General features: G+C 30.4%; 2 protein-coding genes across 2 annotated transcripts; both read left to right on the forward strand.

The window, feature by feature from the left end:
- Nucleotides 1-17,237: 17,237 nt before the first annotated feature.
- On the forward strand, nt 17,238-27,355 carry LOC130960813 (brefeldin A-inhibited guanine nucleotide-exchange protein 2-like). The gene is made up of 11 exons (XM_057886288.1): nt 17,238-18,744; nt 19,409-19,726; nt 19,956-20,298; nt 20,375-20,797; nt 20,886-21,178; nt 21,581-21,854; nt 23,094-23,599; nt 24,276-24,597; nt 24,714-25,095; nt 25,238-25,920; nt 26,350-27,355. Exons 1-11 carry the CDS (start codon nt 17,537-17,539, stop codon nt 26,959-26,961), a joined length of 5,364 nt encoding a protein of 1,787 aa, XP_057742271.1. The 5' UTR covers nt 17,238-17,536; the 3' UTR covers nt 26,962-27,355.
- A 1,166-nt stretch (nt 27,356-28,521) lies between these two features.
- LOC130961821 (calcium-binding protein CML24-like) lies at nt 28,522-29,287 on the forward strand. The gene has a single exon (XM_057887842.1). It carries the CDS (start codon nt 28,591-28,593, stop codon nt 29,278-29,280), a length of 690 nt encoding a protein of 229 aa, XP_057743825.1. The 5' UTR covers nt 28,522-28,590; the 3' UTR covers nt 29,281-29,287.
- The last annotated feature ends 25,900 nt before the right edge of the window (nt 29,288-55,187 follow it).

The raw sequence follows: 55,187 nt of genomic DNA on the forward strand, positions 1-55,187 counted from the left end.
ATCCCCAGGTTTCTTATCTTACCTTATAGAATGGGCAACCTAAGAAGACTCTGTTTGGGTTGCTACTCATCATCGACATATACATTATCGCATAAACTCCACAGAAGTATCTCGGGGCGACATCGTCCTTCAGGTCTCCGTCGTGCACAACATAAGGATCTGAGCTTGAAGCAGAATTTTTTTCTCTTACTCCCCTGCGGCTTCTTCTCGACGTTGTTGATGCTCCATTAGTAGCCATGGTTGATGCAGGTTGAGCTCCTCACCACTGGCCTCCAGAAAAAAACGCAATCAATTTAAGGATTAGGGATGAAGGTAAAACGACGTAGTTTAGTGGTGCAGGGACTTAATTGTCCAATTTTTGAATGTAGCTTTTCACTCAGCAGTCCAGGTGTCAACTAGTCATGCCACGTCATCCGCACGGGAGCCACATCAGACTTCTCCGACGGGTCTGGCAGAGGCAATTCGACGAAGGGACTCATCCGTCCAAGATTTGTGAAGGTCGAGGATTTAAAAGTATTTTCAAATGCTCAAAAATAAAAATGTCCGCGAGTCAAAAAGTCAGAGACCTATTTATCATTTTCTCTAAATAAATAATGTTATTGTGAAATCAAAAGAGAAACAAGAGATAAGTTATTGGACTTTGCTTCCTTCTCCCCCTATTATTATTTTTTTGTCAACCTACTCTCTATTCTATCCATTAAATTAGCCATTTAAAGATTACAAATTAATTATTTTTATCATTCTATTATTCAATTAATAATTTTCGTCAACAATTAATGATATATAACGTTAACTAATAACATATATAATACTTAGCATGTCTAATTAGACATTGAATATATATATATTATAAAGTCTATCAATTTCGTCTATTTTTTCAATTATGATCATAATCTTAATATAATCTATCGATACTAAATTGATAGATTTTGATAAATATATTTATTCAGTATCTAATTAGATATATTAGGTGTCATATATGATGTGAATTAACATCCTATATCATTAATCATTGATTAAAACTATTAATTAAGTAATTAAAGAATAAAAATAATTAATTTATAATTAAAAAAAAAAACCAATTTAATTGATAAATTTTTCAAAAACAAATTTAAAGAACAAATCACTCTAAATGGTTGTAACGAATTTAAGGCCCAATAATGTCATAAATTGATACCTTATAAAAACCAACTTTTCTAACAAAAATAACCCTATTATATGATTGGTGACAAGACTTATTCGACCTTAGGCTCTGTCCTCATGACAAAATAAAAAAAAAACACACATCAGTGGCACAAATAAAAAAAAGGGATGAAGCCCATTATCTTTCATGCATTTGAGGGGGAAAAAAATTGGTGAAACTTGTGTTACTTAAAATAATTGCTTTTGATTATTGTGTTGCAAATTATGTATTTTTTAAAAGATTTCTAAAATTTTGTTATACATATATATATATATATATATATATATATATATATATATATATGTTTAAATATTAATAAGTAGATCCAATAATTTTTCGAATTATTAGAGTTCCAAATTTTATTTATCTCAACTTATTTTAACATGACAATCAATATGTATTATATTATCTTATTTTTCAAAAAAAATATATTTGGTCTTGTATTTTTATTTGGAGTAGGAGTATGCATGGGTCGGGTGAAAATTGGGTTTGATGTGACTCAGACTCGATCCGAAATATATACCGGGCCTATTTATTAGATTCGAACTCGGCCCTAAACCCAATGAAACCTATACACTTTCGAACCACGATTATACCGGGTAAAAATCGAGTAAAAATCGGGTCATTAACATTACATTACCTTGATACCTTCTTATAAGGTAGCATGTGAAAATATCCAAATTTTCAAGATTCCAACCATTATTTGACATGGTAAAGTTCACTTAGAAAAATATAACAATAACCAACTCTTCTCTAAAATTAAAGCATAACCATAATCAATACTAATATTATCTAATAACACCAAATATTTAAATCAATACAAATAACACAATATTATGCATTACTCTAAAATTTTATGCATTTTAAACATAAAATATTAACTTATAGTCTTATAATAACTAATAATACAAAATATTTAGGTTTACAATACTTAAATTCCAAATAAGAATAGCCATCATTCATCATTAATAACACAAAATATTAATTATGTATGATGATCGGGTCACCGGGTCGAGTTCGGGTGATCCGAGCCATAACCAGACCCGATCCAAAATAATGACCAGGTCTATTTTTGAGACTCTTACTCAACCTTAAATCCGGTGAAATTACACCAAAATAGACCCTAAAATATTTGGGACTGGACCAGGCCTTCGGGTCAGACCGGTCACACACACCCCTAATTTGGACAATGAAATATTTACATTAATCTATATTTATATTTTGTAGGATTGACGAATGAAGTTAAATACTCTAACAAATACAAAATGCATATATAATAATTGATACAATTATCATACCAAGTGTTTGGATTTAATTTTGACTTTTAGAATTATAATTACGAAATGAAAACCAAAGCAATTCCGATGACTTCAAGTATACCTAATATACCTTTAATTCAAACTAATTGCATTGGTTGTTTGATGAATTCGAAATTTCAATTTAATGAGTCTGATAAAAACAACTTTTATGTGCATCTAGAAATGTTATTAATCTAAATTGAATCCGAATGAAAAAAAATATAAAACTACTCACTCAATTTAATAATACAAATGAAAGTTCTAAGTCGCCAATTAAGCTTTAGCTTGATCAATTGAAACAAAGAAAATTTTGGATAAGGCTATAATTAACCAGAAAATGCATCAAATAGTTTAAGCAAAGGAATTGATATTCGAATAACATACATATAAGATTTTAAGTTTAAATTTCGGAAAAATAAAAACAATAAAAGTTTATCGAAGACTTTTAAACATATAAAAAATATTAGTCTTTTAGTATTTTTATTTGTTGATCTTGATCATAAAATATATACACGATTGAATCTAATCATCAAAACAATTAGAACACCAATACAATATTTTTGATATATTTAAAAAATTTTCAAAGTTTATAACAAGTAAAAGGTGTTGTGAAATCAAGATGGATAAATAAAAATATAGCTGAAAAATTATAAAAGAGTGTAAGATCATTTTCAGTAGAAAATTCATCTCAGTTTTTATTTATGGTCTACTTGTTATAAAAAGTAACTCCACATCATAAATAGTAAATAGAAAGTTAAAGAATCTCTCTTCTTCGTTAGAAGGAACTAACTTTAGTTTCTACTGTGATCCCATTTAGTTAATTAATTAAAGTAATTAAAATTAATATAATTAGTATTTTTTTATAATAATATTTTTTAAATTTATAAATTCAAAAATAATTTACTATTAAAAATATTAATATTAAAAAAATCATATATAAAAATAATACACAATATATAATTCGAGATTACACTAATTTATAAAATTACTTAATATAAAGAAATATAGTTAAATTATTTTGTAAGGTATAAAAATTAAATTTATTTTTTTATATAAACAAATTTAATTAATTATAATTTAATATAATAATAAATATAATATTTAATATAATTATTTATATTAATTATTATTTAAATAATTAATATAAATTGTTAAATAAATAAATATATAACTATTTAATATAATTAATTATTAATAAATTAAACATGATTAAGTTATTTAATTTTTTCAATAGATAATTAAATAATTAATATAGTTATTAATAAATTAATTATAATTTAATTATTTAATTAATTATATATGATTTTATATAAATATTTATTTTTATAATAACTTGCCACATGGAAAGTTATTATTGGAGGGAGAAAGTGGTTGTTCGGAGGCACTCATTCGTGTCTCTCTCCTCTTGAATAGTATGTAGGGATTCTTGTTTCTTCTATAATCATCGTTAAGGTATTAATCAAGTTTGTATCAAGATCTTAGTTTAGAGGCATATATAATTCCTTTGAAAAAGAGTGGGCCTGCACTTGAACTCTATGATCTTCTGTTGCGTCGCTAGGACTAGAAATTTTTGTAGAGTTTTACTGTGATGGTGAAGTATTTTTTATTGAAGTCCCAGAACTCTTCTGAGTTTCTCTTATTTATAGACCATGAGGATAGACTTACCATGGAGCACTTGACCACAATCTTACTCTCTCATTTTTCTTAAGCCATGACATTGCCTTGACCATAAAGAACCTTAGACTCCCAAATTTTGACATCCCTCGTCTTCCTTGATCTTGGAATCTCACGTTTTCTTCAACTTATTCCTCAAATTTCGCACCCATGTTCTCAACTTAGCTTGAAGGTCGAGTAACAAATTTTGATGTTCAATAAAAGATAATAACTACTTTTCGACTTCGACGTTCTTTGCACCATCTTTTTTTGACTTCGATTTGCTCATTTATTCTTCTGTAGTCGAAATAATCGGTAGTCGAAACATCTTCCTATCGAGGAAATTTATTTTTAATACCAACAAATTGCCCCTTTAAAACTTGTTAATTTTGTTTAAAAATATAAATTTTAATACTCCTCATGCCGAAAATGTGCAACCTTTTTAATGAAAGGACAGTTACGGATCATTTAAAATGGCCTGCGTTTTTCTAGGAATACATTCTCTGGACTTTAATGAGCCATTCTTTGGATAAAACACTCCTTACACCATCGTTACTTTTGCAATCAAATCATCCCTAATTTTTTACTTTACCATTCGAAAACCCTAATCTCTTTTCTCTCTAAGCAACACATCCTCCATGGCTTCCCAATCCATTCTTCATTCGAGCTCTACGCCGGCCATCACTGCCATTTCTTCTTCTTCGGCAACCATGGTTGCTGCTTCCGCCTCCGCGGCTGTTACCTCTCATCCTCGTGAAGAAGATGATGACGTTCAGGTCATCCCTCCTCCTCAATTAGTGGCTGAAGTAACGCAGTTCTACAATGAAGATGAGACTTCGAGAGCCCCAAACCCAGTTGTGGACACCTCTGACCTTTAGCGCATCCAAATATTCCTTTCATTTTCAATTAATAGAGTATTGCATTCTTTCTTAGGTCCTTTAACAACCCAAGAACAAATTGAGTCTATTTCTTCTTTCTTCCCATCACTTCCAGAGCATTTAACATTGATTTTCTGCAAGAATGTCAAGATCTCCTATTTTACTGGTCGAGTATTTAGAACTGCTCTCCCTAGAGACTTGAGTTCTCTTTTTTTGACTTCGATGTCTCGACTTGTACTCATGTATAAGCCCATTTGAAAAGTTTTGAGTATTGTGCATGCCTTGAAATTAGCTACTTTCGACCTTTCTTATATGGCTCTTTTACTAGGGGCCACTCTATACTTTTGGTGCCCTGTCACTAATAATTTTCATTTCCCTCATGGGATGATGGACCCGACTCTAATGGATATTTTGACCCTGATCGATTTACCAATTGATGGTGAATTTGTGTTATGGTTGACCGACTGCTCCAATGATGATTTTGATATTAATTTCAACTCGACCTCCTTATCGAGCTTTATTCAAAATAACATGGGTTCCAATAGGGACCTTGTTTCTGACAATGAACATGTGGCCTTTCTTTTGTTTTGGCTTAATTCTTTTGTTTTCTGCTCAAAGTCAGTCCAAATTCAAAAGAACAACTACGTGCCTCTGGCAATTATGCTTTATCATAAAAAATTTATTGACCTTCATGCTTTGATTCTGAGTCAGCTTTATGAAACATTGTCTTTACTTGTTGGTGAAATTCGTCGAGAGGATTCTTTGATCAATCTTTTCGGTCCTCTCTGCGTTGTAAATTTGTGGCTAAAAGCTGTTCTTGAACCTCACTTCACAACTTCTGATTCTACAATTTTCAACACTCTGATAGATAGTTTTTTTTGTCTTTTTTAGCTTTTTTGGACGAAACTAAAAACCATGTCTTCCATTGGTGCCTTTCGATACTTTATTAGGATTCTTTTTCATATTTTAACTCTTTTACTAGCTCTTAGCTACAAAACCAAGCAATAGTCGACGATATGTGGGTTAGGATTTTAACTCCTCAACTTTTTCCTATCGAATTACCTTATGAATCGACTTGGGCTTTTAAGAAGAAACTTGTAAAACAACAATGAAATACTGAAAGCAAGAAATAAAAAGAAATGAATTTAAAAAAAAGATAAAGAAAAGAAAGTAAAATAAAGGCAGACTCCAGGCATTCACATGCACTTGCACTACATGATTTTTTTGTTGCGTCGCTGGGACTGAAAATTTTTGCAGAGTTTTAGTGTGATGGTGAAGTGTTTTTTATTGAAGTCCCAGAACTCTTCTGAGTTTCACCTATTTATAGACCATGAGGATAGACATGCCATGTAGCATCTTGACTACGATCTTACTCCCTCCTTTTTCTCCGCCATAACCTTGCCTTGACCATGAAGAACCTTGACTCCGAAGTTTTGACATCCCATGCCTTTTTGGTCATCAAGTCTCACGTCTTTTTCAGCTTGCTTCTCAAATTTCACACCCATGTTCTCAACTCAATTTGAAGGTCGAGTAACAAGTCTTCATGTTCAAGGAAACACAATAACTGCTTTTTGACTTTGACGTTCTTTACGCTATCTTTTTTCGACTTCAGCTTGCTTGTTTATTCTTCTGTAGCGAAGCAATCGGTAGTCGAAACACTTTTCTGTCGAAAAAATTCATTTTTACTACCAATAGTTACATACTTCATTATTTATGATAATGTTCCATGATATGACATCCAAAATAATAATTATTTTATAACACTCTTCCTTAGATGTTATTAGAGATATGCCTCGTTAAAAATCTTGTCAAAAATATCTTGTGAGATAAAAATCTGACGGAGAGAAAACGAGTACAATATCCTTTATAACAAGAACTGTCTCGTTAAAAGACCTCATCAAGAAAAATTCAATGGGATAAAAATCTTCAGAAAAAATATTGTCTCTCCCCTCTTGATAATATAAGATCTCGAAAGCGACGCATTTCGATTTTGTGTATCAGATTTTCAAAGATTGAGATAGAAAATGACTTGGTATATATGTCTGCCAAATTATCAATTGGAACGAATTTGTTGAATGTCAATTATTCCAAAGTTTTGAAGGTCATGTGTGAAAAAGAAATTGAAAAAATATGCTTTGTTTGGTCACCTTTAATATATCCATTTTTAAGTTGAAGAATACACGCTGCATTATTTTCATACAATATTGTAAGGGTTATCTTCTTATCAGACAACCTACATGATGATTGAATATATCCAATCAAACTCCTGAGTAAAAAACATTCACGACTTGTCTCATGTATTGCAAGTATTTTAACATGATTGAAAAATGTTGCAGCTATATTTTGCTGCGTAGATTTATATGATATAATTGTGTCTCCAAATGTAAACATCTTATTTGTGATCTATCTTTATGAAAATCTAATAGATAACCTACATGTGCATAACCAACCATTTGTGAGTTGGATTTATAAAGATAAAATAATCTCATATCAGTCGTTTCATAAAGATATCGGAACAAATTTTCTATTCCATTTCAATGTCTTTTAGTTGGAGAGAACTTGTATCTCGCCAATAACTTTTCAACAAATTCTTTATCAGAACATGTGTTATTAGCTAGCAAGATACATTAGTGCACCTATGACACTAAAATATGGTACTTTAGGATTGAATGTCTCTTCATTTTCTTCTTTTGGTCGGAATGGATCATTCTTCACAATTAGTGATATGACAATCATTGGGGTTTTTGTAACACCCCCTAATATACAGATTCTTATGCTCGAGTCATAAGTCAAAGATATTAAGGTGGTACGACTCTTAAGGGGGATTTTTAATACATAATTACAAATAAAATTGAAAGGAGTATTAATCGAGAAACCTGAAAAGAGTAAAAATAAAATCGCGAAATCGTATCACTCACGCGTCAACAACTAAAAGACAAAGTATGAAGTTGAAAGCGTTATAAGCATAAAGTCATAAAGGAGAATAAGAAAATGACACATATATATATATATATATATATATATATATATATATATATATATATATATATATATATATATTGCATAAGTAGACATAAGTAGATAGCTACTAGATGCGACCCGCGAAGTTTAGGCCAGCTAGGGTACAGGATATAAGTAGTTGACATTAATAACTTCTAATCTCTCCCAAATGATACATAAGGGCCTCTACAGGCAAGTTTTTAAAAGGATTAAATACATAGCATGAGTTCTTTAAATACAAAAGCAGAAAGAATCTAAGCAAAATGTAAGTAAGAGATCTTAAAAGGTCTTCGCAGTCTTTTAGACAAACCACAGCTCACTACTGAGCACCTGGACCTGCATATGAAAAACAAGAGATATATACGGAATGAGAACTCCCGACCCATGGGTTCCCAATACGGTAAAAGTGCCAAATAAATACAATGCATTGTAATAAAAACTCACTAAGCATCCTAAACTTCCTTTCACCCAATATTCATCCTATATTCTTGCTAATCTATAAATAAGCAACTGTAATAAGGGAATGCTAAATCTAATTTCTCTTCCTCCTGCTTCCCAACTTCCTAACTCTCCAACAAATCAGAATCAGAATCATAAGCCAAACTATCACCAGTTATTCTGTCTCAGCAATTCTATATCAATACTTCATATCCTCACTTGGAGCAAGTGAAATCACTTCACTGCATTTATCCAGAGAGCTCAAATTATCTCATTTTCTACATGGAACAGTGAAATCACTCCACTGCGTCTACCTAGGAAACTCAAATCACCTCATTCAATAATCATCATTTTAAATTAATCTTATCATCATTCCATTTCAACAAGAACATCCGTCAGCGTCAACTGACACCAGCATGAGGGACCTCTCAGTTGTACAAACACAAGCAATACAGGCAAGTAATACACAATAAGGTACAAGTAGAACAAGTAGCACGTAATCAGGTAACATAGCATATATGATATAGCAATCCAAAACAAATAGGCAAACCCAAACAATTCAAACATATGCAAATGATGTATGCCTGTCCTATGACTGATGATATCATCTGTCGGTTATCAAGCCAACCCGATGTGTCCGGTAGCTAACCCGGGCACAGTCTCTCTGTTGCGCATTAATATCATTAGAGAGAATACGTATCCTGTCACTATTAGAGGGTATATGTGCCATGTCACCATTAGAGGGTATATGTGCCCTGTCACCATTAGAGGGTATCGGTGCCTTGTCACCCTTACAACCAGAGAGAAAACATAAGCATACTCACATTCAACATTTTTCATCATTATTCATTTACCACATTCATTCACAATCACTCTTCATTATTACCAATTCTCAAACAATGACCCGGAGCAAGCGGGACGAACCATGACCCTTGCTATTACCTAGGTATCACAGACATACATTCATCCAAAACTCTATAATTAAACTCATTTATCATAATTCTCCTTCTCCATCTTATACCCAAAGTAAGTGGACAATGTCACTGTCTACTACCCGAGGTCACACGTCACATCCATTTTCAAACCATCATTTTTGCACTTCCTCAATCACAATTCATTACTCCAAGTCTTTCTTCATCAACAAGTTATCTCATTTCCTAACTTCTTCTCATTACTAGGCATACTATAAAAATTTAGGACTTAAAGGATGAAAATGGAGGCTTAGAAGTTTGAAATTCGGCTATAAAAACAAAAAAAATCAATTTTTGCTGAAAACGGAGTCATGCGTGCGCGTGGACTACGCGCACGCATGGGAAGCGAAGAAAGTGGACGACACGTAAGCGTCGCCCATGCGCACAAGTGGAAAGTAGAGAGGCAAGGTGATGCATGCGCGTCAGCCACGCGTACGCGTGGATGCGTTTTGTGCTCCTCGTACAAAACCAGCACGCTACCATCACAACTCTTGGAATTTATACCACGCACCTGCATCAATACAGCGATGCGTACGCATCGGCCAAGCACACGCGTGAGAGAGTAAAAATCGTGAGTGACACGTGCGCGTCGGCCATGCGTGCGTGTCAGAGTACGTTTTAACAAATATTTTACTAAGTTTAAAAAGCTACATGAGTACATTTTCAAACCCCAAACTTCCGACGGGCATAACTTTTTTGTTTCAAATCATTTTTCACCTGTTCTTCGAACGACATAAACATCTCAGATCCAATTTTATTTCTAAATAAGTTTGATACAAATCGGGGATTTGGAGACCAAGTCATGCTCCATCAAATTAGACCAAAATCATAACTTTCATAAAAACCAACAAAAACTAAATTTTTAACACAAACCAATTTCAAACCTTTTCAAAACCAACCAAAACTTACCAAAATCAACCTCAAGCCTCCTCAACTCATATTTTAACATTTTCATTAAATTTACAATCCACCAATCCACCATCTTGACCAATCTCAATCAAATAACTCAATTTCAAATAAAATACCATATCATATATTTCATTCCACATCTCAAGTTCTAACAATACCAATTCCATCAACCCTCAATACATATAAATCCATATTATCATATACAACTCACATGCATTATTAACAAAGACATCAATTCCTCCCTCAAAAGCAATAACCACATAATCCATACAATCCATTGTAACCAAATAACAACAATCACAATTCCATTCAATCTCATATGACATCACACAATACACACATCACTTACCTTCCTTACCTCTTTTCGGCCTCCGGCCCAAATTCACAATTTAAATGCATATTCCACAAACTAATATTCATTATCCAATTTATCAAATTCTTAACACACCAAACATACAAATTCACACAATTCTCAACCCAATCATTAATTTACATTATATATCAACTATACATATTAGTACCAACTATTTATACAATCCAAACTTAATCTTAGGGTCATCTAGCCTAAGAATTTTCATCACACCACATAGTACTTAAACGAAACTTAAACCGTACCTTAATGACGGTGGTTCACACCCAAACTTGAATTCTCTTCTCCAAGGTCCACAAGCTTAAACCTCCATACAAAGTTCCACAAGCAAATTGAATCTTCCCATTGTGCACCAAAATTACCAAATACACTAACATAACTAATTTCACATATATACATTAACTTAGGGTTCATGAAAATGATAAATCACAAGGGTTGGAGGGGTTTTCACCTTAACTCACTGTATTTTATGATGAATATCACCAATAGATCATACTAGAGCACCCCTAAATAAACAAAATCACAAGATTTCCTCAAAACCTATACATATTTCAAATTTAAAGAGAAAAACAAAAAATTAGACAGAGGACAGTGAAATACTCACCATAAAACTTAGATAAAATTGTAGAGGATGAAAAGAGCGACGCGTGACCGCAAACAGCATGTCAATCGGAGTTTCGAATCAAAAGTTATAGTGATTTGAAATTTGATGGAGTTAGGATTTTCTCTTTTCTTCCCCTCTTTTGCATTTCAGCGCCCTACACACCCTTTCTTTAGGGTTAATGAGCTGAAATGCTCATAACTAATGTTTATATATATTGGGTCTTGGGCCCACTTAGACCCGGTTAACTTGTTTTAGTTCATTAGCCCAATTTTGGGCCAAAACCTCTAAGGTTAGAGTTTTAAACCGTATTTTAAATATTTTTAGTTTCCCAAATTATAATTTCTCATTTCCTAACCTTATTCACTTATAATTAATTTATTTAGCTGCAGTACCGGATAGATCTCAATCGGTATTGCCGGTCAAATTTTCAGTGCGCATTTTTATGCAGAAAACTATGTTTTTTGACTCAGAAAAATTCAATGAGTCCAAATATCATATTTAAATTATCAAATTCTGATTGCTAAATTTTCTAACTATATTCGTTCCTATTTAATTTATTATTTAATTAATTATAGTTTGACTGAATTTTACAGTTCTTATTGGATGTGGTTTGTTTCTATAACATTTTTTTAAGATTTTCTCTATGTAAGCCTTTTGATGAATAAATATCCATTTTGTTACGAACTCAATTGAAGGCCAGGACAAAATTTGATTTTTTTTTAGGATCTTTCATCTCAAATTCTTCTTTTAGAGCATTTATGATTATTGAGATCTCTTTAGGAGATCCAATGATATTTAAATCATCATATATACACGACAATTATAATGAATCCAGATGTAGATTTTTTTTATATAAACACATGAGTAAATATTATCATTTTTGAACCCCTTTTTCATCAAATACTCTATAAGATGGTTGCATCACATTCGTCCATATTGGTTTAAACTATATAAAGATCTTTGAAATTTAATGAAATATAATCTTTGAGATTTTTCTTTGGATGATTTAAATATTTTTTAGTCATTTAAAAACTCTCATATAAATATCACGATCTAATGACCCATATAGATAGATTATGACCAAATTCATCAGGCGCATATTTAGTTTATGATATACAGATAAGCTAATCAAATATTTCAAGGTAATTGCATCAACTACATAAGAGTATATCTCCTCATAGTCTATACCAAATTTTTGTGAAAAATCTTGTACTACAAGTCAAATTTTATGGCATGCAATTTTTTTATTCTCATTTCGTTTCTCACAAATACCTATTTGTATCCAATAGGATTCACACTTTGGGTGTTCGGATTGAAGTTTCATAGACTTCTTATTTCGTAAGTGAGTATAATTTATTTTTCGTGGCTTCTTTCTATTTTTGCCAATCATCCCTTTGTCAACACCTTTTCGAGAGTTTTTGCTTGAAGATCCTCATTTTTATGTATAATATTTAGCGCTACATTATATGTAAATATATTGTTGACAATTATTTTTTTCGGTTCTATTTTCCTCCATAAAGACATAGTTTATTGAGATTTCATTATTTTGATTATTTTTAGGTATCTGAACATCTTCCGATGTCTCAATTACATTGTGACTTTAGACAATTGCAGGTTTTTCAATTATGTTTAATGTTTTTGTCCTCTTCGTTAGGAAGGGTAGTTGCTTCTTTATCACAATTTTTTTTTTTATGAGAATTTTTATCTTTAGAATCGATTAGTTTATCATAATTTTGACATGTGTTTATACTATTGATCATTTGTCCAACAGGAACATCAATTTAAATTGGAATATTTTCATATTGTATATAAAATTTTGTTATACTTTTAGTATCAAAAAATATATCAGGCAATTTATTTGTAATTTATTATAAATATATAATCTTTTGAACTTTTAATTCAGATGATCCTGAACAAAGATCCAAATGTATTAACAATGATACATCCTAATTTAGCTCTTTTGTCAGTTGTTTATTTTTTTTCTCCTAATGTTAAAAACATTGTCTTATTAAAGTGACAATCTGCAAATCGAGCTCTATATATATTTTTTGTTTGTATATGTAGATACCTCATAATAAAATGGGAATCATATCCAACATATATTCCCAAATTTTTTTGGAGTTCTTTTTTGGAGCAATTGAAACATATATCGTACATCTAATAAATATTCTCAAATGGGATATATTTGACTGTTGGCAAAAAATTAATTATAAATGAGATAATTTGTGGTAACTTATTGACCTTAAATGAATAAGTGCTGCAGCATGTAAAATAACATGCTCCAAATAAAAATTAAGATATTTATTCTCATGAAAAAGAGTCTAGCAATCAACTAGAGGCGCTTAATAAGTGATTTTGTTAGCCTATTTTATATATAAACATAAGCTATTGGATATTCAATACTTATACCAATAACTAGATAATAAGAAGCAAAGACGTGGAAAATAAATTCATTGGTATTATCAAGATAATTGTTTTGATTGGATTTTTCAAAAATTGTGTTTTTAATTTTATAATTTGCACAAGTATTCTCGAAACGTGAAGTTGTAAGATGATAATAAATACACATGAAATGATCTTCAAGATGTGATTAATATGAGAGTATTTTCTTATTGATAGGGGTGTTCAAAACCGATCCAAACCAAACAAAACCGATCAACCGAGCCGAAAAAACCGAAAACCGAATAAACCGAAAACCGAAAAAACCGAAAAAATAATTTTTTGCTGTTTTTTTGCGGTTCGGTTCGGTTTTCGGTTTTGTTAGTGAAAACCCTAACCAAACCGAACCGAACCGGTTTATTTAAAAACCCTAATATAAATAAGCGAAATCCCCTTCCCCTTAGATGACCTAGCCGCCATTCACCGTAAACCCCTATTCCCTAACTCTCTCCACTCCCCATTCTCCACACTCTCTTCCCACCGTCCACAAAGTCGCCGTCCTCTTCGCGGCGGCCCTTCCTCGTCGCGGTTCCATCTTCTCGACGCGATCCTCCCTCAGTCTCTCCCTAGTCCCTCCTTAGTCCCTTCCTCGGCGCGGCTCTTTTTCTCCCTCCGTTCATCGTCCTCAATGCACTGCAGCCGCCGTCTCCTCTACGCCGTGTATCTCTAGCCTCCTCGCACCAGGAGCTTTTGTCTTCCTCCACGCACTAGAGCCACCATCTCCTCCACGCACAAGCAGGCGCCGTCGTCGTCCATGACATTGCCTCCAAGTTAGGTATTCATTATTCAATTTCTGTTTTTATTATTCTGTTGGTGATTTTATTTTGTTGTGCTTCTGCCTTTGCTTTTCTATGATTCTGTGTTTACATTTTTTATTTTTAATTCTGTTTTATGATTCTGTTAGTGATTTTACTTTTTGTGCTTCTGTATCTATTTTTCTATGATTTTATTTTGATTGCTCCTTCTTTTGTTTTTCTATGATTTTGTTTTTACAAGTGATCTTTAATTCTGTTTTTTTTTTATTTTGTGAATTGCGTAATTATGCAGTTTGTTGCTCACTGCGTCCTGCTCAGTGCTTAGTGCTCAGCTTCACCACCGCCTCTGCCTCTGGTCTACCTCTGTTCTGCCGTTGTCAATGATTTTAATACATGTTTTGATTTTTGATTGATGAAATTGCTATGGGTTGAATTCTGTTAATGTAAAATTAGGATTAGGTTTAGAGTTTGAATTCTGTAATTGATAAATTTGGATTGAGTTAGATTCTAGGGTTTGTGAAATTGAGGCTAGGGTTTGTGAAATTGGGACATTTGTATCATAATAATGAATTTAGGGTTTGGTTTCTGTTAAATGAAATTTTTTTATTTTTTTGTTTATTTAAAATATTTTTGAATAATTAAAAAAACCGAATAAACCGAACCAAACCAAACCGATTTTAATTGGTTTGGTTTGGTTCGGATGGTCTCAGCAAAAAAACCGAACCAAACCGAACCGCAAATTTAATAAACGATCGGATCGGATGGCTTTTTCCTAAATAACCGAACCAAACCGCACCGCGAACACCCCTACTTATTGATATTTATATTTTAAAGTTAATATAAAATTTAAAAGTGATAAATGTTAATACTTTATACAAGTAGTAAATAAAATCAAGCTGATTTGATATAATAAATCAAATCAAGCTTATTCGATATAGTAAATCGAATAGCTTGATTCGATTTACTCATAGTACAATACATACATGCTAAATTGAATCCAATACTATTAAAAGATATAAATTAAATTTAATTGATTTGATTTATATAGAATCATTGGACATACATAAAATTATTTTGTTTTAGAATATTGGTGTAATATTAGATGTCATTTAATTTGTTTATGTTATTTATTCTATTTTCTACTATGTGTTATTTTTTATATGTTAAAACTTTTTTTAAAAAAATTATTTATAGATAAATATTTTAAATTATACAATAATAAAATATTATTTATCTAACGTACTTACTAATTAATAAAAATATATTATAAAAATTTATAAAATAATATTTCATATTCCATTTTATATATATTTTGATCATATTCCATGATATGCCATTCAAATAAGCATTTTATAACAAAAGGTACCCTCCCCAATAACTAAAGTACGGAAGAGAGGAGACGTTAAGTAATCATTTGATTGTACGAAAAGGTAAATCTTAAGGTTCACTCAGATCTCAGTTTCTATTAACATGTTCATGCATGCTTTCATGAAGAGAGCTTATTTTTTAAATCTACCTAGGATGGTGCTTACTGCTTCCACCTGTCACGTGACTTTCTATTAACTAATTGTGATTTGCTTTTTCAGACAAATCCAGTAATCCATCTATACTATAGATATGCTCATGTTTATTTTTTCTTATATAATATAGATGGCGCAATAAAATATTTTTTAATTTTCATCCCACAACCCTATATATACATATATTGTAAAAATATATGTTAAAATTATTAATTAAAATCTTCTAATAAAAATATATGACTTTAAATCTTTTAATAAAACTTTTTACTAATAATAATTTTACTATATGACCTCAAATAGATAATAATTAAATCCGGATATATAAAACTTATGTTATATCCTATTATTTAAGTTTCCAGGAGCAATGTTCCCGAAACGAGGTGAAAAAAATAGCGGTTTAATAAGAATTTTCCTCAACAATTTGAACTAACGTTTAGAATTTATTTGGGTGAATTTTTAATAAAATTTTTAATAATTTTTAAAAAAATAAAAATAGTTTATATTTAAATATCATGTAAAAATATTTTTTTATTTAATAATTATATTTAGATATGATAATATAAAAATATATTTTTATTTATTATGCTAAAATTATTTTTTAAGTAATTTTTTAAAAAATATAAATTATAATTTTTAAAAGAGACTTTTTATTTTTTAATATTTTTATTTTTATTATTAAAATTTTATGAAACGCACTAAAAAATGAAATTTTTTTAATAATTTAATAACATTTAAACAAATTCTAAATTATAATTGAAAAATATTTTTTAATATTTTTATTATTAAAATTTTATTAAATAAGTTAAAAATAAACTAAAGTTTTTTTCTATTAAAATTATTTTTTAACAACGTAATGACACCTAATCAAATTCTTAAAATAACAGTAATTGTGAAGGTCAAAATTTTAAAGTCATTAATAAACGTACGTTATAAAAATCAAGCTAAGGGAATATTACTACATTATTCTATAAATAAAACGGCCTAAAGAGATTAATTATAAGAAAAATTAAATTATTCAAAGTAAAATGAATAAAAAAAATAAAAGAATTTTCCAATTCTCCGGCAGCTATAGATCTGCAAGATGCGCGAAAACCCAAAAGTACCCTCATGTTGTATCCTTTATTACGCTGGTAAGCGTTAAACTCATACCATTTGGAACGAACGAAAGGGCTTTCGCGTCAATTCAGATCCAAAACTCATAGTTAGTTGCAGAGCTAGTGAGAACCAAAAACGCTCTCTATGAAACAAAATTACAGTAACCATTTTTTTACTTTTCTTCTCTGCGATTTGAGATCGCACCGGAAAACGAAACCACAAACACTTCAACTCGCTCTGGCGCCAACTCACTGAGTCAGCTCGCTGCCATTGTTGAACAGCGTACCGAGCTTCACCAATACTCACTCTCTTAGCTCATGGAATGAGGATCCTAGCTTAGAATCATTCACATTTTCCCGAACGTCTCAGATCTCGCGCCGAGCGCGCGTGTTATCGAGTCGTAACTCGCTCCGCAACTCGGGAATGGCTTCTGCGGAAGCCGATTCCCGACTGAGTAGGATCGTCGTCCCCGCGCTCGAGGCGATCGTGAAGAACGTGTCGTGGAGGAAGCACGCAAAGCTCGCGCACGAATGCAAGTCGGTGATCGACAGGCTCAGAAATAACAATGCAGCGGAGACGGCTGCGTCGCCGTCGGGCTCTCCTTCCGACGGCGAGCCCGATTCCACGTCGCCAGGACCCCTCCACGACGGCGGTCCCGTGGAGTACTCCTTCGCGGAGTCCGAATCGATCCTCAGTCCTCTCATCAATGCCGCGAAATCCGGCGTGCTGAAGATCGCCGAGCCCGCCGTCGACGCAATCCAGAAGCTTATCGCGTACGGCTACCTCCGCGGCGAGGCGGATCCCGGAGGCTCCTCACCGGAGGCGAAATTGCTCTCGAATATGATCGAATCGGTTTGCAAGTGCAATGAGTTAGGAGACGAAACAATGGAGTTGCAGGTTCTGAAAACGCTGTTGTCCGCGGTAACCTCAATTTCGTTGCGAATTCACGGTGATTGCTTGCTTATGATAGTGCGAACCTGTTATGATTTATATCTAACGAGTAAAACTGCGGTGAATCAAACAACGGCGAAAGCCTCGTTGATTCAGATGCTGGTGATTGTGTTTAGGAGAATGGAAGCGGATTCTTCCACGGTTCCTATTCAGCCGATTGTGTTGGCTGATTTGATGGAGCCAGCAGAAAAATCTGATTCTTCCACGCAGTTTGTGCAAGGTTTTATCACCAAGATTATGCAGGACATTGATGGTGTTTTGAACCCTGGTACACCTAGTGCTAAGGTTTCGATGCTAGGTGGCCATGATGGTGCGTTTGAGACTACGGCGACGGTGGAGGGGACAAACCCGACGGATTTGTTGGATTCGACTGATAAGGACATGTTGGATGCGAAGTATTGGGAGATCAGTATGTATAAGACGGCTCTAGAAGGGAGGAAGGGAGAGCTTGTGGATGGTGGTGACATTGTGGAGAGGGATGATGATTTAGAGGTCAAGATTGGTAACAAGTTGAGGAGGGATGCCTTTTTGGTATTCAGGGCACTCTGTAAATTGTCGATGAAGACGCCCCCTAAAGAGGCTTCTTCCGATCCCCAGTTAATGAAGGGAAAGATTGTGGCTCTGGAGCTATTGAAGATTTTGCTGGAGAACGCTGGAGCTGTTTTCAGGACTAGTGAAAGGTATTTCATTTTTGTGTAACTCCTTTCTAGAGTTTCCTTGAAACATTGACATTTTTGGCAGTTAGGGCGAAAAGCATATCTTGGTTTAGTTCAGTTTGTAGACGATCTAGAATGTGTAGTTTCTGTGCCAAACTTAGTAAAGAAGGAGGTCAGCATGACTAGATTGTGCTGAGGAAGGGTCTGTCAGTAATTCATACTAATTTATCATCTGTGACGGTTAGGAATCAATGATCTGCTGACATTGATGTAAGAATTAGCTTACTTATAGGTTACAACATCTAATAATTCATTATGAAAACAATGTTAGTAAAGCTTTCCATTGAGTTATACGTAGTTTTCATGTTAAATATGGTGTCATAAAACACAGACTGGGAAGCAGATAATCAACCATCACTTTATATTTACTATATAAAGTCATGGTTTAGGCTTTAGAAACCAAGCTTAATATAGAATATTTTGAGCAGGATATACAAAGCCCCTATTTCACTTAAGTGATTATATTTGTATTCAGCCCTATTGAGATTGAAACAATTGTAAGAGGAAACTGAAGTGGCAATTCATCTTCTATCTCAGTAAAATGAAAAATAAAAGTTATCTCTACATAATGCTATTCTTTCTTCTATTTGATCACTACTGATGGTTGTACAATTGGTTGAGTAAACAGGTTTCTAGGTGCCATCAAGCAGTACTTATGTTTATCATTGTTGAAGAACAGTGCTTCAACTCTTTTGATCGTTTTTCAGCTATCTTGCTCCATCTTCATCAGTCTGGTATCAAGATTTAGAGCTGGATTGAAGGCCGAAATTGGTGTTTTTTTCCCTATGATAATACTCAGGGTACTAGAAAATGTTTCTCAACCTAATTTTCAGCAAAAGATGATAGTGCTTCGGTTTCTGGAGAAACTTTGCATTGATTCACAGATATTGGTCGACATATTTATCAACTATGATTGTGACGTCAATTCATCCAACATTTTCGAGAGGTATGCTCCATTTTATTTTATACGACATTTAATACATATTTTATTTGATTTTCTTCTCTATGAATCATATATGCAGTTTTTCTGTTCATAATATGACTATCGAGTTTACTATTATTTCCATGTTGCCAACGTGTTTTCATGGATTACTTTCGTAATGGTATTGCTGTGATCTTGATTGTCACTTATTATACTTTGTCTATTTTATATCTAATTGTTCAGTTCCTCCTAGGATGGTCAATGGACTTCTTAAGACTGCTCAAGGTGTCCCTCCTGGTGCAGCCACCACACTTCTGCCACCTCAAGAGGCAACACTAAAACTTGAAGCCATGAAAACCTTGGTTGCTGTTTTAAAATCAATGGGAAGCTGGCTGAACAAACAATTGCTAATTCCAGATCCTCATTCTGCTAAGAAAATTGAAGCAGCTGACAGCAGTGCTGAGGCTGGAGGTTTGACCATGGTAAATGGAAATGGAGAAGATCCAGTTGGACAAGACTCTCCACCTGAAATCTCAAATGATGCATCTGATGTTTCAAATATTGGGCAGCGACGGGCTTATAAACTGGAACTTCTGGTAAGCAGATTTACATGGTTTTGAGAAGTTTGGCTCTGTTGTTGCTTTTGCTTTTGCTAATGCAAGTTTATGGCAGGAAGGTATATCACTTTTTAATAGGAAACCTAAGAAAGGAATCGAGTTCCTCATCAATGCCAAAAAAGTGGGTAATTCACCAGAGGATATAGCTGCTTTTCTTAAAGATGCATCTGGGTTGAACAAGACTTTGATTGGTGATTTTCTGGGAGAAAGGGAAGAATTATCCTTGAAGGTTATGCATGCCTATGTGGATTCATTTGACTTCCAAGGGATGGAGTTTGATGAGGCAATCAGGGTCTTTCTTCTAGGCTTTCGACTGCCTGGTGAGGCACAGAAGATTGATCGGATCATGGAAAAGTTTGCTGAACGTTATTCCAAATGTAATCCAAAGGCCTTTTCTAGTGCCGACACAGCCTATGTCCTTGCTTATTCTGTAATATTGCTCAACACAGATGCTCACAATCCTATGGTGAAGAACAAGGTGTGCTCTTATAATTGTCTGGATTCATTTTCAAATAATTACGATAGACATATTGACTTATTTTCTGTTTGGTCTTTGAGTTGTGCAGATGTCTGTCGATGATTTCATAAGAAACAATCGTGGCATTGATGATGGAAAAGATCTCCCCGAGGAGTATTTGAGGTCCTTGTTTGAGAGAATATCCAGAACTGAGATCAAAATGAAAGATGACAATATGGTTCCGCAACAAAAACAGGCTGCAAACTCTAATAGACTTTTAGGATTGGATAGTATATTGAATATCGTGACCAACAAGCATTGGGAAGACAGCCATATGGAAACCAGTGATGATCTTATCCGTCATATGCAACAACAATTCAAAGAAAAAGCTCGCAAATCCGAGTATGTTCAGTCAAAATTTCCATATTTTTGGACAGAATTATTATCTAAAACATGCCTTTCAACATGTTTTTGTTTGTGGCATGGAGAACCTTCTGTTACAATTGTTCATTCATCTCATGGCTGTTTATGGATCCTACCATGTTTACTAGTATTTATCTGTTGTTTTACTCATTCCATGTCTATCTGAAGTGTGGTGCATCAATCTTAAATTTTCACCAAAGTAAATTCCTTTTATGTGTGCATGTGTGTTGATTAGTTCTTTTAATCACAGTTATATAACTTGTTTGGAATTTCTGACTATGATTTCCTCTTTTTACTGCAGTACCTTTACACATTTATTGAGGGAAAAATTTTGTTTCCAGAATTTATTTTACTTGATTTCTATGTGCTTGCTACTTGTAGGTCGGTCTATTATGCGGCAACAAATGTTGTAATCCTTAGATTCATGATTGAGGTGTGTTGGGCACCAATGTTAGCTGCCTTCAGTGTTCCTCTTGATCAAAGTGATGATGAAGTTATAATATCTCTCTGTCTCGAGGGCTTCCGCTATGCTATTCATGTTACTTGTGGAACGTCCATGAAGACACATCGAGATGTTTTTGTGACTTCACTAGCAAAGTTTACCTCTCTGCATTCTCCTGCTGCCATTAAGCAAAAAAATGTAGATGCAATTAAGGTTGGTTAACTTTAACTTCTTTCCGGACTGGTTTATGTGAAATTTAATAAGCTGATGTTATAATCAACTATCAGTTCATATTGTATGTTATGATACTTTATGCACTGTTATTGCCCCCCTTGCCAAAGGGTCAGTTTATAGACCTTGTCATACAGGTTCAGCTATGAACTTTGTAAATTTAACCATTAGATTTATCTTGAAATAAATCAATGGTTCTCATTCATTTCCAGCTACCTTCTCATCAGGTGCTTGTTTTTTTCACAAAATGAATTTTGAAGCATGCCTTTCCTATTTACTCTATCTATCACTTGCTTCAAATCATATCTCTGGAAAAACCAATGAGTGGTGCAGTATTCATTAGAATGTGGGAGCAAAAAATAGATATCTTGTGAGAGAAGTGGAGAAGAGAGAGGGGAAAAACCAAGCATGGAAACGATATTCATCCATATGTTATCAAATAAGGACAAGGGAGTGGTTCTTTCTTCCAAAACTTTCCTACATTGTCACCATTTTGCCTTCCAAACGACACACCCCCGCGCGCGTGTGTCCGCAACAGTTGGATCTTATATTCACCTCAAAGAGTCACCCTCGTTTCCCCCTTTTACTATTGATTTCTTGGATTTGCCAAAACTTATTTTTTTTAGTAAAAAGTAAAAAAACTTACTGACCTGTATCATTTTTAGTTCAGTAATGCCTTGTGTAGATTGTGGAGGAGAACAGGTATAAATGTCACTACACAGTACTCTTCACATACTTGATACTTTTCTGCCGAAGCAGCAATGTTCAGGCCCAAAAAAATAGAGTATTTTATATTTAGGAAAAACTATGAAATTATTTACAACCTACTGTAAAATATCATGTGCCCATAGCTAGACCCATATATCACTTGCTATTGTTTGTGTATTGAATGTATACATCTTTTATTATTTGAACTTCATGTTTACTTTTTATCAAAGTAAGTTGTAAAGCTGCTTTCTGGATTTACTTTCATAACTGAGTATATTAAAAATAAGTAGTCTAGCCATCAGTTCTTCTGCAAATATGTTGATTATGAAATTTTATGGGGTTTCTGTGGAGTTTGCTGCATTTGCTGGAAATTTTTCTAGGCGAGATCTCCAGACGTATTAAAATGTTCTTGCATATTGGATCTTTTAATTGTTGTAATACATTTTTCGTACCTGACTCAAAGTTAAGTTGTTGATAACATTATGACGGGTTTTCTGTCTGAATTGTTGATAGGCAATAGTTACTATTGCTGATGAGGATGGAAATTACTTACAAGAAGCTTGGGAGCATATCTTGACCTGTGTTTCCCGGTTTGAGCATCTACTTCTTCTCGGAGAGGGCGCTCCACCAGACGCTACATTCTTTTCCTTTCCTCAGAATGAGTCAGAAAAGGCAAAGCAAACGAAATCAACCATTCTTCCTGTTTTGAAAAAGAAGGGACCTGGTAGGTTACAGTATGCTGCTGCCACATTGATGCGAGGTTCATATGACAGTGCTGGAATTGGTGGCAATGCTTCTGGAACCATCACATCAGAACAGGTGAACAATATAGTTTCTAATTTGCACATGTTGGAACAAGTTGGAAGCTCTGAAATGAATCGCATATTCACTCGGAGTCAGAAGTTGAACAGTGAGGCCATAGTAGATTTTGTTAAGGCTCTGTGCAAGGTCTCCATGGACGAACTAAGATCTCCGTCTGATCCCCGAGTTTTCAGCCTCACAAAGATAGTTGAGATTGCGTATGTATTACTTGCCTAGTGCTTATTGCATTCTACACCTTAGCTCTTCCTCTAAACTTTTCATAATCTTTTTCTCATGGCTCAAGGTTTAAGGGTGTGGGCGAGTTATTAGAGAAAAACAGCACATGGCATTCTGGTAGATTTTATCTTTCAGGGTGTAACAATATTCTTTGGCACTCTGCCACCTTAGTTTTCTCTTTTTTGGTTGATTGTTCATTCCAAATTCCCCAATCTCTGTCTGAGCTTTTTGTTATGGCTCGTACTATTTATGGATAGGGTTTATTACAAAAACATAGAAAATGGCACTTTGGCATGTTGATCTTGGTTGTTGCATTATTCTTTGTTGTGTAGAAACTAAGCATGTTGCTACCTTTTTTACTCTTGGTTTAGTGCCTCTTCTGAGTCCTCAAACTCATGCATTTGGGAAAATTGGTGAATCGAACTACTTTTCATTTCAAATTCCGGTGGTCATTATATTGGCTTGCCTGTGTAAGAGGCTACTTTTTTCTTTCAACTCCCTATTTCAGATGTTAAACAACTGCCAAAGTGCTTATTAGGTTTGATGATTGAAAAAACTAAAGTTGAGGCAGAGCAACAAGCTAATGACTTATGTTTTATGATTTATTAATATCTTTGCTTTTCTAATTATTATGTTGACATGACTATATTGCAACAGGCACTATAATATGGACCGCATCAGGCTTGTGTGGTCGAGCATCTGGCATGTTCTCTCTGATTTCTTTGTGACTATTGGCTGTTCTGGAAACCTTTCAGTTGCAATTTTTGCGATGGATTCCTTGCGTCAGTTGTCAATGAAATTTCTGGAGCGGGAAGAGTTGGCTAATTACAATTTTCAAAATGAATTTATGAAGCCTTTTGAAATTGTCATGCAAAAGAGTAGTGCTGTTGAGATCAGAGAACTAATTATCCGATGTGTCTCTCAGATGGTTTTATCTCGTGTCAAAAATGTCAAATCTGGATGGAAGAGCATGTTCACGGTAGAGTTGATCGACTTTTCTCTTCTGTTTATGATAGGGACATTTTTTCTTTTCTGTCGATTGTTTGTTGTCTTTTAACTCCTTTTTCTCATTATTAAGTATAAACTTGATTTCAGGTATTCACTACAGCAGCATATGATGACCATAAGAACATTGTATTCTTGGCTTTTGAAATTATTGAGAAGATTATTCGAGATTATTTTCCATACATTACTGAGACAGAGACCACCACATTCACTGACTGTGTGAATTGTCTAATTGCTTTTACAAATACTAGATTCAACAAAGAGATTAGCCTAAATGCCATTGCTTTTCTTCGGTTCTGCGCAACCAAACTAGCCGAAGGAGACCTTGGTTCATCATCAAGAAATAAGGATAAGGAAGTCTCCAGAAAGGCTTCCCCGCGTTCACCTCAAACAGGAAAAGAGGGGAAACAAGACAATGGAGAGGTGACTCAAAAGGAGGATCATCTCTATTTTTGGTTTCCTCTATTGGCTGGTGAGGATGCTGTATTAACCCTTCTTGCAAAATTATGTTATCAATATTCTTAAGTTGCTCAAATGATTATTATCATCTTCTTTCATGTTGTAAGAAGCTTGGCTTTTGTTAGAAGTACTTATTCTTGGTCAACATTGTGCAGGATTATCTGAGCTTAGTTTTGATCCAAGGCCTGAGATTAGGAAGAGCGCCTTAGAAATCCTATTTGAATCCTTGCGCAATCATGGTCATCTTTTTTCACTACCTTTATGGGAAAGAGTATTTGAGTCAGTCCTCTTTCCCATATTTGATTTTGTACGACATACTATAGATCCTTCTGGGAGTAGTTCCCCTGTCAATAATGAAGTAGAGATTGTTGGTGATCTTGAGCACGATGCTTGGCTTTATGAGACATGCACATTGGCCCTCCAATTGGTTGTAGATCTTTTTATCAACTTTTACAACACTGTCAATCCACTTTTAAGAAAGGTCCTGATGCTACTGGTAAGCTTTATACAGCGACCTCATCAAAACCTTGCTGGCATCGGTATTGCTGCATTTGTACGTTTGATGAGTAATGCTGGGGAGCTATTTTCTGATGAAAAGTGGTTAGAAGTGGTTTTGTCGCTAAAAGAAGCAGCTATTGCAACTCTCCCTGACTTCTCATTCTTTGAAAATGAAGACTTTGTGAATAGAAATTATGAACATGCACCAACAGCTGAAGATGATGGTGATCTTCCTGACTCGGCGTCACCTGAAACTTTAGCAAACCTGAGGACTCGTCATCTTTTTGCGTATTTGTCTGATGCAAAAAGCCGAGCTGCTGTTGAGCTTTTGTTGATTCAGGTAAATTCCAATTCTCTTTCTTCAGACGTTCTTAAAATGCCTTGCTCCAAAAATAGAGGAGACCAAGAGCTGTAGCTCAAGTAGCAGTTAGACTTTGACATTGTCCAGTTTGGGATCAAGTTTTAGACAACCTTTGTAATGGAAAGAAGGCACAGCAGTTTCTTTTAAAAATGATGAAATTTCAATTAGCACTTAGCAGTTTCTTGGAATTTTGGTCTTGATCTTTATTATTTACATTACCATTAGATTCTTAATATATTGGTTCTGCTAAAAATATGTATATTTAGGAATATGACAAAATTGGGGGATTGTTTCTTTACACTCAAACTTGTTCTGGTACACAGCAATGTGCACTGTTATGCATCCCTGAAATATTGATGAATGTGTTTTTTGAGGAATAATGTTTAACACTCTTCCTGAAATTGGCAGGCAGTGATGGAGATATATAACATGCATCGATTTCGCCTTTCAGCAAAACACATGCTAGTCCTGTTTGATGCATTGCATGAGGTGGCATTACATGCTCACAAGATTAACAGCGATACTACTTTACGTTCAAAGCTTCAAGAGTTTGGTTCCATGACCCAAATGCAAGACCCTCCATTATTACGACTTGAGAATGAGTCGTACCAAATATGCCTTACATTTTTACAGAACCTCATTATTGACAGGCCTTATAGTTATGAGGAGACAGAGGTTGAATCTCATCTTGTTCGGCTGTGCCAGGAGATCTTAGAGTTTTATATTGTAGTTGCAAGTTCTGGATTTACAACTCAGCCTTCTCGTGACAGACAGCCACATTGGTTAATTCCATTAGGGTCTGGGAAGCGGAGAGAACTGGCTACACGTTCACCTCTTGTCGTGGCTACGCTTGAGGCTATTTGTAGTTTAGGAGATGCTTCATTTGAGAAGAACCTCTCTAATTTTTTCCCTCTCCTTTCAAGCTTGGCAAGTTGCGAACATGGTACGCACGAAGTCCAGGTTGCTCTCTGTGATATGCTCAGTTTATCAGTTGGTCCTGTTCTGCTGAAGTCATGTTGAGTAGTTAAGACTAACCCTGCATTTTGAGATGCAGGATATTTTTGTTCATAATTTGTTCCGTCCTTTTCCATTACTTGTCAATAATATAGTTTGAAACTCTGTATGAAAAGTTAGTAATGATTGTGTTATAGCTTACGCTTTTCAAGTTCTGTATGTTAGAAGCTTAGCTTCTGCGGTCAGAATTAATTTGTATTACTAGAGGCTTAGTGTTGTACGCTTAACTTCTACTCATTTTTCAGAGGAATTAGTTTTGAAGCATTTATTCAACTCTGAATTAGTTTTTGCGAAAATTTGGTGGTTGTAAGTAAAATGTGAATATGATTGGAAACAGCTACATTCTATGAATATTTGTTTCTAATTATCTAATGAAAAGTTAATGCACATAATAATTAAGACGAATGCTCTCTGTGTGTGAATATGTAAACAGACATCTAGTTTCCATGCTGTTGCTGATGTCTTAATTTGTACCCTAGTCACATTTTCGAGTGTTCCGCTACCTGTTTCCTTCACAAAAGCTGTCTTCATAAGTAATAATGCTATACTTGAATTACAAATTACATAATTGGTTATGTATGTATTTGTATTTTATTAAAATTTAAATTCTTGATTTTCTTATTAACTATTCAAATGTTGTACAACACTTTTAAAGTTCAAGATTGTAATTACATTTTAGAAGAATATCCAAAACGCTTTTCAGCATGCAATTCCAGGATGTCATAGGCCTTCCCACATGTAAGTATGGAGCACAAGTTCGCTATTAAGAATGCTGTCTTCTTGTCCACAAAATCCAAGTACTGTTAACTTAGCCGAAAACTGCTTTGTCATTGATTCAGTTGAAGTCATTTGGATGCCACAGTAGAGAACAAAAATAATTTAGGACCGTGAAAGTGAAATTTTCCCCCGCCTTGTGTGCTTGATTTTTCTAACTTTTCCCACCACTCACATAACATACAAAAACCTTAGCCAAATCCAAAGGAAATAATCACTAATCTGCAATGGTAGGTATAGATAGTTCAAAAAACAAAATTTTCAAGACATGCATGCTGATAAAATATGAAATTCCAAGATTTGTGTATTATATCAAAAAGGGTTAACCCCTCAAGAGACTTGAAAAGTTGAGAGCTCTAAAGTTTTTTGGGGAAAAACCATTTCTCCATTAAATAAAATGTCAAATTCATAAACATGGATATTAATATATCCCATATAAAAAGAAAAAAAAAGTGAATTAATTCGATGTAAAAATAAAAATTAAAAATATGCCCGGTAATTATTTCTCTAACTAGAATGTGACAAAAAATGTCTTGTCATAACTTCCTAAAGCTACATTCACCACATAGTCTAATAAAAATAGACCGAAAATGTTTGATAAATAAAATAAATTAATTAAAAATAAAATTTCTCTTATTTAATATTTATTACTTATTATAATAATTAATAAATATTAAATAAAATAAGTTTTGTCTATTTTTTTTTTGTCTCCCTATCATTACCCAAAAAATAAATATCATTCTCATACGGAATCAACAATTACCTTTCATATTCAACAGCTCTTATCATCATACATAAATCATTGCATATTTCATATACCAATAATAATAATAAAGTCCAATAACCCTTCCTTCAATCATAATGTTGCAACCTTTCACACCCTTCTTTTCCTTTCTTCATAGAAAATCCAAATCACTCCTCAACCTCCCAAAACCCGCACCGAGTAGTAGTTGCTGTTCATGCTGGTGCTGGAGAAGACGGCGACCCAGAAGAAAATTCTCACCAAGTTTTGATTTTGATGAATTCTCAGCGTCTTTCATAGACATGAATCTGTCAAGGCAGTTCCAACAAGTGTTCAAGCTCATTGATTCCAATGGTGATGGAAAAATCTCAACCACTGAGCTCAGTGAAACTCTTCTATGTCTTGGATACAACAAGTGCATGGCTAAAAAAGAAGCTGAGAGAATGGTGAGAGCTTTGGACTTTAATGGAGATGGGTTTGTTGACTTTGATGAATTCATGGTTGTGATGAGAGAAGGAATAGCAACAACAGAAGAAGAAGAAGAAGGTGGCAAGAACAATAACAATAATAATATTGATCAAGATGAGTATCTTATGGATGCTTTTCATGTGTTTGATTCTGATAAGAATGGACTAATCTCTGCTAAGGAATTGAGGAGAGTTTTGGTTAATCTTGGGTGTGATCGTTGCAGCATCAGAGAGTGTAAGCGTATGATCAAAAGTGTTGACAAGAATGGTGATGGGTTTGTTGATTTTGATGAATTTAGATCCATGATGAAAAAGGGACTTTCCAAATCCAAACAAAATTAGAACAAAATATGGTTTGTCATGTATCTTTCATTATTCTCTAATTTTTCTTCTTTTTGATCAAGTATCAAATAATTATTATTGTATTTTATGCTAATAACATATCATCAATTTATTATTAGATGAAGTGTAATCTTTATTCATAGTAAAGTTTAAGTCTCATCCAATAATAAATAGATGATATTTTAATCTGAAATACAATAATAATGGTTGTCAAAAATATTTTTCTTTGTTTTTGTTCACTTTACTAACATAATGTATTCACACTCCAAACAAGGAGCCTCAAATTGGATGAGAGAAGCAATCAAATTTGTTTGAAAATAATTATTATCAGAGGAGAATTATTGTATATTCTGTTTGTTTAGGAGATTAATTTCATGCAAACAATAGTTTTGTGGTATGATTGATCATAGAAGCTGAGGTCCTATATGAGCAAGAAAATGGACGGTGCGTGCGATATGTGTTTTATGTTCAAGTGGAAGCAATCAAGTTATAAAAACTAAACCGGATCGGCGGGTTCAACTAAAAAATTAAAGAATTAGATCTTTATTCAATTTGGTTTGATATTTCGACCTTAAGGTAAAAAAATCGGTCAAACTCGTTCTGAATTGGTTAACCGCAACTATTTTGCCAAAAAGCTGTAGCAAAGTGTTAAACCTGGCACTGGACATGACTCACCACTAGGCCAATTGTCTTCTTATTACATAGTCTATTTATAATTTTATATATTTAATATCTATGCAACTCAAAAGAACTTTTTTATAGATATTTGTTATATATTATATATATAATATATATATATATATATATATATATATATATATATATATATAAAACTCATATTATAATATATATATATATATTAATTAATTAAGTCAAATTTAAGTTATATCAAATATTAATTTTATTTTTAATAATAATATTGTATTTTTCATTTTTATTATTAATATTTTTATTTTATTATAATTATTAAATAAATATTAAACATTTTAAATATTTATATATTAAAATATTAATAAATATATGTATTTTAAATTTTAAATTTATATTTATATTTTTTATTTTTTATTTTTTATTTATATAAAATTAATTTTATCGGTTCAACCAGTAATTTATCGATTAAATTAATAAATTAATAACTATCGGTTTGATTACCGATTCAATTATGACAATATTCAAATAATTATTCGTTTTATTTTTCTATAGTATTATTTTTTATTTAATTTAAACTAACTATTAAACATAAGTTGCACTTGCAGCTCATGCTATTATTTAATATATGTTTTATATATAAAATTAATTACTATATATTTTTGTGTATAAATATATATATTATTTTAACTTATTTTTATGTATATTTTATATTTTAATATATATTTTATATAGATAACTAATTTAATAATTAATTTTTGGTGAGCATAATTATATATATATATATTAAAATTTTTTATTAGAGAATAATAGGATATATTTATTTTCCTTATAAATATAAGATTGATATATTTTTTATTAAAGACTTTTAGTATAAGCATGAACAACTAAGAAATATATCTAAACTTTTAGAAGATTTTAGTGTACTTTATTAAAAGATTAAATATGAGTTATGGGCAGTGTTATCCTTTTGTCCATTCTAGAGAGAGATTATCAAATGAGTCAAATTGCTATGCTTGTCTTTTTTATTGGATAGAGCCAAAACGAGCCATATATTAAAGGTACTGAGTTTTTTTTATCATGGCTTGCCTTTTTTCCTCTTTTGTGATTTAGTTTCCAAGATATATAGTTCATTTTCAATAGGTTTATTTTTTGTGCAACGTGTATCTCAATTATTTAATGTTTGGTCTTAATCAGAGTTCAAAACTACTTTTTCATAGTGAAATTCATCTTATTTATTAAAGATAATTATGAATTTCATAGCTCTATATTTCATACTTATCTTGTTTGACATTAATTATTGGACCACTACACAATAATAATAATAATAATAACAACTTTTTTTTTGTCATAATAAAACTATTTTTTAATAAGTTGGAAAATTTCATACCCTTTGGACTTTCTATTTGATTGTATCAAAAAGTCCAATGAATTACGATTTTCATATTGGGTCAGGTCTGAGAAAGAGAATGAACTTCATATAAAAAACCATGACCTTTTCAAATAAGCCAATTCATACAACGGTGTCTATTTTTTTTGTTATTGTTCTTTTGCATGACCAAACTTCATTTGGCCCATCATTTTCTTAAGTGGACGCTCCATGACCAAAAACACACTGAACCTAGTACGAGTAAAAGAAAACTCAGAAAGTCGAGTGTTGGAAGAGGGGGAAAAAAAAGAATGCACACACAAATTGCACGAGTAATGCTATTAATGATCAACCAACTTGGATTGGTCGAGTGGTCAGCTCACTCGTCCACTTAAGCAAGTGTCGGATTGGATCGAGTAATTAGTTCATTCATCTCTTTAAATAATTAAGTATATATTTAAATTTTATTTTGTGCATGTAGTAATTTATTAGTCAATAATAAATTTTTAAATTGAGTGTCGATCCATAAAAAATTAGTCCTTATTCTATCAAAATAGAAAATATCGTAAAAAAGAAAAAAACATAAAAAATTACTAATGCTGTTATTTGAAAAAAAAAGTAATAAAAAGCATGAGTAATGCTAGTTTCATCTTAATGAAAATTGAGTTTATGGTTAAAAAAAATAAAATAATAATAATAATAATAAATCAAATTTTAGTTTATAAAAAATAAGCTTTCTGATAAATTATAGAAGTTCTTTAAGATTATCTGATTTTAAAAACTAAATCAAAACTTCTTAATCTTAATATTTTTACATAAATACAGCACGAACTGTTTTTTAGAAAATTTTGGTGGGTTGGAAGTTTTGAACTAGGGTTTGAAGATCTGAAAGATTGTTAATTAATTAAATGCTTTACAATAGTTTCTAGCTTCATGAATTAAAAACAACCAAAAGTTGTTTATATCCCCTGATATAATTAAATTATCATACAGTGAGTAATCAACAACAATATATATGTTAATTAGCTATCACTTTCGAGTTTCTCTTCAACTGTTAAAATTTGAAACCCTAATATCATCATCATCATGCACAAGAAGAAAAAACTTGGTGTAATTAATTAACTACTCTTTCTTCTATAAATTAATTAGTTACACATTATCAGATACATCTCAATCATCCTAATTTTATTATTACATACAATATTATTGAAATAATATTAATAACTAACTAAAAAAAACCGTTGTTGAGGTTGCTTTTATTGGACACCGAAGAACAAGAATAATATATAAGAGAACTATATGTTCCACACGATCTATTAGCTAATAACTAAATTAAATAACATAAATAAAAAACCCAATCAAACATACTCATAATTAACGATGGTTTTAAAATCTCAAGTGGCTTAATCGACAACCCTTTTCTTATTTTTAGTAAATTAAATTACCTAAAGCAGATACGCGATATTGTGACACTTTATTTCACTAGTATCTTAGGCATTAATCTATTGAGATGTTTAATTTAAGGTTCTATCAACAATCATTCCCTTATTGCACATAAAAAAAAATTAATGGCCTAAATTAAACGAATAATAATAATAATTATTATATATAGAATTATAAAAGAAAAACACTTTTCATTGATAACTTAAACTAGAATGTACTACAGTGAACTCCCACAACTCACATCATGTTTCTAAAAACTATCATTCTTTAATTTCGAGTGTGTGTATATAATCAAGCATCAATGTGTCGTTATTTTATTATGCTACTTATTATATATATAAGTTCCCTAAACCCCCAACAAAGATCAAATTAATTACTAGCAAACTTTTAATAAAATTTGCTACAGAAGTTTCTAAAGTATAATTGCAAGCACTTCCAAATATGTAGGAACCAAATTCTTTAAGGAGTGTTATTTTCCTTTTTTATTTCCCTAGGTGATGAGCATCAACTTATATTAATATTCACTTGAACATAAATAACTCTACATATCTAAATTAATAACGTTTTATATTATCACCAATATCCCTTTTTCCAAAATGTGGTATATAGTTAAGAAACCAAGTAGGGAAAATTTCCCCACTTCTTTCTTTATGCTTTTGTCTTGAGGATTATTTAAGGGTTTCACAAAATAATTAAAGGATAAGATGTGTTCCCTTATGTATAAAAATTCACCCTAACTATTTAACAATAAGACAGACTTAGAAAACTTTCAATCTTTAATTATAGTAGAATAATTAATCACTAATTAGTTATTATGTATAAAAATATGTCTTTATCATCTCAAAAAAAAAATATTATATTACTGTAAACAAATTTGATTATACATGTATTAAAAATTTAATTATTCTATTATATATATATGGTAATTAAGTTTAATTATTCCGATATCTAATTGTTTAGTTGAAAAAATGTCTAAATTAATATGTATAAATATATAATAACTAATTTAGTGATTGATTTTTAGTGTATATAGAGAATTTTAGTAAAATATATATACATTTTGATATTTGAACAAAGTTATTAACTCTTGTTAGCAAAATCTTTTCTTAATCTTATATCCTAGTGTTGTTATGGCTCTAAACAAAATCTATCACATTAATAGCCATGGCATGCACCAAAATTGACCTAAAATTTCAATGAATACATATTATTATATTTGGCTCAAAAAATAATTAATCACTAATTAGTTATTATGTATAAAAATATGTCTTCATCATGTCACAAAAATAAATTTATTATATTACTATAAATAAATTTGAGTATGCATGTATTACAGATTTAATTATTCTATTATATATATATATATATATATGATAATTAAGTTTAATTACTCCGGTAACTAATTGTTTAGTTGAAAAAATGTCTGAATTAATATGTACAAATATATAATAACTAATTTAGTGATTGATTTTTAGTGTACATAGAGAACTTTAATAAAATATACATAACCTTTCTACTTTTGATACTTGAACAAAGTTATTAACTCTTGATGTTAGCAAAATTTTTTCTTAATCTTATCCTAGTATGTTGTTATGGCTCTAAACAAAATCTATTACATTAATAGCCATGGCATGCACCAAAATTGACCTAAAATTTCAACAAGATCACCTTGATTTAACACTTAAAAAAAGATGATGATGTTGTGTCCCTCATTAATCAAAGTTGACCTAACAATAAATATGATCTCATCAATTAATTAATTAACCCCAAAATCAAAACCTCAAAGTCTTGAAATTGAAATTACAAAAATGAGAACACTTTTAATTAGATTGGAACTAATAAGGACATGGAATCCACCAACCAAATTGAAGCAAAATCGTTGACATTATTATTATGCCATCCAATCCTTTGTTAAAGTACACTCTAATTTTGAAAAAATTGAAAGAGAAGAAGGTAATTAAGGTAGATGATAAGTGCATAGATGACAAGAAAGGGTCCAAATCTATCATAGTCTATCACATGGAACCTTCAGTTTGGTCGGTTGTTTACACAATTTAAATAATGGGATTTTGAATTAATTAATTAAGATAAGTTTGAAAGCTTTATTTGGATTGGGTTTCCATTGATGAGGACAAAGAGATGTGTGCAACAATCTCAACTCAACCCACTTTGGAGTGAAAAGCGGCTTGTGGAAGAGTGAGAGAACATGCACCATCGTGCTTCCTTCGATGCAAAATTGGTGCCTTTCACATGGATTTCATTCTTTAAATAATACACTATTTCATTTCATTTAATTAATTAGGTGTATGTGTGGTCCATGCTCTTTCGATTAACTTTAATTAATAATTCTTTAATTCGGCTATACATAGTGGGTTCCCATTTGTTTAGTTTTTAAAGACTTGATTAAGATAAGCATCATATATATTATTATATTAATCTTGCAGTATAGTAACATGATGTTACAACTAGTAACAATACAAGTAAACACTTAAATTGGTATCAAACAATTTTATATGAATATTTTGGTTTTAAACAATTTTTAATTCTTTAAAATTATTCCAGAGTTACTCTTATTAAACAGATTAATTTCTAATTATTTCAATTAAATTTTTAATATAATATAATTAAATATAAAAAAATATATTGTAAGATAAATTAGTCCTCCATTTAAAATAATAGAAGAACCAATCTATTCAATAAAAATAATTTTTGAAGACTTATAAAAAATAAAAGTTTGTTGGGAATATTCAAACAATATCGAATTATTCAAATAATAGATAATATCATTCTATATTTGATCATCTCAAATTCAAGTTATTTATTTGGATAGAAATTTATGATTTTTTATGAAATTAGTTAAATTATTCTTAGAAATAATAAAATTTTTCAAATAAAATATTATCTCAAAAGTTTTCCTCTCTTCCGGACACTTTGATTCATTTATTCTTGTCTCTTAAGGAATGACTATGTCTTTATCTCGAGAAGTGCATATATCATTCACAAATTTCAACAAATTTAGATAAATCAAATCCATATGAACTGGGTTTGAACTTGGTGTGTGAATTATGATTGACTTTCTGAACCTCCTCAGTCTTTCATATTTGAATCAGTGTTTGCTTGGAGTCATCATTGACTAAAAATAATAAAAGCAATACTTTTTGTGAATTACTCAGAAACACTTCATGCTTAATCTACAAGAAAAAATCATCCATAACTGGTTCAGCACTATTGGAGAAATTCAGTCACAGCCTCAGGAAAAAAAAAGTTTTGATGAGTTCATTAATCAGCTTGATGGACATTTTTAATTCATATATATATAAGAGAATAATTTTGACAAACTTTTAGTAAGTATTGTCTATATTATCAACTAATTATATATGATTTTTGGGATTTATTATAAAAATCGAATGCATTTCTTATGGGAAAAAAATATTTTAATATATAATAAGACAAAAAATAGACAATAGATAATTAAATAATTGTATAATTTGTTTTACACTAAAAATGCCTCTAAACTAAATCTTAATTGTGTGTCATAAAACTACATACATTCCAAAAATTTCAGTTATTACTTATTAGGAACGTGTACATAAATTATTATATATTTAATTAGTTTATTTGAAAAAAAATTAAAATATTTTTTAAAAAGATAAAAGTAGTTTGATATTTGAGTATCTTATATATAAAAACATTTATTAGTTATATTTGGGTATAATAATATAAAAATATTTATTTATTATTATGTTAAAGTAGTTTTTTTAAATAAAAAAGATATTTTTAAAAACAATACAAATTATATTTTTTAAATATTTTTTATTTTTACTAATAAAAATTTACTAAACACACTAAAAATATATATATTTCAAAAATTTAATAGCATCCAAACAAACATAATAGATTTTTTTCCGTGAAATTTTTTGTTTTAAACAATTTAAAATGTGAATTTTACATAAACTTTTTTTTATCTCATACTAAAACTTTTTTTTAGAAATAATAAAAATTGAACTCTAGTAATAAAAGTTCTGATTATTATTATTATTATAAAATTATTCACCTCAAAAAAATTACACTACGAGATAAAAGTATATGAATACTTATAATAATATGTACATGGCAAGAAGTGTTGTGATGCTATTGGAAAAATCATTGACCTTTAGGTTGAACTACTTCAATTCATTGGTGTAAAAGCCTAATGGAAATAATCTAGGGATTGCTTCAACACCTAATAAATTTTGAAACTTTAATGGTACTCTTACTTCGGAACAAGAGAATAATCTTTAAATTTGTGAACTGAATAGATGTTAGTATATTAATATTAATAATGTTAATATGTAGACATAGATATAGATTCCCTAAACACATCAACAAAGCCAGAAGTGAAAAATTAATGGAATGCCTATCACATCTTACACATAACAAATGCAAGATGATGATGATGATGATGATGATGATGATGATGAGTTCATTTCCATTCATTAATATTTTATATTGACATGAACTTATTATTAGTGGTCCACACATAAAGTTCTTCCAGCTCTGCTGAACTAATTAATTAACAAAGTTCATTATGTGTAATCTGTTACAACTTAGAAATATATAATTAATGGAGTTATTTCATAGTCCACACAAAGCACCAAAATCATAGTTAATTTTCATTTGTAAGACTTTACCTAATAATTATCCTTGTCAATCTCATATTCCATAACTGCGTGGCCAAACCAAATTTGTGTACCCAAAAGGCAATTAAATTCTCTAATTTTATATGTATCACCAACAAACTAAAAAGATTGATCAACAAGGTGTGCCAAATGGTTGATGTTCTGAGAAAGAAATAAAGGATATATATAGAGATAATACAATAATAATAGAGACATATTGTTTTAATATTTTATTTTCTTGCTTAATGTAAATTAATTTAAAAATTATTTCTCAAATATATGTTATTTATATTAACTATACTAGGACACAAAAATAAGTTATTCGTATAAAATACAATTTTATGATTTTTTTTTTGCCTACATATAATATTTGTGTTTATACTTTTTGAAAATATAAAAAAAAATTTACTTTATTTTTCACCTATATTTTGTTTTTATTTTTTCTGTCTTTCTATCTCATATCAATAATCAAACACATATTGTGGATTTGTTTTGTGACGGTTTAAAACCATTGCTAAACTTAAAAAAAATTTAAACTGTAACGGTTTTGTTGCGACGGTACCATTCCGTTTCGCATAAATTAAAGCAACTAATAATAGTTGAAACCAAAACTAAAATCTATTAGCGAACACATATAGAAATAAATCAAAATATGATTGCCTTTCTACATTATCATTTGATTAATTTGGCTCTTTGATGTAAGTGGTGAGTATATGACTGTTGAGGGGTGTTAACTGTAAAAATTCATAGCAATATATTGTGGTGTGATGAAGAAACAAACTTGGATTTTAGAACCTAGGAAGTGAGTTGGTGAAGGAATCGTTGACTGCAAATTCAGAAAGCGATGCTTTTTGTTGTTCATTTTTAAATATCTAATTGCCATTAATTAATTAATTAATTGTAATAATTTTATAATGTTTTGTTTGTTTGTATTGAGAAGAGAGAGGGGTATATATAGCTAGAGGGTTTGGTGTATTGTCACATTTTAATATAAAAATTGTAAGGTTCTTTTCAACTTGTCATCTTCTCATAGAAGAAAGAGATTAATTATTTTGATAATATGTGATTAGAGAAAGACGAAAGTAACATGAAAGAGGAGAAGAAAACGGACCGATAGTTCCGGAAAATGGCCTTAATTAAATTAAATAAAAATTGATTCTTCTTCTTCAACCAATCAACAAAACACTATCTACCTCATCAACGTACAAATTCTTTAATTATATTTTTTATTATTATACATTATTGTTCTTTATCGATTTTCTTATCTTTCTTTATTTTAATTATTATTGATAACATACAAATTTATAAATGGATCTCTGAAATGATAATGATAAATTAAACTACTCATCATCCTTGTTGTCATATTTGTTTGTTGTTTGAGAGTTTTTAAAGTAAGTATGTACATTTGTTCTTATTATGCTTACTCAAGATATGTATAAAAGATTTATCAATTTATTGCATATAAAAAAGATGTGTTTGCTTCATGTTTTACAGACAACTCAAACGGGTATATATTTTGCTATTTATCTTTAAAACGTTATATATATATTTTTTCGTTGAAAATAATAAGGAAAAGTGTAGGTAAATAATGAGAATACTAAATAATGTGAATAATGGATATATCGGATGTTCAATTTAATAGGTATGCAGATAATTATATTCATTATTTTTAATTGGATAGTAATTTTTTTTATTCAGTTTATTCATGCACAATTAACAATGGGTGGATGTTCAATTCATTAGGTGTGCGGATGATTATTCTAATGTTAGGGTTTAAAAAATAATTTAAAAGTGAAATATTTTTTTATTTTATTGGGCTAATTCTAGAACTTCTTATTCACATTGTTTATAAAAATTATTGTCTACCTAACAAAACCCAAATAATAATTTAGAGATGTACCAATTACTTGATATATATGATTATATATGATTATTATGAAATGTAAACTTACATTAATTTTACCTATGAATAAAGTAGTAACACTTAAGCTTAAGCTAAAAGAATAAAAACATATGAATAATTTTATTTTTAAAACCTTTCTCATGCAAAAAATTCTTTAAACTCATTTAAGACTTGTTTGGATGAAATTTTAAGAATTTTTTTAAAGTTATTTTTTAAAAATATTTTAAAAAAATAAAAGTAATTTTATGTTTAGATAACTTATATAAAAGATTTTTTTATTTATCAATTATATTTGTATATAATTATATAAAAGTACTTTTTTGTTTATTTATTACGTAAAAAATATTTTTTTTATAAAAAAATCTTTTAAAAAAATTTAAATTATAACTTTTTAAAAAAATATTTTTTTATTTTTTTAATATTTTTATTTTTATTATTAAAAATTTATCAAATATGCTAAAAAATAAAAAAAATCTTTTTTTATCAACTTAATAATGCTCAAACAACCGCTTAATCTGATCCATTATTTACTTGAATTCTATGTCCATCGGCTCAAAGGCATATTGCAAGACCAAAAATTGTAATTGTTTGTAAACTTACTTCTTTATAGAACGTAAATAATAATTATAACTTTGAGTAAATAATCGTTTTACATCTCAAAATATTACGATTTTGACAAAATAAATTAAAAAAAAAACAATTTATTGCCAAAATAATTTTTAAAAATATATTTTATTTGACCAAATAAATCAAGCATATACAAATATATAAATAATTGACTAATTATTTAGTTTAATTTATCAAATAAAACTGATCTTTTGAGTTATTTTATCATTTATAAATTTTAAAATTCATTTTATTAAAAACATAATCTTTTATATCAAAATAGGTATTTACTCTCATCACTTCATGTAAACGTGCAACTTACCTATAATAATAATATCATGAATTTAAAATATAAAGTAACCACTTCAAGAATAACTTTTGCTAAATTATCGGTTATAAATATCTTACCAACAGATTAATTAAGAAACAAATCATCAAGTCGAAGGGATTGCACCATTAAAATAAAATTGATGCATATGTTACCATATATATAGACCAAATGTCCAAATCTAGAAGCATAGCAGACATTAATATTACACTTCAACTCAATTCAACTTCTTTATTATTGTGTGTACATATATACTTATGCTAATTAAACAAGACATCTATATCCAAATTGGATCACAAAGCTAGCTTTTATAATCATATCCTTCTTCCTTTTTATGTTCTGGTGGGAAGCTATAATCTTATCTAGCTTTATTCCTTAATAAATTAAACATCGTTAGATCCCCCTCCTCCTCCCATGTGTGCTCTAATCAAGGAATTTAACTAAGATTAAATACCCAAATTGCTTTAGAATTAAATTATTTGATGATCTAAAGAGAGATATTTAAGTAATGTGTTATTTTTAATTCATTGTTCAATTAAGTATTATGTATTATAGTAATATAATTATTCTTATGTAAGATAATTATATGATTGAAATTTTATATATGTATGTTCATTCAAGGTCAAGGTAAGCATAGTACAAGTGGAAACAATTAAATAATTGTTGACATGAAAGAATTCAAAAGTTAAAAATGCTTGATCTTAGAGTGTATATCTTATTGATTGACCTTAATATATAAGGACATGAGGTCTTTTAGTTAGTTAACTCATGACATAGAGTGGGGTCACATTTTTTTTCACCATGCATGAAATATAATATGCTTAATCCTTTATGTATTTTTGTTATTTGTTAAAATTTTTGCAAAAAATAATTTCACCACATGATCAGAGCTTTTATAACCTAAATGTCTAGAATTTGGTCATTATTGATACTAAAAAAAATTTAATATAAGACAAATAAAAAAAATTAATTATTCTGTTGATCTCTATAGTTTTACCAAATTTTTAATTAGGTTCGTATATTTTTTTCTTTTCAATTGGGTCCTTAGCTATAATGCTTTTAATTTTGTAATTACGTTCTTTTTATGTTAAAAATGTTAAAATTAACATAATATTTTTACCAAAATACATGCAGTCAAAGATTTAATTAAGTTTTTAATTATAAATACTTTTAATTTGTGAAGAAATATTCAAGTAATTCTTAATATTTTTTTACATTAGAAATGACTTAATTACAAAATTAAAAGAGTATAAGGATCCAATTGAAAGAAAAAAAAATATAGAAACGTAATTAAAAATTTAATAAAATTATAGGACCAACAGAATAATTAAACTTAAAAAAACTCAAAAAAAAATTATGCAAATCTTAAAAGAAACTCTTGCGTGAGATAGTATGTTATATGCGAAAGATGCTAAATTGAAAATAATGTGATTGGAGGAAGTATAATTGAAAAGAAAGAAATGCTAAATTGATCCCTCTCATACCTATGTGTCTTGTTTAATTTAATTTCTCTCAAACTTTTATTTGTGGAAGTTGTGTTCTCTACAAATGCAATAAGAAAGTTGTATGAGAAAATGACAACACAAAGGAGCAGTAAAGTTTCATTTGATAGGGCCTCGAGGCGCATGTAAAGGCCACTCTTGCATATTGCTCTTTCTTCGCTTTGTCTTTGTCACACCCCAAACCCCACACTAACAAAATTCTATCTTATTTAAATAATTAACTAATCTTATTTAGATAACTAATAATCTTTTAAATGACTAGGTTGATACTCCTATATATATATATTGGCTTGGTTGATATCTTAGACCATTTGTTTTCGTTATTACTATCAAAGTATAAATTTGGTCTGATCTTTGCAAGATGACTTTAAATTTAAAGGAAATGTTAGAAATATATATAATAAGGTTTAAATTTAAGTTGTTTTGTTTATAATATGAGAAGGGACTCATTTAATTTCATTTATCTACACTATAATTTTATTACGAAATTAAAAAAAAATATATTTTTAATCACTCAATGACAACTATAATAATTTAGGAGATATTTATAATTTTTTATTAAATTAAAATAAAAAATTATAAATTTACTGACATAAAACTCAATCTAATAACTAAATAAATAAAATCAAAATATATGAATTAAATTCAACATTTCAATATTTAAAAAATATAAACTAATACTAACTATTAAATAATATTTAAAATTTTTATATCTCAAATATTTAAAACACGTATCACCCTATCACCTTATTTCATATACAAAAACTAACTCATGAGGTGAGAGATATCTCACTCTTGTAAACTCTCTAAAAATTTTAATAAAAAAAAATCAAGGTTGATCCCTTTATTAGGATAAAAATGATAATAACATCTAAATAATATTAATTTTCATCTCTACTACCTAATAAATTTTCTATATATTTATGAATGATATATTATACACTTATTATTAGCAGTTATTAATTTATGAAGTGTATAGTGAGGCAAACCCTAGCTAGAAAAAGAGGGTCCAACAAGTTTGAAGATGTGTTGTGTGTTGTATTATCTTTTTTACTACATGCGCAAAATGACACAAATATAACACACACTTACACTTTCACTAAAACTCACACTAACACAGAGAAAGAGAGAGAGAAAGAAACATTATGAGAGTGATTCACGCCCACACGCCTTGGTTTGCCATTCAACCTACAGCACTGTAGACGATGCAGTTTCAATTCAGTCAAATTATTATTAATATTAATATTGCATTTATTGTTTCTCCATACATACATATTCATTCATATTCATATACATGTTTCCAATTCCAATTCCAATTCCAATTCTTCCCTCCTCTAGTACCTTCTTATTCTTAATTTATGGGACTTTGCCACTCAATATTTTAACAACATTTTTTAAAAATTTGGTTTTTTATTTTATTTTATTCTAAAAAATTTACTAAAATTTTAGGAGAAATAATTTCATGACATAATATTAAAATTTTTATGATCGAAAAATTTAGAATTCAATTCTTGTTAAACTAAAAAAAATAACATAACGCCAATAAAAAAAGAAAAAAAAGATTAATTAAACAAACTCAAAAGAAGTTCTTACTTAAAAATGATTATTAATAATATAATTATTTTTGTACCCTTCCTATCGACTTTAACTTTTAAAAAAATAGTTTCATAATATATATTATTGTATATAAAATTAACTAAAAAATACTTTGAAGATATTGGTTAAGACTTAAGAAAGTTGAGTATTTTATTTCAATGATATATTATCAATACCTTCAATACATTGAAAATGTAAAAGATTTATATTTTTTATTTATGATACTCTTACAAACAATATTTTTAAGACATTTAATTTGTGAACAGAACTCTAGTATATAATAAATATTTTGAAATTTTAAAATATTTAGTCTACATTGATAACTGTCCTAAATTAAAGGCCCTTATTAGCTGAATTTCTTTTCTTATATTAATATGAAATTTAAGCTTTTATGATACTAAATTTTATAAAATTTAACTATATATATATATATATATATATATATATATATATCATTGGATTTGACTATGAATTAAAGATAGATTTACTAGTAAATAGTAATTAAGGATACATTAACGTACGGAAAATTTGTTTCCCTTGAAAGCGAAGAAGGAAGAAAATTAAAACAGTGAAAAGGAAAAGTGATGCATACTATGCATAATGTTTTGAATTAGGAGTTGTTTGGCTTTTCCTTTAATTTTGATTGAGTGATGGATTTGCTAATTGGTGACACCAAAGGGCAATATTTCTTGTTTGCATTGATTCGATTCTTAATTGTTGGATAACGACAAAGCTAGATATGATATTGAATTAAAGGATTTCAACTACCAACATCTGCACAACCATTTAGCCATTCATCATTAATTAAGTCAAATCCTTTGATATTATCAAACAGCTAGGCATCAAGCACCCCACCATCATCCAAATCATCAACTTGTTATTTCAAATATATATATAATAATTCCCTTCATTACTTGTGTTTATGGACACAAACCTATTATGTCTTTTTGCACCTCTTAGCTCCATTATTATCATTAATCATTGTTTCATCAATTGTTGTACTATTTGTGGATGTTGAAGAGTGATTAATAAATAATGATGGTAGCATTATTCTAGAACATCTTAAATAAATTAGAGAAATAATTATTTTGTATTTTTTAATTTAAAATTAAAAAAATAATTTTATTACATAATATTAAATTTTTTATGATAAAAAAATTTAAAATACAATTATGTTAAAAAAATAGCATCAAATAAACAAAAAAAATTATTTAAATAAATTCAAAAGAAATTCTTGAGTGATGAGAGCATATTAAAAATATAATTATTTGTATATTTTTTATCAGTTTATTTTTTTAAGAGAAATAATTTTATTACAAAATAAAATAAAGTTAAAGTTTACAATTCATCCTTTAATCAGTTTAATGTTCGTTCTCGTTAGCATATTAATTTAGATATTGACTCTGATATCATTTGTAATATCTTAAATAATTCGCTTGTGAATTCTGCTTTTACACTCTAGATCTCACGATTTTGTTATTAATGATAGAAATAATAGTAAAGCTTTTTACATTCACCAATTAAAATACATTTACAAATAAAAAGAATATATATTCTTATAAAACATGTTTTGTTTTCTTTTCCAATTGACGTGGGACATTCCGTTTTGAAATTCCAAAATGTAATTTAACTAATATGTAATTGAAAAACGTTAATGATGAATCATTTTTCATGAATATTATGATATTCTTTTAAGATGTGGTACTTGTTTTAGTTACATGTATAGTTTGCAAATAAAATTACTAAATTGTTGTTGTAAGATATATAGTTCCATCAAGTTATATTGTAGTCTCCATATTTTATTTTGGAATGTTGCGAGGTTTCAAAATTCATAATAACAATAATAAACAAATAAGAATATAAAAAAATAAGAAATAAATAAATAACTATACAGGATAGGTTATATTAGGTCATGAGGGCACATCTTATCATTTTAGCTGCGATGTAATAGTTTGTCGCATAAAGAACAAATTAAAGGAAGACACAATGTACTTGATTATTGCTTATTATGCCATGGCTTGAGTTTTAATTTTTTTCCTAAAAAGGAAAAAAGAAAGAAATTCTCCTTGTAGGTGTGAACAAGATTGCTATATGTGTTTATGTCATTTTGCAGTGGCCAGGTGGTGGGCAGCCATTTCAATGGGTCAAAAATTTGTTATAAATAAGATATAAAGTGATGGTCAGAGTGATAGTCATTTTGATTTTCTGTAATAGCGAGTCAACTATATATTTTGAACATATAATAAAATTTACAATGAGAATTTTAGACATATAAATTTAAGATATGAATTTGTGAGAGAATTAATAAATAAAGATTGGTATAAGTATTATTATTTAGATAAGACTTTAAGAAAATTTAACAGATTTTTTTACCATAAGTTTGTCGAAAATAAGAAAGCAAAAAATTCACATTCATAGGATTATTCACGACAAAAAGACTAATTAGAACTCACAAAAATTTTTTAAAAGGAAATTTACTTAAATATTTTAGTAAATTACTAGTTTCGAAATTTAATGCGTAATAACAAGTTATTTAATAATTAATATAGATTTGGGAGTAATTTCGTCAGATGTTTGATACTGATGATTAAGTCACTTTTCGATAGTATATGAGGTGTTACATATTGTTGATGTTTGGGGATTATCTAATGACTGACAAGTTAAACATTCAGGTCTATTTCCGACGATTGTCATTGCTTGATGACTTTCAAAAGTATCGTTCTTTGTTTTGGAATTCGGCGGTACTTGCATGGATGTACCACTCCCTATATGATGCAACACATCGAGCCACCACTGACATTGCAAGATGCACTCTGCTACTTATTTCTTGGATATACCAGAGATTTCTCCAGTGGTGTCTACCTGAGTGATAGGTTTATATGTATCCCGTGGCTGTGAAGTAACTGTTAATTATGATTTTTTTTCTTCTTCGTTTATGTAATTCAATATGATGTTCGATAAATTGAAGCGTTGTTATTCTTGTAAATATCTACAAGTTGATAGATATGACACAGCAGAGTATGGATAAGCACGAGCAGAGAGTCTTCCAATGGCTTTGGAAGTTGGATCAATTACAGTTAGATCAGGTAACTGAGATTCTTTTATTCAGATATATTGGTATTTAGTTACTTATCTCGTTTTAGTATCTATTACTGATGATTATTTTTCAAATTATATTGCAATTCCGATAGATACAGTACGACGATCTTGCATTGCACGACCTCTGTCCGCTATGGCTGAAGGATGAGGCAGAGTGGAAGACATAGATGTCTGTTGTCTCCCTCATCTGTTTCAACATAGTTGAGTTTCACCACGTTAACAGGGTGAAGTGTTAGGGACCCCGGTCAATATCGACAAAATTCTGATCACCACATGACGGGGCGAGGACGTGTGGTGGCCTACCAAGCTCCGAGAGTGGTATGATCATTTCAAGGCTCGGTTTGAGAAGGGACATTGAATCTCCAATCAGCCATTCATAGACTATCATCCTATATAGGAGTGTTGGGATTAGTATTGGGGGCCTCCTGCGTTAGACCCCTGTCAGGACAGCATGTGCTTGATGATCCCAAGTTATTGGACTTACCGGGTGACGTTCAGCCTACTGCCAACCAGTCGAGGGACGTCCTTGACCTTCCCAAGGACGTGACTGATCGTCGTCGGCGTGCCAAAGAGGTTTGAGTGGACACCCAGAGGCCTACCAGGAGAGAGGGGTCCCAGAGAGCGCGGAGGAGCACGGAGGAACAGGGTCAGACCTCGCAGGGAGTGTTTGGATGTGGAGTCCAAGGAGGAGGTTGAGTATCACCGATAAAAAGAGCACGGTGATATGCCAGATGACCAGGATGACTCACCGCCTCCACCACTACCACCACCCCTCCTCCTCCTCCACTACCACCTCGACCATCAGGGTCAGGTTCATAGGCAGCTCAAGACAATTGGGATACTATTCCCTAGATGGCATGACCTCGGGGCATCAAGCAGTTTTCAAGAGACATCGATGGTCAAGGAAGCTCGCCAGATTCATATCACCGACCAACACACAATACAGTGCATCACGGAGCAGTTTTGCATCGACAAGGAGCAGAGTATAGGACATGTACAACAGCATTCATCTGCTCTTATGTCTACCTCAGTTTGAGTCCATATATTTCACCAGAGTCTGACACCTCATACGGCACACATATCTATTCCAGTGTTCATCAATTTGCGATACTATCATCGGTGGACTATAATCTCTTGATGACGGCATCCCAATTAATTTGTTTGTGGATTTTGCTTTGGCACTCTGGACTTCACGATTTTGTTATTGATAGTAGGAATGATGACAAAATCTCATATTTATTCAACAAAATATATTTAAAAAAAGTATATATCTACATCCTTATAAAACATGTTTTGATCTCTTCTCCAATTGACATGCGACACTACATTTTAAAATTCTAAAATATAATTTAATTAATATGTAGTAATTGAAAAAACGTTTAAAAAAAGTTTTAGAATGATAAATATCTTTCATGGATATTATGATATTCTTTAAGAAGTGGTACTTGTTTTGACAATACATGAGTAGAAACTCACCAAATGATGAATCAATTAACCCCATTGGCAGAATAAGTTACTATAATATATACTTAGATATAGAGATGCATATATATAGCTAGCTCTTAATTACATGTATAATTTGTAAATAAAATTAACTAATTGTTATTGTAAGATAGTTCTATCAAGTTATATTATAGTCTCCATAGTTTTTTTTTTTAGTTGTGAGGTTTCAAAATTTCGTAATAACAATAATAAACAAATAAGAATATAAAAAATAATAAATAAATAACTATATAGGATTGGTTATATTAGGCCATCATGGCACATCTTATCATTTTAGCTGCGATGTAATAGTTTGTCGCATAAAGAACAAACTAAAGAAGGACACAATGTGCTTGATTATTGCTTATTATGCAATGGCTTGAATTTTAAATTTTTTCCTAAAATGGAAAAAGATTGAATTTCACAGTATATATATACATATGCCAATTTTGAAAAGACAAAAGATTGGATATATTATTCTTGTAATTCTACATCTAATTTATCATTCATTCTTTTGCTTTAGCATCCAAATCATTCCAAGTACATACATACTAAACAATAAAATGTTAATAGTTAATACAATAAATGATTTTTTCTGATAATTAATTTTGTGATAATCTTTTAAGTTTATATTTATTAATTAATTAAAATCCATAATAATGATGGAAATTTTCAACCGAGGACGCGTCTTGAAGATCTTGTCGACAAAAATGCACGTTTAATTTATTTGCATCATTTTCTCACACCTTATTAGATAGTAGCTATAGCTAGGTCAATGGTGCTATTTTTATATTTTCTATAACGACAAAAATGGGGACAAGCTTATAATAAATCACCAAATTTGATGATTAAAGATAAATCATAATTGCATTGAGAGAAAATTAGAGGAAAATACTCAAATAGACAAACGAAAAGAGAAAAGCAAGAAAACAACAAAACTAAAAACTTTGCATGGCTCAATTGATGCCTTGATTTGGAGTTATGTCATCAATGGGACCTTACAAAACAATTTGTTTATGATTTCCTAAAAATAATTAAGAAAATCCAAAACCTCCCTGAAACACTATTTGCTGTCTTCCCACCATTCCAACAAAAGTCAATCTCTCTTTGAAAATGGGCAAATAACAAATCAGTAAATATTTTTTTTTCCAACGGTTTATAGAGAGAATTGTTGAAAATAAAAAAAAAAAACATAAAAACTAAAAAGATAACAAAAATTAGAAGAGTGGTCCATTTATTTTTTGAAAATAATTTTGAATAAAAAGTTTATTTTTTGGTTAAAAATCTTAAATAAATGTATTTTTTTAATTGATGGGTCAAAATTTTGAATTTGGTAAAAAAAATTAACAAAAAAGGTTAATTTTTTTTGAGAAACACAAAAAAAATAATTAAATGAGTCGCCTATTTAGCTTACAGGTTGCCCCATTTAACCCGCTGTTTTTTCGGGTTCAACCTATTTAACTCAAAATTTAAACGGGTCTAATTTTAGAAGTAAAAGTTTATTGGTTTAAATGAATAAATGTATTGGTCCGACAAAAGTGTTAGAGCCTAAGGTGTTGTTACTTTATAATTAGTCCAGACAGTTTTGATAGTTGGCATTACAACTAGCTATAAATAGTAGCTCACTATTTATTATTGTAACCAAATTTACCAATTTTCTCTGATAAAGAAAATATCTCACATTTTCTTCTCTCTCACCTAACTTATCACTTTTCTTTTCTCACCTTCACTGTAACTGATACCTTAATTGGTATTAGAGCTATAGTTTCTCTGCTCTGGCTACACTTACACATGTCTAAGATGCCGAAGCTCAACGAATTTTACGTCATCAATAAAAATTTTTTTAAGTGGAAGGGTCACGTTGAATTGATGATTGAAGGTCATGATCTACTCAGTTACATAACAGATAAAGAAATTATAAATTGATTCAATGTCTTGCCTTGCTGAAATCATGATTATTAGCCTTTATGACAAAGCCGTTCACAACGAGAATAGTTAGATGTGTATGCACGTATTAGATTTGAAAGAGACTGAGAATCATTTTACGTCATAAATTAGAGCAAAATTTATGCAGCCCAAGAACAAACTCAGTTGTATAAAGATTGAAACGTTTGTAAATGAATATGTACTGGAAGTAAAAAAAACAATGAAAGCACTTGGTTTTGTAGGTGAACTGATGAGAGATAGTGACTATGTCAATGCAATTCTTCATGGATTAACTGAGGACTATGTGCCACTATTACTTCTGTTGTTGCAAGATTCACAAATATTTCAGTAGGAGAGTTATAGGCGTTATTGATCACATGAAAGTATGTTAGAGAGATTTAGGAGGTCAGATTCAAGAATATAAGCTAATCTAGCTCGAATTATAACTTCAGGGTGGCTTTAGAGATGGATTCCAAGGAGGTTTAGAAGATAAAAATTTGGTACAAAAAATAGATTTGATGATCAACAAACATATGGTTCAAGATTCAATGATAAGTAAAATTTTAGTCCAAGATTCAAGATCAACTTAACTATGGCTCAAGGTTTAATGATAAGTTTGCTTATGATTAAAGATTCAATAGAGGTAACAAACTTGACAGGTATCACAATGGAGGAAGAAGATCAAGATTTTTGTGGTAATAAAGAATTTGACACTCACTTCAGCAATAGAAAAGATAGATCAAGCAATGGAAGTAGAGTAGTTTTTTAGGTATGTGAAAAGATGGGACACACTGTTATAAGATGGTATAAATATAAACTTTCACATGAAAGAAATGCTCACGATAATTCTAATTTTAGGTCACAGCAGCACCAACCACCTCAAGCAAATCAAAAAATGTTGAAAATAGCATTACTACACTAGCCACGATTTATGATTAGAATTGGTATCCAGATTCAGGAGCAACACATCATATGGCACTAGACCCACAAAATCTTATAGAAGGAGAAAGCTATGGGGGAGGGGGGAATCAAGTTATTATTGGCAATGGCTCAGGTTTGCACATATCATCTATTGAAAAAGTCTATTTTAAATCTGATTTGAACACTAAAAAATTTTTAAATCCCTAAAACGAATACAACTATTAATCGAATGATGATTGCTTGGTAAAATTTACAATAAGGTTTCCCTTTTAAATCTTTCACCAAAAATAAAGTTCTACCCTCAGGCAGAATTAATTGTTTATCTTTAAGCAACACATCAAAAATCTGACCAGATTGCGAGCTATCAAAATTATATTTCTTCCCATTCTTCAGTTTTGAATCATTCAACTTTTCATTACCAGGGGCTTTTTAAGTAGAGAACAAACATATGGAGGACCTTTCTTAAGTTCAGCCAAATCAACATCCGCTTCAAAATCGAACTCCTCTTCCGAGGAATCCAAGCAACCTTCTCCTTTCGAGTGAAAGGTTTACCCCTTAACTTCTGTTCATTCCTATATTTCTCCTTTTCATTTTTTATAAGTTCAACTTAACGAACCTTTTCAGCCAAATGGGCTAAGTCAAGTATATGCACATTAAGCAGTTTTCGGCGTATATAGAATCCTAACCCCATAACTACTATTTTCACCACTTCACTCTCAGCTAATAACACGTAACATCTACTTCTAGCATTTTTGAAATGTATCATATAATCATCAATGGTTTCACCATCTTCTCATTTCAAAGCAACTAGATCAGTAACTGCTACATTCAACTCCTCTCGGTAAAATTGAGCATGAAAAGCAGTTTTCAACTGATTCCATGTCGTTATCAAATTTGGTCTGCGATTCGAAAACCAAGTAAATGCATTCTTCGTTAACGAAGAAGAAAAAAATTTCATTTTCAAATTCTCATCATTGGCTAGATTCCCAATCTCAACCAAATATCGAGCGACATGTTCAGTAGTTGACTCTCCCATTTTTCCTGCAAATTTTATAATTATTTTTGAATTTTTCACCCCTCTTGGTACTACAGCTATTTGAACAACTTGAGAGAAAGCAGACACAAAATAGGGTCGATTCATAAACCCAACGTTCAAACCAACTCGATTGAGTACCTCTTCCACAATTCTTATGACTTGATAACGTTCACCACCATGATTACCACGTAATCGGGCTAGAACATCATCTACATTCTGACCACGGGGAATTATCTGAGGATTCTCTCTATTTAAAATATTGTTTTCATTTTGAAATATATTTTCGAATCCTTCATTGTTCCCCCTGACATCATGCTTTCACCTTCATCATAATCAATGATTCGAGCAATCCGTTTGACTTGCCTTGCAAGACATTCGAATTTCGATTCGTGATCAGCCATTATGGGATTTAGAATTGTAGTCATTTGTTGAGTCAATAAGTTGATCAAATCATGATGATTTTTCTCTACATGTTGTCGAAATACCACCATAGAATTAGAGGCATTCGATATAGATCCCACATTATAATCACGAGAGAATTCAGAAAGCTGTTGTAGATTTTGAGGATTATTTACTCCATTTACACTCCCAAAATAAACAGGAGGAACAAAACCACTCACCGATGGAGTATAACCGGGAGGGAGACCATAAGGAGGCCAACCAGTGGTCATTGGAGGCTGGACTGGTGGTAAGTTACCATGCGGATGAATATTGTGTCCAATATTTCAAGTTTGTACACTAGTAACCACTATACTTTCACTTACGACCAAACCTTTTGAACGTGAAATAACGTTCGAAAACTGCACAGTTACTGGTATGCTGTCATTGGTGGACGAACCACCATTTACATTTGACACTTCATCAGCCATGTGAATAATCCTTTCACTTCTCAATTGCATACACCAATTGTCACAAAAAATTTTTTGACACACTTCAATTTAAAACTGTCCCACCAGGCGTGCCCATTTGTTTTTTCGATTTTTAGCGAATCGATGGTGGTTTGATTCTAATGGTCTGGGAGCGAAACCTACTCCTCTTTTGTGGGTACCAGTTTTCTATAAGTGCATCAAAGGTCCTCGAATTAGACGAATATTAAGATAGGAAATGAGTTCAAACAATGCAAAAGACTAAAAGAAGTGTAAAATAAAGGATTCAAAAAGTAAAACTGGCTGAAATCGAAATGGTTTGCATTGAATTTTAAATAAAGCGATAAAAATGCCTTCGTTTGACTCAAAGGACTTTTGAAATAAAAATTAAAAGTGCTGAAATGTAAACTGAGCAAATATGTAAAGAAGACTTTGAATGTAAATCTGACAATGAAACTAAAATATGCTTTGGAAATAAATCGAACAAGAAAATTAAAGTTTGCAGAAATTGTAAATAAAAAATTAAAGACATGGAAGGAACCCTATAGAAATTGAACTCGAATGCAAACTCAGGATTTTTCTGGGATATGAGTGTGCTTGAGTATGTTTTTGAAAAGAAGTTCCAACTTTGATTTTCTAAAACTTATTAACATTTATAACACACTTTCATAATCAACCATTAATTGCACGATACTATCTTGTATGCGGATTCTTAGATAACTGTTCCCGCTCTTTTGTCTTTGAGCGTTACCAACAAATCCCTAACTTAGAGAAAACCTTCGACTTTTCCATTCGAGTAACTGTTCGATTTGTCAATGTATTGAATTCGATTCCATATCAAATAATTTCCACTTAACATTTGTACATGTGTTTTTTTGGCCTCTACTTTCTTCGTGACACTTCACCATCATTTCCAATTAGCTTAACCTTTTAAAAGTACTTTTTTCGACTAACAAATAGATAACTTTTTAAAGAATATTTCACTCTTTGTTTTACTTGCACCATATTAGCGTTCGCCTAAAATAATTTAATGATTTATTGCTAAATTTTTTTATGAAAAATATTAATTAAGAGGTCATTAGAATTTATTATTTTTTACTATCACTTAGTCATTAATTCAATTCTTTTAATCTAATAATCTAACAATATTTTATTTTATACTTTTAAACATTAATGATTAAATAATAACAAAAAAAAATAAATTTTGACGGCACTCTAACATTTCTTTTTTTTTTTTATAAATATTCTTAATATAACGTAGAGTTGGCACTGATCAACCTAGCTAACATATAACCCAAAATCAGTCCAAAAAATACGTGGAATCATTTGTTAAATAAACTTATCATAATGCTTCGGTCTAGCTAGCCCATGCATGTGTTATGAACACTGCTACTACTTACTACTATTATTGAAGGTATATATATATATATATGTTGTTTAAAAAAGGAGAAGTTTAAAATTTAAAAAGATATTGAACGGCAAAGAGCAATAATTTTATTTGTTATATTGTATGGATATAAATTGAATATTTCAATTAATAATATGATAGGTTCCTTTACATGATATCAAAGGTTTTTGAACTGAAAAGTGAAAATGAAGCATTGAGTTTGGGTTAGGAAGGTGGGGAAGAGACACGTAATAATGAAGGGACCCTACAAACCTAAAAACGCCAAATAAAGGTATTACATTCCATGGAATACGGAATATGTATCTTAAAATATGTTCTTGGTATTTTACATATTTTGATAGTTAATATTTATTAATAGAAGGATTATACTTTAGGAAAATTTTTATATATATCTAAAATATTGATGTTCCAATAATTTTAACTATTATTTTTTATTAATATATATTATATATATTTTTTATAATAATGATTAACGGTTAAAATTACTGCTAAAATATTGGTGTTTGAAATACAGTTAATTTTTTTTATATTTTATATCACATCTTAATTTATTAAGAAGTATATATCACATCATAAAATTATTAAAAGTATATATATTATTGAATTTGATATTTTATATCACATCTTAATTTATTAAGAAGTAGATATATATTGTTACTCTAAAAGTAATAGTATTATTTTCAATTTAGCATAATTTTAATATGCTTTTGTAACTGAGACTTGAGAGTAAACTTTTTTAAACGCGAGTGAGATTATTAATTTAGAATTGATAATATAATATCCATTCTTCTTAAATTTATGATGAACACACACACACAAATGTCAAGTAGTGATGAAACTTTGCAGTATGATAATCAAACATTAGGTTCGTTAGATATATTTTATTAAACAATTATATTAATTATTATAAGTATATAAAAAGTTCAGTCATCAATTAACTATATATATAGTTATGTATTTGATGTTTTATATATTTTTTAAAGTTTAATTAGGCTAACAGATTTGTTTTTTACAAATTACTATATATTTTTTTAAAAAAATATTCTATTAATTTTATTTTTTTAGATACAGAAAAAATTTAATTATAAAATTGAGAATAATATAAAATATAAAAAT

The sequence above is a fragment of the Arachis stenosperma genome, chromosome 2 (genome assembly GCF_014773155.1).
Source record: "Arachis stenosperma cultivar V10309 chromosome 2, arast.V10309.gnm1.PFL2, whole genome shotgun sequence".
NCBI lineage: Eukaryota > Viridiplantae > Streptophyta > Magnoliopsida > Fabales > Fabaceae > Arachis > Arachis stenosperma.

Bases quoted from the DNA above. Each gene is read 5' to 3' on its own strand.
- LOC130960813 (XM_057886288.1), top strand. From the start codon at position 17,537: ATGGCTTCTGCGGAAGCCGATTCCCGACTGAGTAGGATCGTCGTCCCC. The intron at 21,179-21,580 runs GTATGTTCAGTC...TGCTACTTGTAG, and splicing joins GAAAAAGCTCGCAAATCCGA to GTCGGTCTATTATGCGGCAA. The intron at 25,921-26,349 runs GTAAATTCCAAT...TGAAATTGGCAG, and splicing joins TTGAGCTTTTGTTGATTCAG to GCAGTGATGGAGATATATAA.
- LOC130961821 (XM_057887842.1), top strand. From the start codon at position 28,591: ATGTTGCAACCTTTCACACCCTTCTTTTCCTTTCTTCATAGAAAATCC.